At 34.2% G+C, this 70,731-nt stretch overlaps 7 protein-coding genes across 34 annotated transcripts; 5 read left to right on the forward strand and 2 right to left on the reverse strand.

The window, feature by feature from the left end:
* The first annotated feature begins 17,401 nt into the window (after positions 1-17,401).
* Positions 17,402-20,591, forward strand: LOC112277287 (putative cullin-like protein 2). Of its 14 annotated transcripts, none has more exons than XM_073531263.2 (5): positions 17,402-18,499; positions 18,715-18,757; positions 19,009-19,551; positions 19,724-20,041; positions 20,357-20,591. In XM_073531263.2, exons 1-3 carry the CDS (start codon positions 18,305-18,307, stop codon positions 19,131-19,133), a joined length of 363 nt encoding a protein of 120 aa, XP_073387364.1. In that variant the 5' UTR covers positions 17,402-18,304; the 3' UTR covers positions 19,134-19,551; positions 19,724-20,041; positions 20,357-20,591. The 14 variants fall into 14 exon arrangements, 12 of the variants coding, with proteins under 12 accessions (XP_073387364.1, XP_073387365.1, XP_073387366.1 ...); XM_073531264.2 differs by having other exon boundaries at positions 19,724-19,992; XR_002968350.3 differs by adding an exon at positions 18,543-18,615 and having other exon boundaries at positions 17,406-18,025; positions 19,724-20,591.
* Positions 20,592-23,813: 3,222 nt separating this feature from the next.
* On the forward strand, positions 23,814-29,301 carry LOC112277411 (uncharacterized). 2 transcript variants are annotated; one of them, XM_024509647.3, is made up of 6 exons: positions 23,814-24,034; positions 24,854-25,068; positions 25,337-25,878; positions 26,044-26,956; positions 27,093-27,981; positions 28,127-29,301. In XM_024509647.3, exons 4-6 carry the CDS (start codon positions 26,072-26,074, stop codon positions 29,068-29,070), a joined length of 2,718 nt encoding a protein of 905 aa, XP_024365415.1. In that variant the 5' UTR covers positions 23,814-24,034; positions 24,854-25,068; positions 25,337-25,878; positions 26,044-26,071; the 3' UTR covers positions 29,071-29,301. The 2 variants fall into 2 exon arrangements, with proteins under 2 accessions (XP_024365415.1, XP_024365416.1); XM_024509648.3 differs by having other exon boundaries at positions 28,154-29,301.
* Positions 29,302-33,874: 4,573 nt separating this feature from the next.
* LOC112277264 (pathogenesis-related protein PRB1-2) lies at positions 33,875-34,889 on the forward strand. The gene has a single exon (XM_024509398.3). It carries the CDS (start codon positions 34,096-34,098, stop codon positions 34,618-34,620), a length of 525 nt encoding a protein of 174 aa, XP_024365166.1. The 5' UTR covers positions 33,875-34,095; the 3' UTR covers positions 34,621-34,889.
* A 2,181-nt stretch (positions 34,890-37,070) lies between these two features.
* On the reverse strand, positions 37,071-42,469 carry LOC112277487 (magnesium transporter MRS2-11, chloroplastic). Of its 10 annotated transcripts, none has more exons than XM_024509886.3 (14): positions 42,370-42,469; positions 40,365-41,300; positions 40,183-40,255; positions 39,979-40,052; positions 39,681-39,766; positions 39,450-39,537; positions 39,132-39,200; positions 38,749-38,829; positions 38,447-38,612; positions 38,261-38,306; positions 38,006-38,086; positions 37,756-37,838; positions 37,552-37,595; positions 37,071-37,410 (listed from the first exon to the last, which is right to left on the reverse strand). In XM_024509886.3, exons 2-14 carry the CDS (start codon positions 41,178-41,180, stop codon positions 37,315-37,317), a joined length of 1,803 nt encoding a protein of 600 aa, XP_024365654.1. In that variant the 5' UTR covers positions 41,181-41,300; positions 42,370-42,469; the 3' UTR covers positions 37,071-37,314. The 10 variants fall into 10 exon arrangements, with proteins under 10 accessions (XP_024365654.1, XP_024365652.1, XP_024365655.1 ...); XM_024509884.3 differs by having other exon boundaries at positions 40,365-41,310; XM_024509887.3 differs by having other exon boundaries at positions 42,346-42,469.
* A 14,151-nt stretch (positions 42,470-56,620) lies between these two features.
* LOC112277233 (oxysterol-binding protein-related protein 4C) lies at positions 56,621-57,628 on the reverse strand. Of its 2 annotated transcripts, none has more exons than XM_024509334.3 (2): positions 57,476-57,628; positions 56,621-57,158 (listed from the first exon to the last, which is right to left on the reverse strand). In XM_024509334.3, the coding sequence occupies exons 1-2, from the start codon at positions 57,626-57,628 to the stop codon at positions 56,853-56,855; spliced, it is 459 nt and encodes a 152-aa protein (XP_024365102.1). In that variant the 3' UTR covers positions 56,621-56,852. The 2 variants fall into 2 exon arrangements, with proteins under 2 accessions (XP_024365102.1, XP_024365100.1); XM_024509332.3 differs by having other exon boundaries at positions 57,473-57,628.
* A 1,360-nt stretch (positions 57,629-58,988) lies between these two features.
* LOC112277232 (transmembrane and coiled-coil domain-containing protein STS1) lies at positions 58,989-64,056 on the forward strand. The gene is made up of 16 exons (XM_024509330.3): positions 58,989-59,340; positions 59,498-59,579; positions 59,705-59,816; positions 59,919-60,214; positions 60,466-60,634; positions 60,912-61,052; positions 61,204-61,301; positions 61,483-61,574; positions 61,748-61,818; positions 62,042-62,177; positions 62,321-62,380; positions 62,607-62,689; positions 62,806-62,885; positions 63,098-63,168; positions 63,324-63,381; positions 63,491-64,056. The coding sequence occupies exons 1-16, from the start codon at positions 59,123-59,125 to the stop codon at positions 63,665-63,667; spliced, it is 1,944 nt and encodes a 647-aa protein (XP_024365098.1). The 5' UTR covers positions 58,989-59,122; the 3' UTR covers positions 63,668-64,056.
* A 1,544-nt stretch (positions 64,057-65,600) lies between these two features.
* Positions 65,601-69,197, forward strand: LOC112277619 (uncharacterized). Of its 4 annotated transcripts, none has more exons than XM_024510169.3 (6): positions 65,601-65,784; positions 66,836-67,015; positions 67,301-67,559; positions 67,758-67,937; positions 68,127-68,516; positions 68,716-69,197. In XM_024510169.3, the coding sequence occupies exons 3-6, from the start codon at positions 67,377-67,379 to the stop codon at positions 68,989-68,991; spliced, it is 1,029 nt and encodes a 342-aa protein (XP_024365937.1). In that variant the 5' UTR covers positions 65,601-65,784; positions 66,836-67,015; positions 67,301-67,376; the 3' UTR covers positions 68,992-69,197. The 4 variants fall into 4 exon arrangements, with proteins under 4 accessions (XP_024365937.1, XP_024365938.1, XP_024365940.1 ...); XM_024510170.3 differs by having other exon boundaries at positions 65,604-65,784; positions 66,839-67,015; XM_024510172.3 differs by having other exon boundaries at positions 65,763-65,865.
* The last annotated feature ends 1,534 nt before the right edge of the window (positions 69,198-70,731 follow it).

Raw genomic sequence — 70,731 nt, forward strand, 5'->3', positions numbered from 1 at the left:
ATGGCAATTTTGCAAATGTGCACATAATAATGTGCTAGTTGATGGATCTACAATATGAATAATGCTTGATGAATCAAAAGCAATATATATGCCTTCTTGTCAATGAGTTCTAATGATACGTCGTTGAAGTTTTGGTATTGGAATCCAAGCACAGCAACCAAATACTTGTAAGTGAGATACATTTGGAACACGACTCAAAATGAGCTCATGTGGTAAAATAATTTCAAAAGAAGAAGGGCGGAGGCATATTAATGTTGTAGTATGTAAAACTGCATGATCTCTCATAGATGTAGATAAATTGACATGAGGGAGGAGTGGCCGGGTAATGAGTTGTATACGCTTTATAAATGACTTTATTAGTCTATTTTGAGCATGTTCATATGGAACATAATATATCAACTCAATTCATATTGCAATATAATAGTCTTCAAAAGACTTTGATGCAAATTCTTTTACATTATCCATATGCAATGTTTTTATAGAATAATCAAGAAAATGTGCCCAATAACGAATAAGCATAGATATAAGATTGGCAAACACCATGTTTCAAGTTGATAATAATGAAACATGTGATTGTTTACCTAATGCATCAACAAGAACCAAAAAATAATGAAATGTTCTGATATTGGATTAATAGGACCACAAATATTACCATGCAATCTTTCAAGCATTGGTGGTAATTCTTGTAGGAGTTTTCAAATTCAAGGCCGAGTAATCATCTTACCTTACATGCATGCACGACATAATTCCATAGAATCTACATCCACAGGCTTTAAATTGTGTTTAGTTATACATTGAATGATCTTTCTAAATAATTTAGATCCTAGATATCCCAAACGTCTATGCCAGAGAGAAACATGACTCTCTATGATATATGATGTAAAATTAATTATAATGGGAAGCCAAATCAAAATTCTGTATAAATCATTTTCTGTAGCAAAAGCTTTTTCAACAACTTTATGGTTCTTCAGAAGAATCAAAATCTCTTTTGTATTAAAAATGGCGGTCAAGAGGTGATAACCATTGATATGCTCATCTTCGTAGCTAATTAGACTCCAAGGTACTAAAGGTGCAAACATCGCATGTTTATATTTTATGATGGAATCCGTAGGTAATTTTACCATTGCTGTGCCCTCTTGGAAATAAAATACATTTGCACTAGCCATGGTCATCATATTTTTAGTTTGCTAAGTTGAAGATTTTTCAATAAAAAGTTGTCTATCTCACACGATAGTATGTATTGTTGCAGAATCAATGAGCACATCATTCAATTCATTATTAGAGGTTTTGTTATTTACATAAGCCTCTAAGTCATCAACACTAATTGAATCCATCAACGCATCCATGGTATGAACTTCACAAACCTTAACTCGTAGTTTTTTATTTTTTTAAAATATTTTAATATAATATTTTGAAGTATGGCACGCATGTGCTAAATGTCCAATTATTTGACATTTATGGCAAGAATACATCTCTGATTTTTATTTCTTACTATAATTAATAGTAGAACATTAATTCTTTCTATATGGATAGAAATGGTCTTGACTTTGACTACCCTGATACTTATGAGCAAGTTTCTCATGTTTATATAATTTTTTTTTTGACCTTGAAATATTAAGTACATGAGATTCTGGAACTATGGTTCTAATAGTACGAGCTTCCACATTGCACAAGAGTAGCTCATTTTGCTTCTCCACAAGAAGTAGATAGGACATGAGATTGGAATGACTGTGAAATTTTATGTTCTTGTATTGTTGTACAAACACAACAGCTACAAGAGAAAATGTAGAGAGTATTTTTTCAATCATTTCTTCTTCAGAGATGCTTTTTCCATATAATTTTAATTGTGAGACAATACTATACATTTCACTATTGAAAGCATTTAAATTTAAAAAATCTAAGACACGTAAATGTATCCAATTATGATGTGCACGTGGAAGGAAAATGGTCTTTTGATGAACAAACGTGGATTTTAGATTCTTCCAAAGTTCTGTAGGATCTTCCATTTTCAAATATTGATGTTGTAATGCAAGTACAAGATGACAATGAAGGAGAAGAAGTGCTTTCCACCAAATAGCAAGAGAAATAGAAATACTTCTTGTAGGAGATTCTTCAAAAATAATGGCATCAGAGAGTTATTCTATAAATAAATTTACTTTTGCCATTTTTGCCTATAATAGATAATTGTTTCTTTCTACAGTCAATGGTGGAAATAAAAGAGTTTGAAAATGTTGGGATGCACTCATAATATTTGAAACCATAGTAGAAGTAGTTGAAGAGGTTGAAGTACTCATTATAAAAAAATATGTAAAGAAAATACAAGATCAAGTAGAAAAGTTAAGTAAAATGTACATGTCAAGGACAAAAATATAATAAAGACAAATAAATAAGTTAGACTTCTCTCATAAAAAGATGAAAATATAAAAATAATTTAATATATATAAAGAAAGAAACTGGATTGGCTATTGCCAAAAGCCAAGAAAATTAGAGACCCTTGAAACTACACTGGAAGCAAGAAAGGAGTTGACAAGAGTGAAGAAGGCTTCACTCTTGTCTCTATATATACTATCTAACTAGGGACTACATGGCGACGTTCTATAGGACCTCCAATATGTGTTGACTTTATAGGACACATGCCTTGACTTACAAGGCAAGTTTTTCTCGGTGTGGGCCACATAGTTAGCTTAGTCTTCAAGCTAACAACATATGTGGCACATGGCCAACTTGTTGATGACGTTTTTAATATCAAAAAGTCAATTAAAGACACCTATAAAGTCAAAGCAGTGTCTATAGAATTAACTTACTTTTACCTATTTTTACTTACTTCTACATATTTATACATGTTATTATTGGCTTATATGCAAATGTCCATGATATTATCCTCCCTTCTAGAGATGAGTTCCTCGAGGAGCGATAATCATATGTTGAAAAAATCTGTGATGCGACAAATTATATTTGCCACATACTCTGATCTTTGTTCTCTTTGAAGATGATTGATAGGGCCTCTCAACCATCAGTAGTGTCCTATATCAAGGCGGAAAGACCACCCATTTATTTGATCATTGTTGAGGCCTTCATAACTTCCTTCGAATAAAATATTTGGAACACAATCAGGAGTTGTTTCTACCTCTAGTAAAATCACCAAACATTGGAAGTTCCTTCCAAGGTCGTGATACCAAACGCATTGTATCTCCCCATCTATTCGAGGAAGAATATGTCATTCTTAAAGATCTTCATCTCTATTGTGTTGTCTTGAAGGTTGTGACAATCGTGATGTCTCGTCCGGTAGATCAACAAACAAAGGCTCTTAAGTCAAATCCGCTGGTTGTTGGTTCTCCATTTCCTGAGCATAATAACTATAAAGAAGTTACAAACAAGGATTGAAAGTAGAATGTTATCTTGCCTAGATGTTGTTTCTTTTATAAATAAGGTTTTCATTTTAATTTTGATGGATGTCGTCGATGAAAAGCCTCCATCGCCTTTGCTGTATTTATAAAATTCTTTACTAGCTTCCATGTGTGTTTTCTAATATCATATCTGTGCCAATAGACAAGATATTTCAATTTATTTCGCTGCCGCCTTGAATCTAAAACTTATTCCACTTCAAACTCTTCATTATTATCTACTTCTATAGGATGAGGTCGAACTTGTCTTCTTTTTGGTATGTCCACTATCTTGTATGGTTCAAGAAGAAACACGTGGAATACTGGATGGATTTTCATTGACTATAGTAGATGTGAACAATATGCAAATGAATTGATTTGTGCAAAAATAGAAAATGGTCCAAGCCTTCGATAGTCCAACTTGTCACAAGGACAAGTGGTCTTGATATTGCGACAAAGTAACCATACCTTATCACCTATGTGGAATGGTGGTTATTCCTTTCGATAGACATCCGTATTGACCTTTTGTTGTTCTTCAGCTTCTTTTAACTATGCCTTCATCATTGCATGTATCTCTGACAAATGAATTGCCAATTCTTTTGCAGCAAGATCATCAACTTTTGAAAAGTCAAGAGTATCAAGTTATGGATGATAACCATAATTAGCAAAGAAAGGTATTTATTTTGTAGAAGAATGTACCATGCTATTCTAAGCTAACTCTCCCAATGGAAAAAGAGTTGTCCAATCATCTTGTTGGTAGTTAATGATACATCTAAAATAATGCTCCAAAACTTAATTAACATGCTCCATTTGTCCATCAGTTTGAGGATGGAATACCGAAGATAGTTTTATATCTACTTTTAGAATCTTGAAAAGAGTTCGCCAAAATCTTGATACAAATTGAGTTCTCCTATCTAATATAATATCCTTGGGTAATCCATGATAGCGATAGATATTGTCAAGAAAGAGCTTAGCTGTTTCTTCACCTGTGATAGATTTTGTACATGGTACAAAATATGCCATCTTGGTAAAACGATCTACTATCACGAATATAGAGTCATAAGAACCTGAGATTAGAAGATCCGTGATGAAATCCATAGAAATAGAAGACCATGGTTGTTCTAGAATGGGTAATGGCTGAAGAAGTCTATAAGGTCGATGACGAGGAGTTTGATTTTGAGCAAACATTACAAGATTGTACAAAATCTTTGACTGCTTTCCATATTTGTGGCCACCAAAAGTCCCTGGATATTAGTTCCAAAGTTTTATTGTACCCAAAATGTTCTACTGCTAGAAAGTCATGACGAGCTTGAAGAACACGAAATCGAGCTTCACCTTTTGGAATACATAGGCATCCCTCAAAATATAGTAGATTCTTATTGAATTCAAACTTAAAAGTATCATGAGACTTTGAAGGATTTCTCTTCATATCACGAATAAAAGGATCAGAAGATATACTTGACTGACTTTGCTTAATGAAAGTTGAATCAATAATTAGTGTTGATTTCATTGCTCAAAGATGAAGATGCTTTGGCTTCAAGAGAATTATTCATTGTTGATCAAAAGCAGCATCTCCTTCCTTTGGTACAAGATAAGATCATCTAGAGAGTGCATTTGATAAATCTTGTTGTTTTCCTGGTCGATAAGTGATCTTGAATTCGAATCTTGATAAAGACATACTCTAACGAGCTTGGCGATAATTCAAAACACGTGTTGATATAAAATATTCAAAGTTCTTGTGATCCATATATATTGTGATTGGGTTAGAAGCACCTTCTACATAATGGCACCATTCTTGAAATGAATCTATGATTGCAAGAAGTTCTTTGTCGTGGATCTCGTAGTTGATCTCAGCTGCTGAAAATTTTCTGGAATAAAAAGCTATTGGGTGAAGTTTATCATTTATTCCCATTTGTGACAATACGACACCCAAAGCAAAGTCTGATGCATCTGTTTCTATAAAAAATGGCTTAGAAAAATTGACGTGATACAAGATTGGTGCATGAACAAAGGTTGTCTTCAAAGCTTCAAATGCTACTTCTACTTCTTGATTCCATTGAAGTTTGTCTTTACAAGTCAAACGTATAAGTGGAGCTACAACTTGAGAGAAGTCTTTGATGAAGATCCGATAGTAGTTGGCAAATTTCAAAAAGTATTGGACATCTCTTACAGTTTTTGGAATCTTCTAATCCATAATAGTTTGAACTTTCTTAAAATCCATTATAAGTCCATCATTTGAAATGATGTATCCTAAGAAGTTGACTTGAGTAGTGTGAAATATACACTTTTCTATCTTGGCATAGAGTCCTGCATCTCTTAATTTTTGTAATACTTGGCGAACATGAAGTTCATGTTCTTCAGGGTTCTTAGAATAGATAAAGATGTCGTCTATGTAACAAACAATAAAATCATCTAAAAACTCTCGAAAGACATCATTCATTAGATGTTGGAATGCTGTTGGTGCATTTGTAAATCCAAAAGGCATGACGTTGTATTCGAAATGTCTATACCTTGTTCAAAACGCAGGCTTCCATTCATCTCTTTTTTTAATGCATATGAGATTGTATGCTCCTCATAGATCTATTTTTGTATAGATCTTAGCTTGATTCAACTGATCAAGGAGTCTAGATATTAAAGGTAGTGGATACCTATTTTTGATGGTGATTTTGTTGAGTCTTTGATAATCGACACACATCCACAATGATCCATCTTTTTTCTTCACAAATAAAATTGAAGCTCCAGCTGGAGATTTGAACTGGCGTATGAAGTTATTGGCTAAATTCTCTTCAATATACTCCTTGAGTTCAGCTAAGTCATTTTGAGATAAATTATAGATTGGTCCAAATGGTGGTTGTGCTCCTTCTTGAAGGTCAATTGAGCAATCATAGGAATGATGTTCTGGAAGAGTATCCACATTCTTTTTCTCAAATATATCTTGAATATCTTGATATTGGCTTGGAATGCTACTTGAAGTCTTTCCACCAATAGAAATAGGTGTGGCATAAATGACACAAGGTGATCCTTCTTTTACAGCATGCAAGAAAGCACTTGCATCTACAAGTATAGGTTTAATTATAGTAGACTTATGACTTTCTACTTAATTAATTACACTCTTAGTTATACTTTCAGAAAAGTCAAGACTATAAGAAATCAAATCTATTTTAGGATTATACTTTTCTAGCCATGATAAACCTAAAATGGCTGGATTAAAAGGAGATCTAATGATATTAAATATTATAAAGCTACTATGACCATTAGTTGTTATTTCTATAGGAAAGATTTCATGAGTAACATCTCTTGAAGACAACGGACGACCATCTATGACTTCTACATGAACATATTTAATTTTCTTTACTAAAATTATGCTATATCTTTTAGTAAATTTTTTATTTAAAAAACATGCTGAGGTTCATGAATCTAGTAAGGCACAGGCTTTGAGATGTTTAGGTCCTAGAATAACATTTATTGTAAAATATAGAGAGGATTTTGAAGAGAGGATAGGACCTTCACTAGGCGTTATACAAGGTTCTAGCCGCACGGTCCCTATTATAGATAGACAAATTTGTTTTCCGACATGCTATCTTCTTTGATCGCCATACTCCTCATTTTATGGTTGCGTAGCTTCTTTCAACCATATTGAGTATTGTGCTAAGGTTCTCCACAATATAAGCACAATCCTTCTTGACGACGACAAGTCTTTTTTTGCTCAATAAGAGGTTTGAAACATACTGCATCAATTTGCATATCTTCTACTTCCAAATGTATGTATTGAAAAGATGTTGGTATTGCCATTGAATTATAGTAACATTGAGGTCCTTTTACATGGTTCTTAGATCAGAATTCAAAAAGGTAATTATCGTACTTCACAACAAAGTCAATTGCTTGACTCAATGTTTGAAGATCAGGTAAGTTGAGCATTAATTTTTTTACCTCATATTGTAATCCATAGAGAAATTGGCTAATAAGTGCAGCATCATCCCATTTGATATCAGTTGCAAGTTGTCAAAATTGTGTAGCATACAACGTTATTGATGAATTTTTTTGTCGTAAAATATGGATCTTATTGGTTGCAATACGAATTGCATCATGTTCTCCATACATAGATCGAAATTCCACTAGAAAAGCCTCTAGATTATCCAATATTAGATCTCGTCGTTCAAGAAAAGATAAAAACCATAATAGTGCTAAACCTAAAAGAAGTGTATCAATGAATCTAACTTGCGATCCTGGAGTTGGATAGCTTTGGCATTGAGGTTCAATCACAAGTTGTACTTGATTGATAAATCCACGAAACTTGGATCTGGTGCCATCAAATTTCTCAAGCAGAGTAATTCTTGGTTCTCTAATACTAAAAGGAAATTCCACCATAGAAAAAAGGACATGATTTGGTGCAAATGATGAAGCAGCTCCAATCATTTCTATATCTTTACTTCTTGCCAATCTTGTTGCTCTTTGTGGTGGTAGATTGAGTTGATGCATCGCATGCATTAATTCCATCAATTGCTCTTGCATTTGTGCCATTGCACTCTTCATTTTAGTAAGTTCTGCCATGATAACACTTAGAAAAGAGAAGATGTCTAGTATCGCTCAAGATAAATAGAAGAGAGGACTTGAGAACAAAGAAAATACTAAGGACAATATCAGTTTAGAAGAAGGTAATCCGCAACTTCTAATATGCTTGTGTCTTATCAACAAAAAGGGATAACCCACTCTTAATCAAGATTAGACAAAGCTCTCATATTATAAGTGTACTCTTGTCAATCTATCAAGGACAAGAACATGATAAAGATAAATAAAAAAGTGAGACTTCTCTCATAGAAAGATGAAAAAATAAAAATAACTTGATATATATATATATATATATATATATATATATATATATATATATATATATAGTAAGAAAGAAACTAGAATGGCTATTGCCAAAAGCCAAGAAAATTAGAGACCCTTGAAACTACACTGGAAGCAAGAAAAGAGTTGACAAGAATGAAGAAGGCTTCACTCTTGTCTTTATATATACTATCTAACTAGGGGCTACGTGGTGACATTTTTTAGGACCTCTAATATGTGTTGACTTTATATGACACATGCCTTGACTTACAAGGCAAGTTTTTCTACGTGTGGGCCACATAGTTAGCTTGGTCTTCAAGCTAACAACATGTGTGGTACATGGTCAACTTGTTAACTACATTTCTAATTCCAAAATGTCAATTAAAGATACCTATAAAGTCAAATCAGCGTCTATAAAGCTTCTAGAAAGCTTCCTTATCAAATACTATAGAATTAACTTACTTTTATCTATTTTTACTTACTTCTACCTATTTATACATGTAATTATTGGCTTACCTGCATATGTCTGTGATAATACCTTAAAATATAAAGTCAAATAAAATGATAAACTTGAACTTGAAAAATCAAAAATATTAATATTTTTTATTATTATTTTTTTTAAACAAGGTTGTGGATTGTAGCAGTAGAGTTGCAGTAGGATGTCGGGTGCAGGCAGCGGCGGTGATAGTAGTATCAGTGGTAGGGTGGGAGTGGTAGGCACCAACGATAACGGCAACAGGGTAGCAGTGATGGGCAGGTAGCAGCGGCAGTACTAGTAGGGGAATCGATGGCATTTTGATGACAATTTTGGAGCAGTTTGGTGGCTATTTGGTAGTTGTTTGTCGGCAAGCGTGGAGTCGAACAGGGAGCAAGCTAGGCTGTAGTTGAGTTGGATCAAGTATTCTAAGCAAGTATTCTAAGCAAGCAGCTAATGTATGAAGGGCCAACAAGAAGAGCAGCTAGATCATGAGGCAAACATTGAGTAAGAGTAGCAGCAGGTTTGAAGAGTCAAGACTAGAGCAAAAAAAATTGTAATAGTGTGTAGAAGAGAATCATATTGATAACGTGTTGAGAATGTTTAAAAAGCCACAAGAATAGTAGTAAGTAATATACACATACACAAGAGTAATAGTAAGTAGTACACACAAGAGGATTTTTAAGGAGAAAGAGCTTCACACATGAAAAAATCTATTGATTTGGTTGTATCTCATATACAAGAAGAGAAAGAAGAGAGGATAAATAATTCTTCTCGATTAGACTCTAATTACTATAGCTACAGTATTTACTGTAGTCTATAATATATGTTATGGAGAGTACCAGCTACATTTAATGCTTTCAATAGCTTCCACATTGTTGAAGCTTTCGACCATGCAAGCTCACAACGTGTCGCTAGTTATAGGGATTTATCGTTGGCTTACATCCTCTGCCGCAAGCCAACATCAGTGCTTGGCTCATAAACCTTGTCAAACATGATGATTAGCAATCGGAAGATTATATTGTGAAATATTATTAGAGCATGTGTACATGCATGTTTTTATTCTTATAGCAATTTTTTGAGGATGTATGGAAAGGATCCTACGAAGCTTAAAGAATACTTTTGAATTAAAGTTTCATTGGAAAATAGTATCACTAGTTGAAGTCTACAAAAGGAAAAGATTATTCATACTTTTGTGTAACAATGTATACTAAGTTTATTGTATTGTGACGAGTTATGGATTATATTTCATTCAGTGGAAATAATTGAAATACATGTCAAAATAAAAACTAAAATGTATGAACAAAACAAGTTTTACTTTTAAAATTTTAAACTTAAACAAAATAAATAGATAAATAAATAAAAAAATAACTGAGTTTTATTCATTATTTCAGTATAAAATGACTTCTGATTTAAATATGTAAGTTTTGATTTGATTTGATTTTTTTTTTCACATTTAAATATGAATGTGTCAAAATTCATGTACAATTATGTATATATGTATGTATGTATGTACACATATATGCACAGTTGATTTTGAGATAAGCAATTTTGAGCGTTGAATTGATTTCTTAATTCTTATTGATTTTTAATTTTGATAGTTAAAACACGATATCTTATTATGATATGTGCAATTAAAAATCTAAAAACCAAATAATAGAAGTTTATTGATGTTATTTACTTACCAATAAAGGTATGTATGTATAAATATACTTATGTATGCATGTGTGTGTAAAAGCATTTAGAATTATTATTGACAAGTACAATCATGTTTATTTAAAAAATATATTTTTTAATTATTTTAAGTTGCAAAGTTTGTAAAGTTTTATATTATAAAACTAATGCACTATTATACTATAGAAAAAATTAACAAATTTCATCAACATGTCTTACAAGAATTATTTGATTTTTTCAGAATAAAAAATACAGATCAAAAAACTTATTGTAAGAAATTGAATGATATAAATAATACATACAATGTAATTACTAAAAAAATCATGATTTAGTAAATTGATTTCTATATACTTAGTTAAATCTAAATCACTCTTTGATTACAAATGAATTATGCACTCAAAATTTACCACATGTATGGTTATATTTTTTTTGGTTTTTATTTGTAATCAAGTAGTTTTAATAAGGTATGTAATAAATCTATAATAATAATTCAAAAATTTAAACATGTTACAAGAAATTTTTAGACATATGATTAATATTACAAAATACATGCAAGAATAATACTAATTAAGCAAAATTTTGAAGTTTTAGTTCCACAAATGAATTATAGCTTTAGTTTTAAAACTCTAGGTTCATGATGTAAAAGAACAAACTTTTTTTTGACACAAACATACAAACGAGTAGTTGATTTAATTATTACAACTTAACTTGTGAAAGCATCTTATAGCTTTGCATGTTTTTTTTGCTTCATGTTAATGTTGGAAAATGTTGTAACTTTGTTCTTGTATGATAATGGAATGTAACTAATTTTATAATTTTTAATGAAAATATAAAATGCATTGACGGCCAAAATTTATTTAGAATATATTTAAGATTTCTATTTTTAATATTTTGAAAGATTTTTTTTATTTTTTATTTCTAGTATTTTTCTAAGATTATTATTATATCATTAAGATTTTATTTTTTATATTTCTTTAGGATTTTTTTATTATTTTTCTTTGAAATTAATTTTTTTTCTTTTTATATATTTTGTAATTTCTTTTAAATTTCTTTTTGGTTTGATTAAAGTTTGATTATGATTGATAAATTTTATTTAAAGTTTATTTAAGATTCTATTAGATTTGATAGGATTTTATTGTTATATTTCTATTTACCTTTGACAACTAAGTGCTCAATGCATTTTCAAGGAAGAGTACATGTAATACAATACCAAATGTTTCAATAAGCTACTATGATAGTTTTTGCTATCGAATAATGCAATTCTGACCATCACAACTTGAGAGCAAATAATTTGATGACCATACTTAAGATAGTCATTTGATTTGCAACATTTGATTTTTCAAATGTCTCATCAAGCTATTTTCTTAGAAGTAAGACTCAAAAAACCATTGATCTTGGATGAAATAGCTCCAAAAGGAGACACGACCATAAGAAAAGGCAATAAATAAAAACTACCTCTTAATCTTATAGAAACATCAAAAAAATCTTAGAAGAAGAAAAAGAATCTATTAAAGTCATTTTAAAATAAATAAAGTATAAAATTTTAGCCATGAATATCATAAAATGAAGAAATAGACACAAAGATACTTGACCTTGTAATTAGATTACAACTTCAAAGTGTTGTTGTGTTAGGAGAGATATCTAGTGTCATTACATCACAACTCCTGGTACAACTAATCACAATCAAAAAACCATATATAAATGATGGTGTCAATAACACCAACAATCACTACATTAGTTGAAATAGAAATGATATCATTATTTAATAAGTTATAAAGAATAATTTAATGTTATGTTTTTTGTACAAACAATAGCTTGAACCAACACATGTAGCAATTCAAAAATGTTCTCAAAATCAATCAAATTATTAATCCAACAAAACTCAAAATTTCTTTGTTTTGACTATAGAAGGCATAACAATTGATTAGGCATATGTTTTTGAGGCCTATAATCTAATTGCATCTTAGAAAGAGATGAAAAAGAGATTTTTAAAAAAATTCCATACTTTTAAGATCAATAAGGAAGTATTATGAGTCTTAGGTATTATTAGACAAAAATCAAATAAAGCAATGGATATCTTTTATAATCAATTTTAAAAAATATCCAATAAATTAGAAATACCAATCAATGATTTAGTACTTTTTAATTAATTTGAAGATGGATTCCATACTTTTTTTAAAAATAATTGATTTGCATACAAGTTACCATACTATGTAAAATAATGGATGCAACTACAAATATTTTTAGAGAACCAAGCAATGTCATTAATTTTAATATGCCACCACTAAGATCATTACTTTAACTCTCAATGTGTAATATTTATAATTATTTTCATCTCATGCCATATAGATAGAATCTTCAAAATACAAATAATAACTTCTTAGAAATGACACAAAATAAGTGGTGGTGCTTCAATTAGTTGAAATCTATTGTGACACATTTCAAACAAATCAATAGCCATGGACAAATAATAGATATTAAAACTATGGATTTATACAATACTATTGTAAATATTATTCTATATATAAATTACAATAGATATCAACTTTGGCAAGAAATTAAGATTGCCGAGATGGTAATATGATTTTTGAATTAAATTATGTAAGCACAATAATTTTAATAATTTTTTTGGCCATCACTCCTTTAAAAAAAGATTAGGACTTAGAAAATACAATAGACTATCTTGTAGAACTACAAAAATCATTTTTTTTGCAACATTGAAAGTACCTTTATAACCTTAGAATAATGTTATATAAATAATTAGAAACAATAGAAGTAGACACTACATAAATGAAACAAAATCTTAGAGACAATAAAAGTCTCCATCACATTTGACAAACAATTAAAACTCAATGTAGAATTCCAAATATATCCACAATACTTATGCAAACCAATTACTACAACTCTAAAAATTATTGATATGAATGTTACTACAATTCATATTTAGTTAGATCATCATGAATTAATTAATATCTTAGTCAATGGAGGTTTTGAAGTCAATATTATGACTAATAATATTTGCCAATATCTCTAACTTCTAAATCCAAAAACAACATCTTTCGTATTACGTATGGCTAATGACTCACTAATAACTTCCTTAGGTATTCTTAATAATGTACCAATTTTTATACATAATGTATTAACTCTAATTACCTTGATAATCATTAAAATATTAATCAATAGTTGTTTTTTTTATCATTTTAGAGAGACCTTAGTTGTGTGATATGAGTGCCAATTATGATTGGAATAAAAATGATTTAATATTAAATAAAAAAATAAGTGCATAATAATTTTTATAGATAATTATATTATCGAAGTTAAAATAGAGAATATTAGACGCCTAACTAGAATGGATTGGATACAAGGTCTTATTCTATATTGAAAAAAATCTAGTTTTTCTAAATAAAATCTATTTAGCCACTTTAATCGCCAAAAACAAAGAACATCTTCATATTCAATCACATGTTTTGAAGAAAATATTAGGCACAATAGTATTGAATGAAATATTGGCTTATATCATTCTACAAGATATATCAATTAAAAAATGGTCATATGGAGTTATTTTACTAATAAAAAAATATTTTTTATATTTAAAATAAAAAATATAGAAGATATTTGTTCTTTTTTTTATTTGGAAGAAATTAGAAATGAAGTAGGAGGACATGAAATATATTCTTTTTTAGATTGATTCTTAAGATACTATCAAGTTTTGATGGTTGAAGTTTATAAGAATAAGATAATATTTTTAGTAAAATGGGGACCTTTTCAATTTGAAAGAATGTAGTTTGGAGCCAAAAACACTACAATGATCTTCCAACAAGTTTTGGGATTAATGTTTTGATCATTTTTTGAAGAAGTTTTTTTTCATCTTTCTTAATGATAATACTATATATAGTAATGAAATTAATTAATATAAGAAAATTTTATCTTATATGATTTTTCTCTCTTGTGCTAGTTTTACAAACATTAAATACATGAATTTTTTGACAATGAGAAGAGTAATGGTATTTATAAAGAATTTGGATTTTATTGGATGTTACATATGTTTTTGAAAGTTTTATAGAAAAGTAGAGCAATTAATAGCAGCCAAAAATCATGTGCTTTTTTAAAGCAAATTCTCTCTCCACAATAGTGCTAGATTGCCAAATATTTACCATTTTAATGAATTATATGATATAATAAAATAAAATATTATAAAAAGCCAAAAAAATAAAAATAAGTATTATCAATCCATCAAATTAGGATGCATCTTGATTCAAGGCGATTTAGTTTTATGGTATCTAAGGAACCTCAAAATTTGTACATACAAATTTAATTCGATCTTGCATAGTTTTTATTACATCTAATTAGTGTTATATGATAAATATAATTCTCATTATTAATGAAAAGTACTATGATCAATATGCCACCAATTTTAATGCAACAAAATTAAAGTACTATTATATAGATGAATCAAGTACTTCCTCCATGTTGATGCAATTACAATAAATCTTTGAAGCCATAGATAACTCATAAGACTTAAATGTTAAAGAATCTTATTTCCAAATTAAAACATCAATTAATTCTTGTCCAATTTAAAAAAGATAGATACTACATAACATTTAGACCATCTTCTATTCAATTCACATTGATATGATTGTGTACAAATATCAATAGATTATATTTATACAGTTAATAAGTCTAAATTCACTTATTCTTATCCCCATCAATGTCAATACTATATCCTTGCTTCTTTTTCCTACACTTTTTCTTCTCAATGCTATTATTTTTCTTTTGACTTTAGATTCTTTTACTTTATTTTTTTCATAATATGTGATTTTAGAATAAGAGAAACAATGGCACCACTTAGTTCAAAGTTACATCTTTGTTTTTACATCTATAAGGTGCTATTACTATAGAGATCTAGAAGTAATAACATTTGGACCAATAGTACTAACTAGATATGTTATTATAATCATCTCAAGAATCACATATACATTGATTTATATAATGAATTCATCAACATAATAGTATAGAGAAATAACAATGGTAAATATCTTATTAATATTATCAAAAGAATCAAAGTGAAGTATATTCTTTATTACTTATATAATTTCTTTGGATAGAATTTTGATGGCATAGTTATACAAGACATAACAATCTATAAGCATTTAAAACTACGTAGGTCTTCAAATTACAAGAATCTCTCAATGGCATTCAAATTGTATTAGAAACTATCCAAACAATAATTACAACTTGTCATGTTGCTATTTATATTGTCTACTAATAGATTGCAATATTAAAAACTACCAAGAAGATAATCATGGAATGCAATGATACATTCATCACTTCAAATGCCAATTTAGATTGTGAATTCCGTTACCTTAAAGAAAAGAAAGAAATGACTACCAAAGCATTACAATAAGATACTAGATGGTTGGAATAAAAATTCTGCACTACAAAAGGAGTTCAATAAAATTTTAAAGCAAATAGTACTAGTTGGATTTACAAGGCAATACACATCATTCTCCTCAATACAATCTGTCTCATAGAATAAATTCTTGATATTCAATAGGAAGAATAAGAGTCATTTATATCATAGTATATTACAAAGGTTGTAAATATCTTAGGATTGCCAAAAAAAGATAATGGCTTAGAATTAGAAGATACGGCAATAATATAATATAAGCATGAGAGTACCATAGTATTAGCTGAGTTATTTGAGAAATCCACAAAAAAAACCATTGGTCTACAAAGACTTAACTTAGAACTTATTGACCTAGCAGAGTATTTTCAAATCTCATTTACTTTGATAGACTTAGACAAAGATGATACAAAAGTGTAGTTTGAGTCTACAATATTGCTTCTTGGTTGTAAGATATATTTTTTTTTATTATCACAAAAAATAATTATTGAAATTGGAAGAGGATTTAAGAGGAGAATTTCTTGATAAATAGAGTATGGCTGATGATTAAGAAAAAGCTAATAAAGTAATATTAGTATATTTTTAAATAATATAGATTGTGCCTACTTATATAAGAATTCAAAAAAAGATACCAATTACTTGATATGCAACAAGCTATTAAAAAAAAAAAAAAAAAAAAAAAAAAAACTTTGATGCATGCAAATGTGCATTAAAAACCATAGACAAAGGCAAAAATAACACTTTGTATAGTGTCATTGCTATAGTCATAGCCAAATTGAATAGAGGCCAATTGCTCTTTGATGCACATTCAATCACCTTCATGAAATCCAAAGACCTTGTTACTTGGCTATTAGATGCCTCTGCAAATTGATGAAAGAAGTAATGCATCTAAAAATGGAATACAAGCTTGCAAGAAGGATTAGATGTTAGTACCATTGGTGTAATCAATAAGTTTTTTAAGCAAAGTTAGACCATCAGGAATTATTGTGTATTAGCATAGTTATAAAACAATAGAAAATTTTACAAAGTTGCGTTAGTAAAAGCTACTATGGTAACTAGCTGTGGTACTACAACAATAGTAGAATATTAAGCAGTACTTAAGAAAGTTTTAGGTACTTAAAAAACCATTGGAGAAACTTCAAGACTCTTTCTTTATTCTAGTGATTGATAGTATGTGCAATTGGGCCTTAAGAGCAATTAGTTTTACCAACCCCTGCAGGCACTCAAATGGTATAGATGATTGTAGATTATTTTGCTTAAGTAATAAAGGAGTCATTGATTACATTGAGATTGGTATAAACTTGGTGCCATTGTGTGTTTGCAAAGTGTCTTGCATTGGTTCAAGGGCCGCATATAGCTCTTTGGACGTGTCAATAAGCTACTATGATAGTTCCTATCATCCAATGACGCAGTTCTAACCAACACAACCAGAAGACAAACAATGCATTTGGACAGTGGAAACACAGCCCGGAACAGGGTAGGGCTGCCACAAAACAACCTCGGTTGCCTACGTGGCCCAAAGTCCGCCAGGTGGAAGGTTCCAGCTGGAAATCCTACTTGGACTCCAGCACACCATCTCCACCCCTCCACGTCACACCCTTCTCACTGAGCCGCATCTCGCTCACAGACGAGGAGGCGATGGAGCGCATCGAGACCTGCTGACGATCTGCACCACCAGCAGCAATAGAGCCCCGAGGCAATATTGTATCCAGGAAAGGAAGGGGAGCTCTTCGATTGATTTTGTAGTTTTGGAATCTCGTGAAAGAGCTAGACAAACGAGCTTGACAAAGTGAGAGAGAGAGAGAGAGAGAGAGAGAGAGAGAAAGAAAAGAGTGCTTGTACAGCTCATGGAGGTGCTGCTGCGGGTTTGGGTTGTTTGATTGGAGTTTCACATGTGAGGGTAGCGCACTAAAGAGGTTCCAGCGTCGAGGATCCAAGGTTGAGAGAGCAATTTGATGTCAGTAGTGAAGGCAACTCATATCAACCTGCTCAAGAAATGAATGCATGAGGAGGATACACGGAATAGTTGAAACATAACTGATGGCCAACCTGGAGGCCTGGGGCTGGGCTGGGGTATACCACTTATGGAAATCATAGCTGTGGTGTCTTTATATAAAATGCTTCAGCGTGTGCGTGTTTCCCTAATACTACTTGCACATGACAATTTACTGCGTGTGCATCTAGAAACCTCTCCAAGATTGCTTTCTGCAACTTTTTGACAGATATGGGGAGTTCATTGATGGGTACATAGACTCTGAGGTGCTCATGCTAAATTTTTGGTTTTCTTTCTGATCGCGTTTATTTGAATTTAGAGAAATGTGGAACAGCAACAATTTCGATTTTTTAAAAAGCTTACGATCGATTCAAGGCCCTCTCATTTTTAACCGTTGTCTGTATTTGCACTTAGAATTTATTTGCTGTTGGTGGTTGTTGGATGCGCGGGTCTTGCTAGGGGTTTCTGCTGAACTCTTTCCATAGCGAGGGTCTGTTTTACAAGACCTGGATCTGATCTTAGCATCTTTTTTTGTGTTGATCCGAATGATTTTGGTGCTGTCTCCTCTTAGAGAGGAGAATGAGGAGTCCATATTGAAAGAGCTTGTGAACCGATGGGTCAATCATAAGATTATGATTCGATGGTTATCTCGGATTTTTAATTACCTAGATCGTCACCCCCTTGCAAGGGGGTCACTTCTATCCTTGACTAAAGTAGATCTCATGTGTAACCGCTACTCGGTATGATACTCCTAACCATGGTAATATGTTTTTTTCTTGCAAGATGTTCAACTTGTAACATTATTCCCACTCCACTGCGAATTTGGTACTGGGCATCGATATTACTCGTTGAGAAGGTTAGAGGCCGTTAATGCAGGACGGTTTGGAGGTATTTTGCTTGAAATGCAAGTAGCAATATTCGACAGTGTTTTACGGATGCATTGGCTATTTTGCAGAGTTCTAAATGGTTTGCAAGCTGTGGCAGCTACTTTTCAACAGGTATGTAACCTTCAGCCTTGTATTTGATGATCTCTGTCTGAATGGAATAATAATCGTTCAACCTAAACCTTACGATTGAATTGGAAATTGTGGGCATCGAAATTCACCTTGGAATTCCAAAAACGTAAGGAATACGTTCGATGTATTGTTAAGTGACTTTTAGGACCATGTGGCATCTAAATGCTCAACATGCTTGTGTTTGTTTTCAAAACTGGGTTGTCAGACATTTGTTGTTTAACTACATGTTACAGACGATGGAACTGCTCTTGTGAAGAAGGCTGCAGATGCAGCCATTAACAAAAAGGTCGAACTCGCAATATCTTTCCTGCTTATATTTTATCTAGTGTATTGTAATTGTTGTGCAGCATGCAATTGATTATGCAGTCCTCTGGTTTTCCCTGTATTTTTTGTTGTCTGTTGGACTTCGTGCAGGCTGACAAGAAAGATTCTATTGAAGTACAAGACCAAAGAAAAATCGAAGGATAGGTCTAGTTTTGTGTGGTTCCTTCATTCGACGACTCGGTGGTATATAACAAGTAGTAAATTTTGTGGTTGTATATCGTATCTCGAAGTTCTTAGGGATGGCATTGTGAAACCCACCACTTTGAAAGGTGCTGCCGCAGTTGGAAAGAGGTTTCAATGCATTTCATTGGTGGTGGAGTTTGATGAATTGGAGATTCTCATGCATCTCTAGTTTTTCATCACGGGCCTTTGAACGAAAGTTGATCCAGTTTCATGAGAAGTATCAACATTATGTCAACGAGTGTTTTGTCAATCATTCCCTTTCTCTCAAGGTGAATAATACTTTTTTAAATTGACCTTGGCTTCAGGCTCAGATCTCAATTTCTCAAAACCCCTCCGTTTTTTGCTTCAATGATGTTCTATAGAATCATTGGAGCTTCCTTTGGAAACATACCCAAATTTCTGAATCATGTTGTTTGGTGTTGCATTCGATTATGAATGCAGACCTTGAAAGTGGCTTTTGAAGTCTGCTGCAACAAGAAAGTTGCAGGATGCAAAAGTGGAACAATTTACTGAACAAAGGTGGAAGTAAAAAAGATGGGTGACTAAACAACTGAAGAAACACATGAACAGGAATTGGTTTGTAAGATACAGACAGACGGACATACAACTCATGTTTAATCTTCGGAACTCATCTCTACGCTAATCAACAAGGGTTTGATCCTCCAGGAGCCCAACGACCTCCTGCATTGTTACTCTTGGTTCGAGTTGGGGTGATCCTTCTCTCTCTCTTCATTGGATCACCCCAACTTCATTGTAGAAGTATGTTTTCTCTTGCACTCATGTAATCAGCTTTAAATGGAAGAGTGCAAGTGGTCAAGCTTCTTGCTCACATCAATGATAAGGATTTGTTGGCAGAGCTTTACAGGAAATCTTTACTTGGCACCCTTCTGACGCCCTTTTGTTAATTACGGACTATCTTATCCACTCTGTATTGCTTTGACGAGCTTAATTTTCATCTGTAATACATTTTCATTTCCAACATCTGTTTGTCATACATTTTCTTTTTCAACTCATTTCATCAACTCATTTCTATTTACTGCAAGGTCTGACGATGTCTTCCTTTAACTGCTGCAGGGAAAAAGGCTGCCTAGAAGGTGCTTTTTGATAATAGAGCCAAGTTTTCCAATCTGGCGTTACAAGCAAAGACGATCAGTGTCGAGTTCAACTCCACTTTTCATCTCTTCATACAAATCTATATTCAATTTGGCTATATTTATTCATAGTGTATTGTTTCTTAGTGTTTGTTTTGGGGCAATTTGCTGCACATGCGTAAAGTTGATGTCAATAAAAGACAACCACGTTCCCTCTCTTTAAAGCGTCCTACAGTTTTTTAGATTAAAATTAAAATCATCGTTTGAGCAATTAAAAATTTCGAAGATCATTTTTTATGTGTTGAAAAAATTAAAATTCAAGTATTTTCTTTTCAATAAAATGATTATTTTCTTTTATATCCCTTGTGTGTGTGTTTTAATATATGTACAAATAAATAGTATGCAACATTCATTTTACACTTGTAAATAAAATAGACTAATTTTATGCTACTTATAACAGAATCATTGGGCATGTGTCAATTTTAACTATGAATAAGGTATTATACCATGATTTATTATTAAAAAAATATGTTTCCTAACATATATATATATATATATATATATATACATAAATGTGTGTGTGTTTGTGTGGTGTTAATTTATTTCTAAGAACTTGTGTAAATAAACATGATCTAAATTTTGATTTTATGAATTTTCAAGTACTAGAAAATGAGTATGTTTAAAAATAGCAATATGATAATAAAAGTTTTAGAATTGGACCTTTATTTTTTAAAATTTGAATATTATATATTGATTTTGTTCTTTGATTATATGAAACAGAAATCTACATTTCTTGCATATATTTTAAATGATATTTTCAACAGAAACTTTTTTAGAATAAATTATATCATTTCAAATATAGTTTTAATTCTCTCTTTCTCTAAACTTTATAATTGCAAGTGTACTTACAAAGCCACTTCAAATCAATCAACGTCAAGAATTAGTTTTTTAAGATGTAATAAGAGAATTGTTTTTTTTGTAATTATATGTATATATATATATATATATATATATATATATAATATGTTTTTATTTTAATTAGTATATTACATCAATTATAATAAGCATAATAATATATTTATCATATATGATATAATTTTTTATATTTAATATATATATATATATATATATATATATAGTCCTAAGATTATAGCATATTTAGTTTGTATAAATATGTTTTATTAAATATTTACAGTTAGTTCTATTCCAAGCTGAAAAACTCATCTTTCTACAACATTGAATGTAGGATTGTGGTTTTAATGTAAGCCTTGATTTTTACTATTATATACATTCAAAACATTGTTTTTTTTCAACCTTTATATTAATAATAATGTTCTTATAAGTACATTTTTGGTAGCACTTTATATGTATATATAATTTTAATTCTAATAAGTAATTCTTGTGTTGAAAAATATTTTAAAATCTTAGTTTGATTTTTTTAAAATTTGGTTTCAAAATAATAATTGATCAATTAATATATATATATATATAATAAAAGATAAATAATTTTGCACTATATTTTATGGTATATGTATAATGCTAGTTATACTCTTTAATTTATAAAGAAATAAATCATGTAAATTTCCACCATTTTAATAAAAGAATATTGATATAATTATTCTTACAGATGATATACTTACATATATAAATTTCTTCCATCAAAAAGAGTTTTAATTTATAGTTTAGAATTTTTTTCACAAATTAAATAGAATCAATATTGATTTAAGATATTTTGAACCTTATAAATATGACTGAAGTCGTACCAATCAGGGGGAATAAGGAGTCATTTACTGCATGTTCAATCAATCTCTAAAATAGAAATGAGTTGATGACCGAACAAGAAAGCATGGATAACGATCACCTAATTCTACACAGTGATCTCTTCCGCAGAACAGACACACCGTCCCTGTTCTCAAGGGATTTCATGGACTGAGATACTCAAACTTCAGGTTAGGAAATTTCCCAACGGAATGTTTAATCATTGTGTGTTTGCATGGATTTAACGTTGATATGAGTAGAGTAAATCTACTGCATGTTTGTTTTCAGTGCAAAACCTAATATTGCACTTCGTTGAAAGGATTCGTCAGTGGCACTCGAGTCTCTTTTGAATTAAAGTATATGTCATTTTTTATTGTTCTATTTTAATGACTCTCTGTCTCGATTTTATTTTTAGCGTGTATGTTTAGTTTTTTTATTTTTTTATTTTATTATTTTTATCTTTGTACTTCATTCTCATTTTGGCTTACATGTATCGGATGTACTGTAGTGCTAGGTTGGATGATAAGTGACACTGTGACGTGTAGGGACTTTTTTATTTACATTCTTACTATAGCTATTAATAATTTTAATCTATTAATTCTTCCAAGATTTTTTAGAAATCGATGATTCTGAATATGATAATGGGGTTACTCACGAGCATCGTACGAATGACGCAATTGACCCACAGCGATTCAAGACGCTTAGATTCTTCTTACATTCCCTTTCGTCACATCGTAAAGCACTTAGTCGACTACGATGTCTTTCTGCTTAAGCTTGTGGAAATCTGACGAGGCTGACAAGTCAAATCTCAACTTCACGACAATCAATATACGTACGTGCAGATTCAGCAAACATAGGTTCTCTCACTTCTGACCGGGAGCCAATCGAATTTTACTTACACGCGATTGCCCGAAATAGAAGCGACTAGGTTGAAAGAGAAAAAGAAGCTGGATCGTGCTGCAAAAAGTTAATTCCTCAACATGATACTACATCTCAAACCGCAATGACAATCCTATGAGAACTTCGGTGCACCATAAATAGAATGAGAGCTGTGATGTGAGGTTCTGTAGGTAACTACTCCTGCGAAATCTCCCGCAGCCACCACCACTCCCCTGTCTTTGCGGCGTTTTCATCCTTGATCAATTTTACAACGCAAACGCCATCGCTGGCAAGAAAAGCTCCCAAAATTAGAGCGAAAGAATGAAAAAGCGCTTTCTCTCACCTTCATCGTGGAGAACCCGATGACGTCGCTCAATCAAGAATCAAGTCACTAAGTCACTTCGTCTTCATGTCTTCCGCCGAATCAATCCCAACATTCACCAGCAAGACAAGTCAAATCCACAGAAGACCAAAATATCTCATTGACACTTGCTTCCAGAAAACATGAAGCCAGAATCACTACTACCCGCTCATACCCTCCAATACCCTCCAATACCCTCTCATACCCGTCTTACCGAAAAGAGGGACGGGTATAGGCCGGAGAGGCAGAGGTGTACAGGGACTATGCGAAGTTCTCATTCAGTTGGGGATCCTCATCCGTTTCCCCACCTTTTTGGATTTCGTTATCATATTCATATAAAAGTCGACGAAAAAGTGTGCGCTTGTCGCTCTTCGAAGGCGCGGGAGGACGAGCGTCGCGCCTTTCGCAAGGAATCTAGGCTTTTGCTTCGACGGATGTTGGCGGGTTTCGTTGTGTTTCCGCCTGAAGAGCTTCGGCCCTGAAGAGAGGTAGAGAGCGAGATTGAGAGGCTAGAACAGGCCCCCCCTTGAGTGAGGCCATTGCTTGAGCAGGCGATGGCGGAGGAGCACACCCCAGATGATGGTTGCTTTGCGGGATTGCCCGTCGCATGAGGAATGCGTTGTTGTTGCAGCTCTGCAGCCAGTCGCAACGTTTCAGCTCAAGGTGATAATGCCCCCTCCCTTGCCTCTTTGGTGCCATTCTCGAATTAGGTTTGCTGGAAATGCCAGGTTTGGGTTGGATTGGCTTGGCTTTCGAGCGGAATGGAACTGGAGGATGGCGGTGAGTGAGTGTGAGCTTGCTCCGTGACGCGAGAGTTGGACGAGATTGTGTTCTGTGCCGGATAATGAGGTCGACGGATAGTTATCTCTCCAGCGGAGTTTCTTCACTTCGGCGTTGATTGTTTGTGTTTGATGTTGGTTTTCAGGGACATTGCCAGAGTTCTTTTGTCGCTTGTTTTAGAGCTTTCTTGCGAAATTTTTTCTTTGTGTTCTCAACGCAGTCCAGATGCTTGGTTAGTTGGATGTCTCCTCCTATTGCCTGCGGAAATATTAAGCTTACATTGAGCGTGGCCAATTAAGGGTTATGAAGGCCAGGTCGCACCATGTTCGAGTGTCTGCCTTATAGAATTTTTTGGGATTTAATGCGATGGTTCAGTAATTATGTTCTAGAAAAATCATTACCTGCCTCGTTCCGTTGGCTAGAATTCTTTTTTCACAATCACCTAGAGTCAGGGAAGGGAAGGGAAGGGAAAGGGTTTTGCTATTGTTGCTGCTGTTCCAAGAATCTTTCACATTTTGTAGGTTTTAAAATGGAACGCACTTCTTTAAGATTCAGTCAGGAAGGATTTTTTTAATTCAAAGACTATAATTATGACGTAGCTTTTGTTGTCTGTCATTCGTTATGATCTTAATACTATCTAACGAATAGCTCTTCTATCCTCTTTAACGTGGCATTCTTGTGACTGCCGAATGATTTTGTCAGGTTTTCCAGCATGTAGGCGGCCCTGGAATCTGGAGCTGCTGTGATGTGTAAAAAGCTATGGTGAGCTCATGTGATGCATGTTCGAAGCTTGTAACGGAGTGCAAGAAGCAGGGTTCGAAAACGATTCAATGGAAAGCGAGAGATTATATTTCTTGGGAGAGCCGGACGAGGCAAAGTTCAACAGAATGAGTTCAAGGATGGATACCTCTGTACAGGTTTGCCTTAAACTCTTGAAAAGGGATGAAAATGCATTGGCTTATGGTCATTCTGAATGGTTTGTTCGGTAGCGACAGAGTTCGTAATAGGTTGGAGCCTCGATCACCACCGTGAAAGACTACAAGGAAGGGGATGCGTAATTCCTTCACTCGCAGTACACATATAATTTTCACACATGTAGTTGCATCATCGCTACCTTGCGAAATATCATCCGCAAGTCGAAGAAGCTCCAAGCAACTATTTCATGGTGCATTGGTGTTTGCGCAGGCACTGGAAGGAGTGGAGAGCGCAACATAATCGAGCTTAGTTGTGTTGTGCTTTCCCTTTAATAGGGCACTAGTTAAAAGGACACGTATGTTTGTATGCCTAAATATGGCGTAGACTATATATTTCAAGTAGCTTGGATTTGGGGTTCCCAATTTATCAAATTCAGAGTCTTAGGTTTTGGGCTTCTCCAGGATGTGCCTGGAAGCTTTTGGTCGTTGAGATGTTGTGTGTGCGTCTCTCCCAGTTTGTACCCTTTTGTTATCAGGGGCTAAACTTCAGTAGGGCTGTGCAGTGCCCTCCCTCTTCCATTGTCCGTAAGGAGGTTAGGTGGTGGAGGGAAGCTCAACAAACTCAAACGCAACAACCTTTGAAAGAGCATTTTCCTCCGCCCTGTCTTTCTGATTGTTCAGAAAATATCGCTTGGCATGGTTACAAGGAGTGTGATTACTGTTGTGAGAACAGGGCTGTGCGCAAAATTTGGAGGTTTAAAGAGCAGTTGATGTTAGCTTATTTTCAACACCTTTGTGAAGTTGGGCAGCCAGGTGAGGAAGGAGAAGTTGATCAATTTTTAAATTTGTTAGGCTTACGAATGTTGTTAGATCGTTGAGAGGCTTCTGTTATTGAGGCGTTCTAGATTTATGTCACCTTGATGAAGTGAAGACCTGCTTGTGCATTGCAATGATTTTGTTTCGTCTCTATTTGTGCAGCTTCTGTAAGCATAGCGAATGAGTGAAAATGGTGAAGTACACTCGGATGGAGGAGAACAAACGCGTGTATACGGAAGAATATGACACAGACGAGTACGAAAATTTGACTTGTGAATGCCACCACCTCGCAAGGGCTAAAGAACTCAATGGTTCCAGACGGAAGCCCTTCTTCTGCATATACTGCAAAACTGTGTTCAAGGACAAAAATAAGTTGAACCTTCACAGGCTTGAAGGTTGTTTTGCTGTAACTGGCGATGGCAAGAAGACAGCCCTCAAGATTTACCCTGTTTTTGGAAAAGGACAACGGGGTGAAATTGAGGACATCCTCATCAAACATGGTCTCATGAACCCACGAAAGAAACCCTCTAGGGCCAAGAGGAAGAAATCAGCCGCAGCTCTGAAGGAGTCGGTGACAAGTATGGAAGTAGAAACTACAGGTCAGGTAGCAGAGGGAGAGCATGCACCCCTTCGGCCTCAGAAACTGAAAGTGCGGGGTATGCTTTCTTCCTCTTCTTCTCATGAGGCCAACAAGAAACATATGAGTTCGAAAGATAGTGAAATGCAGATTTCATATGGACACCACGAGCAAGTGGTGGACAACCCCAACAGCGGTGACACCCTAACTGTGGGGCAAGGAGAGATGCAGGTGCAGATGCAGTTGACCAGGGAACAGGTCGAAGCCCAGGCGTGGGAAGTTGCTATTAATATGCTTCGAGATGCCTACGTGGTTTCACGCCCCGAAGCGGTGGCATGTCCCGGTCTTTGGCACTTGATGCAATTCCAGTTGCTACCAAGTGACTTCCCTGATGTGACGGATGATTCCTTCCTTCAGGCCTTTTTTGACTTCGTGGATAAAGGGCTAATCGACCCCGCCTTGCCAAGGTCGTACGGTACATGGTATATGGAGAGAGAGGTATGTGCAGGGATCCATCAGTCACTATATTTGAATTCCTTCAACTGACGAGTGTACGTTTAACAACGCAGCACAACCTGAGTTTGTTGTGCTGCCCTTTTCTTTTAGACTGGCTAATTACATTAGTATTTCACAGGCTGATGCAGATGAAGAGGAACAAAACGCTGTGAAGCTGACAATGCGCAGATTCAAGTTAGTTATAGGTCGCCCAGATCTAGTTGGGCGACACAATGAGAAACAAGCACTGCAAGCTTTTCTGCAGTATCGGAAAGACTGCGAACAATATGAGGAACAGAAGATTGCAGCCGAGAAGGAGCTTCGCGTACGTAGGGAAAAGTATGTGAAGGACAGGCTTGATGACTTTGATGCTAGGGAACATGCTCACAAGGAACTGGCTGTTTGGCATTGGTCTCCACTGCTGCACACATTGAAGCTGGATTCCATCGTAGACATCCCACCCAGACCTTGGTCACACTCGGATGCAGAGCAGAAGAGAATTTCACGCGCAGTGTTGTTGCATCGGAGCCTGCGCGTCAGCGACCCTCCATCTTGTCCCTTGATAGTACGGATGTTCAAGCTTGTTTACCTCTATTACTTGGATAACAGCAGTATTTTATCTGACCCCATCTCAGGTCTTCTACGGAAGACAATTCTCGACTATTCGACCAGTGAAAACGCAGCTCCTGTAATGAGGATTTCAGCTCAATCTGTTCTTAACGAAGGATCCTTTCTTTTTGCAAATTTACCTCATCATTCCGAGGCCCATGACGAAGTTTACCAGGATATAAATTTTCTGATTCATGGAACGACGGCTGAGCGTGAAATGATAGTGCACAAGGTGCAAGGCTTCTTGAGAATCGTGCGTCAACGTGCTGCCGGAGATATGGCTCAATTATATCCCAAGGAGTTTCGTGTGCTGTGGTGTGGCGGTGATGACAGCGCCGTTGCTGATGCCTTGAAGAAGTTTATGCTCTGCCTTAAATGCCGAGAAGACTTAGATATGGGATGGGTGCCGTTCACATCAGGTGCATCTACCCTCTCTCTCTCGTTTGTCCTTGAATCTCATTCACGCTCGCCTTTCGGTGTTTATTATCTTCATGAACAAACCGGAGCGCGTTTCAGAAGCGAAAGTAAATCTCATATTCCAACCCCTACTTAAAACTGATGCAGGGCACCCTGACTGCGATTCTGTTGCAGTTATGCAAGCAAGAGAGGCCGTCTTGAAAGCAATCCATAAATTACATGACCAGCGTGTCATTTCTGACCAAAACCGCTTGCTAGCTGCCTCATCTCACTTGCAGGCAATCGATGTCAACGCTTCTGACGACAAGTTTCGAGCCCTACTCGAGACTTGCTCCCAGAGGAAGATCTCTGATAGCAGTGCAAGCGGTTCCCCAGAAAAAGGTTTGGAAGATGTAAGCAAGTTAGAGCGACATTCAAGCTACTCGACTAGTGGCTCCGCCGAGACGCTGCAGGATTCACGGTCATCTCAGGAAGGGAGGGATACAGACATCGACGTTGAGAGGCCACACAACACTCATAAGCTGGTCGATAAGCCACCTCGTAAGCCTTTCAATAGTTCTCCCGACCTCAACCTCACTCTTGATTCCAATGATTCCTACAACCTTGTCTCTCTCGGTATGAAATCTGACTCCTCACTTACTGCGCATATGTCTGGATTGCATGTTGTACCCCCCAAGACGGTCTCCGTTCTTGGTGTTGAGGTTCAAACCTCGGATCCTTCCAGTCGCCCTCCTTTCCCTCTCCACTTTTATGGTCCTAGTAATGACGCCCAAAATCCTAGCAGTCTTGAGCATCTGCGTTCTCCTTCTCTCCACCCTAATGTCCATGCCGACAGCGCTCGTGTTTCCCCTCATAGTCAAACTCGTCTCTCTGCAAGCTCATATGGTGCAGAAACTTCCTCTGCCTCAGCTAATCAACCCCTCGAGAATTTCTCCCGTCGCGTGTCTCTCTTGTTCACCACTCAGTCATCTTTCTCTACGTCTACCGCTGACGCCGCTCGCCATGATTCTCCCAAAGAGTCTTCAGCCACTCCGGTTATGAAAGACTCCTCGGACGGATCCAGATCGGGAGCTGTTAATCTTCACCAGTAGATTTGTAAGGGTGCAGTCAAGACATTTGTACCGTTTCAGCTGTTATCCGATTTTGTTGATTGAGTAATAATATTGGTATCCTTTAAGCTAGTAAAGGCCTCCCACCTGAGCATCTAGATAACCTCAATGGGATAGTTTTGGCTTGTGAGATATTAGCATATCATGCTTTGAACTTGTGTGTAATTCCAATTATTAATCTACATGTGCGCTACCATATCGTGATTTTCGTGATGTCTCGCAATTGGATCAGTGACGATGTGCTGACACTTATGTTCTCTGAATATGAACTATAGAAAGTGATTGTTGATGTGGGTTGTAGGCAAGTAGCTAGTCTCAGAGTTCGTCAATTGTATCAACTTCGGAATCTGTCCGTGAAGATTTGCCACGAATCTTCAGATTTTTTGTGTATATGCTAATTTTTATAACGAAAATGTAGGTAAGACTCCCCAGCGACACTCACTGTCTTCGAGGTGGAAGAAATCAGAGGTCATTATAAATCAAAAGGTTTTAATAACCTATTTTTGAATATTCAAAACCAAGTTTGAACGAATTTTTCTTATTAAATTGTTTGGTTTCTCTCTTATTTAGTCATGTCAAACCATATCAACATTTATCGTGACTTCGATGTAAGTGGGAAATCAACTTCACTGTAATTAGTACTTCCAATAGCATGAATTAGGTTCTTTCATTTGAATAATTTTACAAATATGATGCAGATTATATCCTATAAAAGGTATTGAAACGTGTTTGTTTAGTTCTGCTCTAATGTGAAACTCATGTACATCACATCATCCATCTCTTATAAACTCGCATGTGTTTATATGTGTGCCACCAGTTTTACTGATGTATGTCCACTATCAATTTTAATGTATTTAAATTTTTTTTCTTCAGATGTTTTTGCATAACCTTCATCTTTCATGGTCTTTATTTTAAAATATGGGTTTTAAATTAATTAAGACATTTAAAAAAATACTCTCTGTTACTATTTTTAAGTTCAATTTTCTTTTTGTCTAGTATCCATAATTATCATCAGCTCAATTTTATTAAATTAAATATTACATATGTGTTTATAGTGTAGGTAATGAATCATAGTTTATGCTACTGCTATCAAAACTTATTTTTATTAATTAAAATTAATGCAAGTTTTTTACATGATTTGAAAAAAAAAATGTGAACATAATAGAAACATTAAGTAATGATTGGAAAAAGAAGAAAAAAGAAGAATAAAAAAAAATATGTAAAGTGGGTGGTAGTTTGAGGTGGTATTAGCAAAAATTGTGGCAGCATTAGCAACATCCTATATTTACATATATATATATATATATATATATATATTTGTTTCAATTGATTTTTCTTTGTTAAAAACTATATTGAAACTAATGTTCAATTATAATTTTAATAAAATTTGAAAATCTTTGGTAGTGAAAAATTATTTTATCACTTATATCTTTCAAATTTTTAATAAACACCTTATGCAAATCTTCTTTTAACCATTCTTTTCTATGTTTCAAATTCATAATACCAAAATTTTATCCCGAATTAAATCATATTTTAAAAGAATTTATTTTATATGGCACAATTACATATGTAATCTAATTATTTTCTTCTCCAAATTAATATTTAGTTGTATATATATAAATATTTTTTTTATTTTGAAACAAAAATGATCAACCAATCATTTTAATTTATTCATAAAAGATTATTATATATATGCATGTTCAACAAGCATCCATATACACACATATACACACACATATATAAATGTGGTAAAAGAAGAAAATAGGTTCTTGTTTAGGATTTAAGATTTAGATTTTGAATTTTAGAAGATAAACTTGGTTTAAGTTTTAGATTTTGGTGTGTACAAATACTTATGTAGAATATATATATAAGTATTCTTATATATATTCTTATATATATACATATATTTTTGTAACTTTTAATTTTTTTAGAAGTATATTATATAAAAAGTACACATTCAAAGTAAAGAATTCTCAATCATACTAAAAGATTTATTTTAAATAAAAAGATAATTAAATAAATAATAAAATAATATAAAAATCTATAATGTGCATGAACTTTGTTCAAAGAATTGCATCTTGTGAAGGTAATAATCGAATAACCATTTTCTACCATCTTATAATAACAAAAATTAGTTGTAAGCTAATCAATTTCATGTTTAGAGTGCTTTGTTTTAAAAAATATAATAAATCTATTAAAATTTTAAAAAAGTTCTAAAAATATCATGATATTTTCAAAAGATATTTGCAACCAAAATGCAATATATAATTGCATATGCTAAAAAAATAAAAAAAATTAATACTAAGTTAACATTTTTTAATATTTATCATTATGCTTTATTAATCTCATTATATTCACAATATGCAACAAAAAGTGTTCATGTGTCAATGCATAAGATATATCCAAATTCTCTAAATTAGGATAATTTTTGGTATAAAAGATAGATAACTAGATTTCTTTCTAATCAATTTTCTATTCTAATAATATATGTAATAAAAATTTTAAAATTCATCTTAGAGTTTGCAAATAATATTTGCAAAATCAAGATCATAAATGAGCATTATAATCATACTATTTTTAGTATAAGTTCATAAAAATGGCAGCTTATTTTTTTCAAGAATATTCAATTATGTTGTTACAATGATACATGTTTCTATTTGATATATTAATGAATCCACATTTTAATAATGGTGTGATTTTCTTGGCATTGAACCCAAAAATATTCTACTAATTTGTACAACTTGATCATTATGATCATGCTTGCTAAAAATGTTTCTAAAGATATGATTCTCTTTTTAACAATAATATTATGTATGATATAGGTTGCTTGTAGGACCCATACCTTTAGCTGAAAGAAAAGTCTAAGTGAATTTGAATAAATATATTAAAATTTGATATATTTATGATTTTTTTTCTTTGTTTGAATTCAAATTAGTCCTTAGATCTTAGTAATCAAAGTGCAACATATTGTTTTGTTTGTTTCCAAACAACTTGGTTCTTGTCAACTTGTGCTAAAGTCTTGTGCTTTAAAAACAATAGCTTTGTACAAATTAATAGTGCAATTTTAAAATGAAATATCATTTGTTAAGTTATGAAATTTGTTAAGCCATAATTTTTGTTACAACTTTCAATAACTAATGTTTTTATTTGTCAATATTTAAAAATTGAATTATTTATCACTTCATTTACATTTAAAGAGAGAATAAAGAAACTATAAGCCATGACTTTTTTATTTCTTAAAAACTCAACTGCAAAAAATACATATACATACATACACACATACATGTCTACTTAATTTTTAAAAAAATTATTATATATATATATATATATATATATATAGTTTGGTAACTTAATGACCTAGTTTAAAGAAAATAAATTCAACACAATAGTGTAAAATGATTAAAGGTCAATGTTCGATTGAGGCACAAGAAGTGAAATCCAAGATAGTTGCAGAGAACGTGGGTACATGGAGAAGCAAACGAAAATCTCTCTAGTCTAATATTGTGAGAATCCACACTGAGGCGACCGCATCGCACCCAGCGTCCAGCGGTCGCCACGGCGATAGGCGCGATGGAAGTGCCGCGAGAGGACGCCTCGGCGCGGCGCGGCGACGTGGCCCCCACCGCGTCGCCCGGCGTCACGCGCACCGCCAAGCGGGCGCGGTGAGTGTCCCTGCACCAGTGCGCCGGAGGAATGATCCTTGGCTGATACGGAGCAACTCTCACCTACTCCCAGTTCCTCACCCCGTCTCTTCATGGAGGAGGAGGAGGATTCCAGTCGTGCTTTGAAACTGGACTCGCTGTAGAGAGGTCGAGAGAAAGAGATCGGGGCGCTCCGAGCGCGTTAAGTTGGTGCTGCGACATTCTGTGCGATAAAAAAAAAAAGTTCACTGAATCTCTCGCTGGGGGTTGATTGATCTCGACGGAGATGGGTTTCTGGTTGTGATGGATGGGGCCGATTGCATCTCATGCGACCTTTGACAACGACCGATCAACCAGTGTAGTGTATGGACTGCTGCTGCAGCTTTTTGACAAAGTTTTGCCCAGTAATCCGAATGGGGGTGTAATTGCCTTTAGTTAGGTCAAGTACGATTAAGCATGTTAAGAGTGGATCCAATAGATTAGAGTGATTCCTCGCATTTTCTCTCTTGCGTTGTGGAAGTGTAGTGTGGATATCGACCATAGTTGATTGAAGCATTTGTCCACTGGTGACGTATGTGCTGTGCGGACGTGCACCCTTTTTCTCTTGTGGATTGCAGCGTCAGTAGTTCCTTCTTTTGGTAATGTAGTCCCCTTCTCAACAGCAGAATCTCTATTTCATGGAAAATCGTCCAAAAGCTTGTTGGCAGCTGTTGACTGAATCCAACCTAGAAGAATGAGGTATAAGTCACGTAAACGCGTGCTACATGGAGCTCTGTCAAAAAGAAACTAGCGATTAAATCCTTCGTGTACATGCAACAAAGTCTGAACCGCCCCTAGCGGAGTAAGTACTTTTCGCCGTGTATGCGTCCGAAAAGGTCCAGAATTTTTTCGACGTTATCTCACCCCTGAACATGGCAACTTCTCATCTTCATGTCACCATCGGCCTCCGCAACATTAATGAGACGCCTACTGCCGTGAGATCATTCTCCAACCCACCCCTGTTGATAGCTGACGTCGACATCTGGTATTGAACCAGTTGAAGTTAAAAAATTCTGGACATGGAGTGGACCTCCGCCGTTTGGTGCTTGATTTCAGGATTCTTAACCTTCCCTCACCAAACTAAACTTCGAAGGAGCTCTGCCGATGACGAATAACCAAGTATACGTGCCTAAGGCTCGTCCAAACTTGCGAATGCGGAGGGTGGGGAGGGATGTTCATGGCCTACTACAGTGTACAGTCGCTCAATCTTGTCTCATCTCACTCCTCGCAAGTTATAAAAAACCATGCGGACAAGGTTTCAGATTCACAATCTCAGCAATCCGAGTCTTCGTTCAGTGGGATTCGTTTTTAGCAGGTTGTGGTCGGAATGGGTGCTTTTGAAGGACTGAAGCCTTGGGGCCGCAAGATTGTAGTGATCATTGCTCTTACAGTGTTTGCGGATATGATTTTCTTCGCCGCCGCCCAAAGTAGTGTTGCGGTCCAACAAGAGTTCTTGACTCCGCACAACAATGCGCGGAAGGATGTGGGTGTCGATGCGTTGGTTTGGAGCAAAGAGCTTGAAGATTATGCACGCAGCTACGCGCAGAGTCAGCGTGACAGTTGCCTCCCTTTGACGCACTCGAATGGGAATTACGGGGAGAATCTGTTCTGGGGGTCGGGGCAGAATTGGACACCATTCGAAGCGGTCACTGCGTGGAATGATGAGAAGGTGGATTATAACTACAATACTAATACTTGCGCACCGAACAAAGTATGCGGGCACTATACGCAAGTGGTGTGGAATACGACCACACATGTTGGTTGCGCTTCGGAGATGTGTTCGGATGATGGAATTTACATTATCTGTAGCTACGATCCGCCAGGTAATTGGATCGGCGAAAAGCCCCACTGATCATGATTGGGGTGTGTCAGTCTGGTGTCCGATTGCTAGCGGCGATCTAGTCCGGTGTTGTTGAGATTGAACTGAACTTCTGACACGCTTTTGTTTTATGAATTTTAAGAAAACTAGTGCACCTGTATCTGTAGCAGCGCGTTCTGTGGAAAAAAAAAAAAAAAAAAAAAAAACTCAGCTGTAGAATGGATTAGCAAGGGAAGTTCGTGTTAGAGGAACTTCCATGTATTGCTCCTTGTTATAAAGCTCCTTGTGGATTTTGACATTTATCATCATTTCTAACGATCGACAGTGGTCGAATCCAGAGCATGATTGCTATCATGCTCGAAAACTTGCCAATCTTGTCGGTGGAACCACTTTTCTATAATACATTGACAATGCTTTACCAGCATCGATTCTTCGTGTTATGTTCAACTCAGAGAGTCGTTTCGTTCTTATGTATATGTGTCTCGTATAACCCATTCTTCGATTACCCAATGGAATGGCCCCTTCGTGGACCTTTGAGGATTTCCAAAACTTGTTCCTTCATTCAACTTCCTTGTGCCACACATTGTTGAAGATCAAGTTCTCAAAAATTACGCCGACATACTTTCGACGATGTTCAAACATAACTGTGAAAACGTGAGCATGAGCTAGCACTCTGGCATGTGCGCAACGGTTATCTACAATTAGCGACAATAGTTGAGGGGTATAGCATCCTATGCGAGAATTTCCATCCCGCCATCGATCGATCTCGTCGCCACTCATAGAAGAATGTTCCACAACAAGCGCACTACACATTCGCACAATGTAAACGCACAGGAGTTGAAAAGATGACCATTTTCCATTCTCAAACTGAGTAACGCCTCATTTCGAAATCCTAGGAGCTTGCGATACCATTCATGGTCAGAATGCAGTACTCCAACAGCGTGCATGGCATAGTGAGCGGCGCTAGTTCAGAAGCCGCAGATCTTGCCTCAGAATTGCACCGAATGTGTTTTGTCTCCAGGATGACAGAATCCATGACTGAGTGACGATGTCTACGTGATGCGATCGAGATAATGTGGTGCTTCGATCGTCGTTGCCATCGCGCAGAGGCTCGATTGGCCGGGTGAGTCTCGCCTCCTTTGCGGGTTCCCAGCTTCACACTTCCTTCCACGACAATCTCCTTCCGATCGTCCTCTTCGGAACGATCGTTCTCTCATCGTTCGTTCGCTTGTATTGTATACTTGTCCCAGGGAGTCTATTATATTCTTGTAATTTTAAGTATTTTGACGTAACCAATGCATGAACTTTTTTGCATCTCACACTTGTTGAGTGTTTTGATGGGATGAATGTCATTTGTTTAATACATATTCTATATATGAACCACATCAACCACTATTTTTGCCTTGAGATTGAAGTTGCCAGAATTCCCACTTTTTTGCTGTCCCCGCAACGTTGATTTTATTTATTTTATTCCTTTCTTTATTATTTCTACATTGGAATGTTGTAGAATGATTCCGTGATATGTTTTTCTGTGTGTATATATATATATATATAAGTGTTACACGTCTAGTTATCCACTATTTGAACACTTACACACATATGCATTGTCGACTGCATTTATGATTTCTTCAGTCACAATTTGTATTGTTTTTGAACCTTGACATTGATTAACAACATGCCTTGTCAGCTTTAGCAAAAGTTTGACTTATTGAAGTAAGTTTCACAGATGTTTTTTAAAACATGTTTTTATAATCGTGACCAGTGCGTGTAAAGTTATCAAAATTGGAGTCATACATTTAATAAGCTGTCATCATAATCCTGCGCAAGATCATTTTCAATGTTATTAAGTTTTGATATATTTTTTTTATCATCGCTGAAATTCATTCCTTGACTATTTGAATACATCTCAACCTAGTAACTCATACACAAATAACACATCTTTTCATGTCTTTATAACTTCTATGAAAACAACCAGAAAATACTTCTTAAATAGATGCAACTACGTCATCTCATGACATCAAAAGTAAGAAATTGAAAACCCACCATGGGATGTTACGCAGCACATTTTTGCAAAGATGCCCAAGGGAAAAAGAGGAAAGATGCAAAAAGTATTAAGAATTATCCGAAGTTGAATGATGAAGTGTGTAAGCTCAAAATGAAAATCTTCATTGAACCTAAGAATCAAGTTCTTCACTTAAAAACGGTGAAACTTTGTCCTACTCACTACTTAGTCGGAGCGGCATATTCAATTTCTACGACATAGACCCGAAGGCAATTCCAATAAGAATCGAGTCAAGTTCCTCTGAGGGAGGCAGCCACATGATCCTGTGGAGAGGGGCACAAATAGACACAAAAAACAAGGTGAAAAGCAATGGGAGGAAGCACCTTGCTTGGTCTTCAAGGTCATTGAAAGCGCAGAAAGAGCATTTGTGTAGAACATAGCAGCAGAAACATTCACAGTGGCAATTTACAAAAATGACAAGTTAGATGTGAGCCATGGCACTGGCAGTCGGCATTTCATTCCAGGTCCATGGTCTTCGGTGATACTCAGGTCGAGTTCTGATAAAAAAATAACTTTATCATAGCTCCAAAACTATTGCAAATCTCACATTTGAATCTGAACACGCTGTCAAAACTCTAACTATGCATTCAGTGAATAGAATATACAACCGATGTGGATGAAACATAAAGAGATATAAAGAGGCATGGGCTTAACGGTAAGCCTTGTCACAATATCCTTCGAGACTTGAGGTATCTTAACATGATTATGAACAAGACAATGCCTCCGAAAACAATGCCGGCTGTTGTGTAGTAGAATGCCCTCTGCGAATAAACAATTGCTGGGTTGGAAAATTTGATGCTGAAAAATTTGTGGGGGGAACATATTAAACATTAAAAGTATGAAGGAAAAGAAAAGAAAAGAAAACGGGTCTGAAACATTCATCACGTGCAGGGTGAACTTACCACATGCTCTTCCAAGTAGGACTTGAGATTCATACCAAAGATTCCTGTATTTTCCAGAGAAGACTGATCAGCACTGAAAGAAACCATAGACCAGAGAATTAGGTTCCTGGCAACTACAACAATAATCTTCACACAAGGGACCCCTTTAGGAAAAATATTAACTAATTAATTAATTGAGAAGCGAGCGTATAAAGGGATTATTACCTGCAACGAGAGCTCCTAGAGCAGAGCAGAATGTGCCCACTTGGAGCAACAGCTCCAATCGGCTCACCTCAAGACGCCTTGAACTGCAACACCGCCATGTCTCGCCTTAATACATCCGCACTCACAGGTTCCTCTTGCTACTTGAAGGTGAAGTACAGTACTAATTGCTTTGCACATAAAATTGGTGGTACTAATAGTAGGTAAAAAAACACATCAAACTAATCCAATGATTCAACAACTGAAGACAAACCTCAAGTTAACACCAATAGAATCTTCCATCTCTTTGGCAGCATCCAGCAACTTCTCAGCTTGACCGTGACATGAATCGCACCTGTTAGAAGGAAAGGTTTTACGTGGCAGAAGTGAACTAGCGTAGATTACATTGTAATTGCAACTACTCAGCTCTGCGAACAAATTACGTCTTCAAGGTTCTTCATCTTTTACTTACTTCAATCACCTATAACTAAAAGTCAGATTATCACTTGACATTCAGGATAACACTAACCTTTGAAGGTAGTACTCCAGAAGCATTTCAATTTCCTCTTCCTCATCTGCAGACATGAAAACACATGCGAGTCAAGAAACATGGCTTGTTTATGTTATTACGAAACAAAGAAACGTTGTCAGTGTATCCTAACCAATGGATACATGGGAACCATAAAACATATAAAAAACACGGCTAGAATATCACCTTCTGCAATCTTTTTGTCCACATCTACTACGCATTCAATGGAGCCATCTGCCTTCCGAATATTGCATGTCCGTCCCATGATAGTCATTTTCCGGATATCCTCCGGATGCTCGAGCATCTCCAGAAGCATTTGACGCAAAGCACCAGCCTTTGCAGCTAATTCCACCTGAAACCACCTCGCGATAAGCAGGACTAAGCAGATGATTTTGAATAAGTTTTTCCTTCAATTTGAATCGACTCTCATTAGCTCAGCAATATTGACCAAAGATCAAACAGAACATGGAGTCCATCCAGAGGCATACCAGCGCTTGCTTTCCAAGGCGAAGTTCCTCCAGAACATCAGCTGTGTAACGAATTGGAAGCACCTTCAACAAAGCCATCACCTACGAACATGTGTATGCCAAAGTCCATGAAGTATTGTCACGATTAGAGATAAGTACCACACAGACACTTGAGCAGTTTAGAGGCATAAGAAATTGAACAAGAATAAGTGATCCGTAGTAAACTTTATTGTAGCACCACTCTCTATTTAATCCCGATATACGTACTTCTGAGATACAAATCATGTGAAGTTAACTGGATGCATGTCCCTAGAATCTTTCAAATAAATGTTAAGAACATTATCTCTGTAAAACGTAACTATCAGGCATTAGCTTTTCCTCGTTAATCACAAACAAAAATTCACCTTTGGCTCAACATCCATGAGCATTCGTTCTAGCCGCTGAGTTCTTGAAATAAGAGCGGCCTCAACAACCTGGTCTTATCAAGCAGATAACTGTGGAAATCAGGCATCTTAGAACTAATCTCAAAAGTGAAATGTATGACAATGCACTTTAATTATTAACAGGTAAACATTCAACAATTGGATTCTTGAGTGAATGCTGAAACCACAGAAAGGCCAAGATCGAGAGGGAAAAAAAGGGGAGCATATGCACAATGTGAACCATCCACTTACACTCGCAGAAAAACATTTGGGACAGAAAAGGATTTGGCAAAATATTACCTCCAATTCGAAAGGCATAATCGGACCGTGACCGTTGCTATTCCGAAGACGCGGAAGTAGTGCTGCCATAAATGCTTCAGCTCCAATACTATAAATTCACGACGATAAAGCCAGGGCAATGTCATCACCACGAATATACCTAAATAAGAGAATCTTTTTACGTAGGAAAAAAGTACAGCGCCTCAAGTTTACTTTGCAATAGCTTTGCATCAGGAAGAATTTACAACTCACCTTTTGTGCTCAAATATTAGGACATTTTGAGATGTTGCTATTGCCCTCAGCGAACCCAAATTGAGGAGGATAGCCTGGTCCCTTACCTGTCATACATCACAGGCAGATTCAGAGCTCACACGCGCTTCAGAATCAAGTTCATTACGCATGACAATTGGAGCATGTGCAAACCACTTGCGATGCTCCGTTAAAATGTAGACCAACAAATAGACAGTTTAAATTTTTTATGAAAAAACTGAAATTAATCTATCCACATGGAACTTTCAGAAGACCGGGATGCAAGTACACCTCCACTGACCAGAATGGCAGGCGCTGAGTTGGTGACCCACAATGACGGATCAACACTACGAATATCCCGTAGACGTAACCCAGCTGTCACAAGTCAATGTCCAGTACGCATTAACCTTCAGCAAGTATAGCTATGTTACCAGAGTACAAGCAATGCAAGAATAGTAAATTCACAAGGCAAGGATGGCAGAAGGGCATTGTAAAGTCTACTCACCTATACTTCTCAACAATTGCCTTCTACTGACTTCCCGTTGATTAACATTTCCACCAGGGTGAATTTCGAGCACCTACAACACCAATGATTGCCGAAGCGTAAGCTCTGACGAGTTCCAAATATAAAAAAATTAAGAGCACTGGTTAAAACGAACTTCTTTGCATACAGCAACTTGCTCTTACCTGGTAAACAGGCTCCTTTCCTCCAATGGCTAAGGAGTCAGCTGCAGATCCCACACTTCCAGAGCTACCGTTGTCTGAGCTAGGCTCACTTTCCTCGCTCCATGACTCATACCCTGCACCATTTTCATTATCTGCACTGTCCCCAAATGTATCTTCTTCATCATCCGTGTATTTCTCTTCACGGAAAAGGTCGGATGCATTCGAAACGGTACTTGACAATTTCTGGTAGTGTCCATTATTGTCTGTGGCACTGCCGTCGTTAGATCCTCCATTCCACATGTTAGCCTGATATTGATCTCCGGCAAACTGATCCTCTGCGTTGGTTTGCTTGCCAAGGTCTTGGAAGACATGGCTTGAGTCACGGTCTGCATCTTCCTCACGATCAAATCGGGGGCTCTCCGAAGATGTGTTTTTAGAGCTATTATTGTTGTGCGCATGAATCGAGCTAAAAGTGAACCTCTGCGACCATCCAAGGTTCAAGCATCCTAGTTTGCAAATACCATCACGCACAGTGAAAGCTCCCAAGCTGTTTCCATAATCAGATTGAGAGTTGAGCGATCTCTTCCTAATTTTCCTCCTGGATGCCAAAATTCCGCCATTCTGCACAGACGATCTCAACCTGCAGTCTATTGTTGTGGATATCTTTCCGCTGTGAGAGGAGTAGGCAAAAATGTGGCCCTCTCCAAGACCAATAATGGGCTGTCTAACTTCACACTCACCACACTGCCTACTCCCTTGGCAAACAGCTGCATGAATCCCTGCGCTTGGCAAATGCAGCGCTCCTGCACTGCAGTTCCATGTTGAACCCATAAGCATGCCAGCTTCAGCTCAACTGCTCAATGATCGATGAAAGCTAAACAAGCCTCCAGCGTTCAGGTATTGTAATCGCTCCGGCGTGACCATGAAAATCTTACAGCAAAGCTCCAGATTGAAAGTCTGCAAAATACTGCAAAGCGCATCCTTAAGAACGCAACAGCCATGAGTCTATCAAAGAGACGATAAAGATAAGAGATTGCCAGCGGCTACACCTCAGCCCGTCTTCCGAAGTGACAGTACTAGAAATATTTGTTGTAAGGAAAGCGTGTAACACAGGAATAACGGCGCGAATAATTTGAATTCCAAGTCACATAAAGAGACTAAGCAATAGGCAGTGCACTCCTACCTCGGCAATGCCCAACAGACAAGACTTTTACATTCTCATCTCAAAATACTGTAACAAATGGTGGTTGAAGATGGACAACCTCCAGGTATGACTTTGAATCCCAGTAATTCAATCTATTAATCATGTTAGGCAGAAATTGCGAAGTTGTGAAAATTTGCCTCGCACCCATGAGCACAACAAAAATACTTGCACATTAAAATCCTAGAGTAAACAACACCCTTCATAGAAACAGTAAAGATATTGCAAGTTTCATGTGACACGACTCCCGTTGCATGTCAAAATTCGAAACTCTTCGTGAACCCTCGTAGAGTCAAATTCACTTTCCAGAACCTGCAACAGACGTATTTCCTTGTTTCGAGGTTCCAGAGACTGCAGACTGTCGAAACAATGAGGAGATGCTACGCAAGTAGCTTCATCTTGCCCTAAAACCTCGAATCCGACAACAGCCTACAACCAAAATGTTCACGACCACACAACTCCCCGTACAAAACGAAAAATTTGACAAACCAACACACGCCTCACTAACCATGGGAACCACCAACCCAGCAATCCTCACAGCCCACACTCCAGCTGCAACGTCCATACCCGCTACTCCACAGAAACCAACTCCAATCCCTCCTTCGCAACTCAACTCCAGCAACAACAACATCAACAACAGCAAAAACCAACAGCCTTAAAACCGACTCTGATCAGTGTCACAAATCACAACCTCCGAATGTCAGACTCCGAAGCAGAATCCCACCCCAAAATAGACCACCAAATCACAACCGAATGCGGAGCACGGAATTGCTAATGAAGTTGACCCAATCGTCCACACACCTACGCAAGCAAACGCGACGTCACCTGCTGGTAACGAATTCCTGCGAGCGCGCTAGGCAGATTCTGAGAATGCTTAGTGGATAGCTGGAATCCGCGCAGGGAATGCCAGTGCTCTCGATTCTGTTTGGCCCCTTCACTCCATTGTTAGGCCTGCCCTTGTCATAAACTCCGTGGCCAAGTCACAGCAAAGGAGCCTTTTTGGACACACGCAATCGAGAGAGCGAGTGAGCGAGGGGGAGGAGCAAAAGCGAGAGTGGCCACTCATCTTCACACCAATCGACGAGTGACGGACGTCCCGCTCCAAATGCGGGATTCCGTCGGGCTTTTTCTTGCGAATGAAACTGAATCCCTCCACGCCAATCCCACCCCCCCCCTCCTCCTCATGTCCACGTCACCTTTTTCTGTTTGGTGACGTGGGTTTTCTTTAGAGAAGGACCCGACCTTTGAAAATGAGCTCGTTTTCGTTTTTGTAACGGTTGAGTGTTTTTGCGTTTAACTTAAGTGTTTGATGTTGTACATTAATAGGGGAATGTTAAATAAACCTATGTTTTTACTAAATAGATCTATTCTTGATGAAGAATATGATAATCCTCATGAATGTAGTTGGTTTTTATTGATTGCAGACCCAATAGTAGGAAAATAAATCTAAAGGTCATTATTTTTTTTATGATGGTTAGAATGGATAGGTTGATTTAATAAAAACTTGAATCTATTTAACATTCTCGTATATATATATATATATATATATATACATATAAACAAAGGATTCTACTTATGGAAAGATTTTTTAAAATTCTATTTGATTTGTTTGCTACAATGGTTGGTTGTGAAATAATGTATAAGAAAGAAGTTTTTAACTTTGTTCTAGTTGCTTCAATTTTTTTAAGATGGCTGCTCATGATTTTAGAAAAACAATAATAATGATAATTATAAATAATTTTTTTATCAATTTGAATATATATATATATATATTTTATACATTATGATCTTTGGTTTTATTTTAATTTATACACAAAATTCTTGTATATTGATTCAAACAATAATATTCCTATTAATACCATAAAAAGTTTATCAATGAATATTTATTTAATTTTTCTTCTTATTATACCATATATTCTAAATATTGTAACTTATTTAAATAAATATTAAAATTATATTCTTAGTTTGTTTAATCCTTTTGATTCTTAAATATGGAATCTAATCTATTGAAGATTTGTTTTAGTAATTTTGCATGTGATTTTCAATTTAAATTCTTTAAACTAATAGAACCAAAACAAAAATAAAAATAAAAATAAAAAATACTTTACCACAAATATGTTATGTATGTTATTAAAATTTATAAATTATAAATATAAGGTTTTAATTTCCATTATATATAAACTATGTTATTTCTTATATATTATATTTTTAATTTAAAAACATATTAAAAAATAAATTATGAATTAATTGTGATAAAAAGATGAGGCTTCTATTGCTTAAAGATAGAAGTACAACTATGTGAAGAAAAGAGAACTAAAACTACTTAAAATAAACCTCACACCTAAGTTCTTATATAGCATAAGTCCACGATCTAACAACATAGACTTCCTGATACAAATATACTAATAATTAGTCCAACTAATAATATGTAGATATTTGATTTATTAGACCACATAACAACATAGTAGACTACAATGGCTATGACAATTATGATAGCTATTTAACTATGTATTAACTAATGTTCATGATATATGGCTAGTTATCAACCATCTACATAATGTCTAATAAAAATTAACAATGTATATAAATAATCTTTTAACACTCCCACTTAATGACATATTAAACTAACTTAAGTTGATAATTTCCATTATCTCTTTGAATTTTCAATGCTTTTCACAAGTTATACTTTAGGTTAAAACATCTACAACTATATCTTAAGTCTTCCAAAAAACTAACTTGATATTACCATCCTAAAACTTTTACAAATAGAATTATATTGAATTTTAACATGCTTAGTACAAGCCTAGAATGTAGGATTCTTGGAAATAAAAATGCAACTTTGGTTATTATTAAAAAAAATAGTCATAGGATTGTCTAGTGAAATTTCAATGTCTTCAAAGAATTTACAAAGTAAAATTGATTCTTTTGATGCATGAGTAGTTGTCATATACTTTGCTTTAATAGTAGATAATATAATTATTGTTTGCTTCTTGCTATTCTAATTGATTGCATCATCAGTTAACAAAAATATATTGCTAGTAGTAGATTGTCTTGTGTCAATATCTCCAATATAATTTGCATTGCAATATCTAATTACTTGCAAACTCAAAGAATGTACCTTTGAGATATTATAAAACCTACTTAATAGCTATCTAATATTGTAGCCTAGGATTTTTTATATATTAGCTAACAACTCCTATTACATATATAATATCAGCTCAAGTGCCTATCATTGCTTATACTAAATTATCAAGTGCACATTGATATGGAACATCCTTCATTGCTTATACTAAATATCAAGTACACATTGATATAGAACATCCTTCATTGCTTTAATCTCTTTAATAATGTGACAACTCATATCTCTTAAAAATTTGTTATAAGAATCTAAAGGTGTAGCCAAGGATTTGTGGTATTTTATGCTAAGCCTTTTAAATATGTTCTCTAAGTACTTCTATTGACTCACGTTAATCATAAAATTTTTTCAATCTCTTGCAATTTGCATGCCTAAGATATAATGGACTTCTTTCAAATCTTTTATTTGAAATCTTATTGCTAAGTGACTCTTTAACTTTAAAAGAAGGCCTTTGTTGTTGCAAACTAAAATAAAGTCATCTATATTGAACATAATAATAATGATTCCATTATCATTCATTAAAAATTTAAAATTTAAAAATGCATGGCTATTCATTAAACTTTGTAAGGCAAAGTATTCATATGTTTTCTTATAACATATTTTTGGAGATTGTTTGAACCCATAGAGAATTTTAGAGAGCTTAAAAATTATATATTATTATATTATGTGAAAACTAACTTAGAAATGAATTAGGTATTTAATTGTAGAAGTTAAATTACATTTGCAACAAACAAAGAACCTAACAAACTTAGTAAAAAAAATTATAAAAAAAAATAATTTTAAGGTTAAGAATTATAGTTAAATCTTAATTAAATCTTAAAGAATCTTAAAGAAATATTTAAAAAAATCATTAAATAATTCATAAATAGCATCAAAGAGTTCTTAAAGAAATGACAAAGAGTTTATAAAGAAATGACAAAAAAAATCCGATTTTTTTTAAAGAAGTTATAAAGAAATCTTAAAGAGTTTTTACATAAATTCTAAAAAAATATTTTAATAAAATATTAATTAAAACTTATTTAAATCCTAAATAAATCCTAATAAAATAAAATAAATCCTAATTAAATTATAATGAAATCTTAAATAAATTTTAATAAATCCTAATAAAATTCTAAAGATATCTTATAAACCATAATAAAATCTTGATTAACTTTAACTAATCCTTTTGGCAATATTAAAATTTCAATAAATATTAATTGAATCATTGAGGTTACTTATAATATTGTATATATTTTAATCTAATAATTAAAAAGAAACACAATAATTTAAAGGAGAATCTAGCTTATAGATTGAAAGAAAAAACTCCTTAATGGCTTGAATGTTGGTTGCCCTCCTTCTCTAATCTAGATGTTGATATTCTAGTACCAATAAATTCTTATTAAACTATTTGTTATAATTCAAAATTAGTGAAATTCTTAAAATAAAGTTTAAATTTTTTTCACTAAAATTGCTGCAATCCAATTGGCAAATTATCCAAATTCAAAGAAATTCTTATTCGCCCTTAAAATCTAAATTCCAAAACTTTAATTTAGTTGAGTTTAAATAATCTTTAATGTAATTATTAAATTAACTTAAAATTCATAAAACAAATTGATAAAAATAGATGCATAAGTCTAAAAAATTTATCTACCGTTATGCTAAAATGCTCACAAAATCTTAAATATGTAAATTCTATCTTATTTTTTAAAAATCCAAACTACTTAAAATCCCATTTATTTTAAAAAGTTTTAGAAATTTAAAATTTAATCCAAATTACTTAAAATCAATTCTGCACCAAATCCTATCTAAGTCCTAAAAATTTAAATTTATCCCATTTTTTATTTATTTTTTATTTTGATGGTCATAAAAAATAAATAAAAGCTCATTTTGTAAAAATGTAACATTAATAATTTATTAGTTTTATTACTTTCTTAACTATTATCTATATTTTTAAGATAATTTGCTATTATATTTTGAAATAAGATATTTTGAAATAAGATATTTTGAAATAAGATATTTTGTAATATAATGTTTTCTTATTTCTTTTACATGTTAGGTATATTATAATACAACATTGATTTATGTGGTATATCTTAATGCTTTGCTTTTTTTTCATATTTAGATAGAAGAGTAGCATCTTTTTTTACTTATTTTAAAAACCTTATTATCTTGAGAATGTATCTAATTTTTATTTCCTATTGTCTTCTAACTAAGATCTTTCATCTTCTTCTTCCAATAGTATCACATCTTCAAAATATTAAGCCATTTGTTTTTTTTTTTTAATCTACTCTTCTTCTTCTATCTTGATGAAGAGCCATTTAAATTTATAAAAGTAATATAAATAAAAAAAAATAGACAATATCTTCATCTAATATATGTTATTTTTTACCTTCAAAATTAGATTGAACAAGACCTTAGCCCAATTTGGGGTTGTCATGAACATATATATTTACATAGATAAGAAGTATTAGTTAAAAGATAAATACAAGTAGATTTGATATTATCTCATGGCACAACTTCTTAGAAGCTTTATAGATGCATATTTGACTTTATACATTTTTGTAGTTGATTGATAGGTTAGCAACTTGGCTAAAAAAATAGTCAAATGTCACAAGTATTAGTAGCTTGTGAAATAAGCTAATCTTATGGCATACATATAAAAAACTTATCTATACTTTAAAGATAAAAAGTTAAAGATAGTTTTATATCTATCTTTAAAATCTTAAAAAGAATCTTCTAAAACCTTAATACAAATTGAGTCCCTCTATCCAAAGTAATATCTTTAGGTAATCTATGATAGCTATAGATATTATAAAAAAAAACTTAGCTATTTCTTTACTTAAAATAGATTTTTTTATGATACAAAATATACCTTTTTAGTAAAATTATTTGCTATCATGAATATAGTATCATAAGAACCTAAGGTTGAAATATCTATTATAAAATCCATAGAAACAAAAGACCATGATTGTTTTGAAATAGATAATGGCCGAAGAAGCCCATGAAGTTGATAATAAGGAGTTTTTGATCTTGAATAAATGTCACATGATTTTAAAATGTCTTTAACTTCCTTTTATATTGGAAGCCACTAAAAATCTCTAGATATTAGTTTCAAAGTCTTATTATATCCAAAATATCCTACTATTGGGAAGTTGTAATGAATTTAAAAAATACGTAATTATGCTTTGTCTTTTGGAATATATAAGTATTCTATAAAATAGAATAGATTATTTTTGAATTTAAACATAGAAGTATCATAAGACTTAGAAAAATTACTCATAATATTATGAATAAAAAGATCAAAAATCATACTTAATTCAACTTACTTAAGAGAAGTTGAATCTATAATTAGTGTTGATTTAATTGCTTATAGATAAAATTGCTCTAACTTTAAGAAAATGGTCTGTTTTTTTTAATAAAAATCTGCATCTTCTTCTTTTGGTACAAGATAAGAATATCTAAAAAGAACATTTGATAAACTTTATTGTTTTTTGTGATGATAATTGATCTTGATAAAGATATGTTTCAATGAATTTGGCAATAATTTAAAAAATGTGCTACCATGAAATATTCAAGGTTCTTGTAATTTATATATATAATGACTAGATTAAAAGCACCTTTTAAGTAATAATGCCATTCTTAGAACAAATCCACAATTATAAGAAGTTCTTTATTAAAGATCTTGTAGTTGATTTTGGCTGCTAAAACTTTTCTAAAATAAAAAGCTATGGGATGGAGCTTGTTATTTACTTCCATTTGTAACAATATTATGTATATAGCAAAGTCCAATGCATTTTTTTTTATAAAGAATATCTTTGAAAATTCAACACAATTCAAAATTGGTGTAAAAATAAATATTGGCTTTAAAGCTTGAATAAATTCTTCAATATCTTTATTCTACTTAAATTTGTCTTTACATATTAAATGTATAAGAAGAGCCGCAACCTAAAAAAAGTTCTTAATAAATATGCAATAATAATTAGAAAATTTCAAAAAATATTGCATATTTCTTATTATTTTTAGAACCTTTCAATCCATGATAGTTTAGACCTTCTTAGGATCTATCATAAGGTGATCATTTGAAATGATATATCTTAAAAAGTCAACTGAAATAGTATGGAATATATAATTTTTTGTCTTGGCATATAGTCTTGCATCTCTAAGTTCTTATAATATGCAACAAATATGAAATTTATACTCATTTGTGTTCTTAGAGTCCATTAAAATGTCATGTAAATATTAGACAACAAAATCATCTAGAAATTCTTTAAAGACATTATTTATTAGATTTTGAAAAGCTATTGACATATTTATAAGTCCAAAAGATATGACATTGTATTCAAAATATCCATACTTGGTTCTAAACATAGTTATGAATTCATCTCCTTTTTTTAATGCGTATTAAGTTATATACCCTTGATAGATATATTTTTATTTAAATCTTAGCTTAGTTCAATTGATCAAGAAGGCTTAAAGTGAAAGGTAATTGATTACTATTTTTGATGGTGATCTTATTAATCATTCTATAATATACACATATATGCAAAGATTAGGTTTATTTTCTTTACATCTAAAATAGGAGCTTTTTTCTATAGATTTTGAATGGTGTATGAAATTCTTAGCCAAGCCTATTAATATACTTCTTAAGTGCCACTAATTCATTGTTGAATTTTATAATGTTTAATTGAGAAGACCTAAATATTCTTATATAGAAGATAAAATAGAATTTGTAATAAGAAAGTTATAACAATTCTAATAGAATCCTAAATAAATTATAATTAAATCTTAATAATGCTGATTAATCATTTTTTTATAAAAAAAATATTAAAGAAATTATAAAAAAAATTTAAATAAATTACAAATTGATTTTATATTTAATAAATAAATTCTAAAGAAATATTTAAAATAAAAACTTCAAATGAATTCTAACCAAATTTTAGTGTAATCTAAAATAAATTCGAATCAAATCCTAATGAAATCTTAATTCAATCCTAGCCAAAACTTAATATAATCGTAAATCAATCTTAAAAAAAAATTCATAAAATTCTAATGACATTATAATCAAATCCTAATTAAAACTTTTAAAAAATCCTAATTAAAACTTTAAAAAATCCTAATTAAATCATAAAGAGATCTTGGACAAATCCTAAAAAAATCCAAAATAATTCAAGCATATCATAATAATTTATTATGGCTATTCTAAAATCTCAATAAATAATAATTAAATTATTGATTTCAATTCAAATTTCATCCATATTTTAATCTACAAGCAATTAAAAATTATACAAAAATTTTAAAAAATTGAACTAACTAATCAATAGAAAAAGCTCCTAAACCTCTCAGATGTTCATTGTTTTCCTTCTCCAACATAGATGTTGATCTTTTAGCAGCAATTTCTCTTTTCTAAATTATTCAATTGCTTCAAAACTTGGCTAGTATTTAGATTTCTAAGCCCAAATTTCTTTCATAATTATTTTCTTTAATCAAACTAGTAGATTTTTTAGGATTGTAAAAACCTTCATTGATCCTAAATTTCATATACTCAAGACCCTAATCTATTAAAACTCTCATATCATTTAATCTAATTGTTTGATTGAAATCAAATTTCTTATACACATTAAAAATAAGCATATTGACAAACTCATAAAAATTCACTTGTAAATATGCTACAACGCTCATATAATACTTAAAATTATAAATTTATTTTTATTTATTAAAATACAAAACCTTTATATATATTGCTTACTTTGAAAAGTCTTCAAAAACTTAATATGTCTCTAAATCACATGAAATTAACCCTCCAAAAACCTCTCATTAATTTTCTTTCAAAATTTTCTTTCAATCAACCAAAAAACCATGGAATTGCCAAAGGTATGTAGTTTTGTAGTTGGAGTTTTGATTTTGAACCTACTTCATAATCAATCCTTTCCATGTATCAAATTTTGGTATTTTGGAGTAATTTTTCTAAATCTGATTCTTATTTTTTTCCTAAAGATATTAATATGATTTATATCTTTAATCTATTTTATTTTTTCTTATTTATGGTCTTATAAAGTAAGTAGAAGCTTCTTTTTCAAAAAAATAGTATTAACACTTATTAATTTTTACTACCTCCTTCTCTATTATCTATATTTTTAAGATAATTTTTAAAAATATTTTTATTTAAGCTCTTCTATAATATAATCTTTCTTTTTTTCTTTTACTTTATAGCAATGTTATAACAAGACATCGTTCTATGATAAGCTATAGATTGGTCCAAATGGTAGTTAAGCTCTTTCTCGAAGATTAATTGAACAATCATACAAATGATGTTTTGGAGGAATATCTACATTTTTCTTTTCAAAATCATCTTGATAATCTTAGTATTGATTTGGAATGTCACTTGTAGTCTTTTTACTATTAAAAATAGAAATTTTGTATACGACAAAAGATGACTCTTTTTTTGTAACATGCATAAAAGCTCTTACACCTAGTAATAAATGTTTGGCTATATTAAACTTATGGATTCTAATCATGGACATATATATTTACGCCAATACTTATCTATATAATATGAATAGATAGAAGTAGATAAAAATAGAATAATTTAATAAATTCTTCTAAAAATTCTTTTTAAAAGATTCATAGACATGATTTTACTTTTATACGTATCTATTAGTAATTGATAGGTTAGAAACTTAGCCAACAAGTTAGTTACATGTGAGTCATATAATTAACCTACTAGTTATATTAATTCAAAAAAGGCACTTATGTTACTTTAAGTTAGTAGTTTAGTAAGTTAGTAGTTTAGTAAGTTAATATAGTAGTTTGAAGATAAATAGATAATAAAAATACAATAGAATGTTAGTTGCAAGACTCGATCTCTTGTAGAAATGTTCTTGAAAAGAGAGTTTAAATTACATATCTTCTCTTTAATTTAGCTAATAGATATTTATGATATTTTTTATAATATATTTTGTCATTAAAAAGTTAATTGGGCTAGAAAAAAAAATATAAACCTGATCTAATCAATTATAAAAGAAATAAAAAACATAAATAAACTATAAATATAAATAAAAAATATAATTAAAAAAATTGAAGAAGAAAAAAAATTAGAAAAAAATAGAAAGAATGAAGGTAAGCAACTAATAAGAAAGAGTAAGGAGAGAAAAAAAATTAGAAATAAGTGGAGAAAGAAAAAAAATTAAAAATAGAAATGAAAATGATAATATAGAAATATATATATATATATATATATATATAAATGATGAAGAGGACAAGAAGCTGTCTAGGAATGATAGCATCGTCTTTGTTAATAGAAGTATGGCCGCCCAAATCTCTTCTTCATTGTTTGTTTGTTTGTTTTGTTTTGTTTTTTTTTATTTTATTATTATTATTTTTTGGATTTTATGTGATGCATTGTAGAGGTTCCAATCTTCATGATGTGATTTTCTTCAAGGGTGTATATTATTGTAATTGCTCATTTATTCCATCAAAATATTGTAGCTAGTCAAAGGCGATCAATATTATGCTTTCAAGTATATATATTTTCTTCTAAGCAGTGTGTATGATATTGTGAAAAGGTGGATATCAACGCTTCTTGGATATCAATTGGAATTAAAATTTTGCAATTGAAGAGCAAGCTTACAATGCAATATTTATATTTTTTTGTTATGATTAGTAATATTGATTCTTTTATCAGTGATGGTTGACCTCGTGGTGATTGGAGCTACAATAGCATGGTTGTTTGCTTTCTTTTTCTATGGTGCAATAAAAATTATTCTATGGTGACTATGATTGGTGTGACTAAGGGGTGTCTTTATCCCATGAATACAATATTGGAAGGAATTGTGTTACAATTAAAACTTGGAATTACAAGTAATTATCAAGGGCATAAATCTTAAAAAAAGAAATCTTTACTACATTCTTATGTCACTCAAAAGAACTAAAAAGTCACTCAAAGATGATATGGTGTTAAACTAGAATGGCTATTGTTAAAAACAAAAAAACTAGATAATCTTGAAATAAGACTAAAAATTAGAAAGATGTTGACGAGAGTAAAGAAAGCTTCATTTTTGCCTCCATATATATTTTTAATCAAGATCTATTTAGCAATGTCCTATAAGACCTCCAAAACATGTTGATTTTGTAAGACGTATATCTTAATTTACAAGGTAAGTTTTCTATATGTATGCCACATAGTTAATTTATTTTGCAAGCTATCAACACGTGATTAATTTATTGATCAAGTTTCTATCTTATTAATCAACTATAAAAACATGTAAAGCCAAAGTAGCATCTATAAAGCTTTTAAGAAGGTTTTTTAGAAAATATTATATATATATATATATTTTTATAATATCTTTAAGCAATCTATGATAGCAATAAATGTTGTCAAGAGAAATGCTTAGGCATTTCTTTACCTGTAATAGATTTTACACATGATATAAAATATGCCATCTTGATAAATTGATCTACTATCACAAATATAGAAACACATGAACCTGAGATAGAAAGATTCATGATAAAATCCATAGAAACACAAGACTATGATTGTTCTAGAATATGTAATGATTGAAGAAGTCCATAAAGTTGATGGCAAAGAGTTTTAGATCTTGAACAAATATAACATGATTGTATAAAGTCTTTGATTGCCTTCCATATTTGAAGCTACCAAAAATCTCTTGATGTTAGCTCTAAAGTCTTGTTGTATCCAAAATATCTAGCTACTAAAAAGTCATGACGAGCTTGAAGAACACGTAATTGTGCCTCACCTATTCAAATATATAATTGTCCTTTAAATAGAGTAGGTTGTTCATAAAATCAAATCTAGAAGTATCATGAGATTTAGAAGAATTATCCTTAATATCATTCACAAGAAGATAAGAAAATATATTTGATTGAATTTGTTTGACAAAAGTTGAATCAATAGTCAATGTTGATTTTATTGCTTAAAGGTGAAAATTCTCTGATTTCAAGAAAATCATTCTTTGTTGATCAAAAGATGCATCTCATTCTTTTGATGCAAGATAAGAATGTCTAGAAAGAGTATTGTCGAGGTAGAGAGAATTTGCCTTAAGAAAGCACTAGGCTTTTGGTTGTCATGAATTGCTCAATTAAGTCATAAGATAGAAAAGTACCTAGTTTATATATAAAATTGTTCCTATAGGAGTAAATACATTAATACATAAGCCCTAAGTATCAATTATTACCAAAAATGTGATAAAAATATTACAAAATCTTATATATCCTTAAGATGAATTTTTTTTGAACTTCAATAGGTCATATTTTATGATTAGACTATCCAAACAAATCAAAATTTTACATGAATTATTGATGTACTTTCAAAAACTACTACAACAAATTTCAATTATAAATTCATTAGGAAACTTGAAATATCGCAAAAATCCTAACAGTAGCTTCAAACCCTTACTTATATATACATGTGTGCAATTTCTTCATATTTCAAAAAATAAGTATTTAAATACCATAAAATTTTGATATATAAATTTTTAACCTAATAAAATATATTTTAATAAATTTTGAGCTAAAAAATCATCAAAAAACTGAAGATATGGCTCTAATCATTACTTCCAACAAAACGACTCACTTATTGCCTTCAAATTATAAATTTGTCTTTAATACTCTATAATTCCTTTATACAAATTCCAAATACAAAAATATTTTTATAAAAGATATAGGTCTTAAAATTGTACTCATGGTTGCATCTCTTAATCTCCAAAGTTTATCATAAAACTCTTTATATCCTCAAAAGAGCAACAATATGTCTTAAAAAGACACCTTAACTTCAAATGGCTATAATTTCATTACATTAATTCCAAGTCTTCTAAAATTTGCATACAAATTGTAGACTGTAGAATAGATATTAGTTCGTTTTTGTAAGATATTGGTAAAATAGATTAATAGTCTATAGAATAGTCAGTTTAGGAAGACGGATGATTGATTCAGTTATTAAAAGCGGTTATTATAAGATTATAGTTAGAATCTGGAAATCAGTAGGAATTATATAGGAGTTGTAGAAGTTTATTGGAGTGCAAGACTGTGATAGTCATGAGCCGGGTTTAAGCTTGATGCTTCCTCTTTGTTTCTTTTGTTTTCTTTGTTGTTGAAGAATAATGGATAGGATCTAAATACTGAGAAGTGAGTCTGTGGAATAAATCAGAGATTGATTTATGAGTTATTGATTATGTAATTGAATTACTGAGTGATTGAATTATATGAGAAGTTATTGGAAGATTGATTATGGATGGAAGATTATGATTGTTGTTTATTGAGAGTTGTGTGTGTGTGTGTGTTTCGACAGAGAAAGTCTATAATTACAGAAATTTTGTGAATTCAGATTGGTTGGAGTGAAGTCTATTATTCCTGGTGTTGGATGGAATTTATTGAGTTTTGAGCGGTCTTTTGAAAGTGCAAGGTTGCACATTGTGGTTATCAGTTGCTGAAAGAGTATTATTACTAGAAGGAAGCATTGTAGTTTTTCTTAATATTTTAGTGGTTCGGAATACAATTAATTGTATGACCCTAACAAGTGAAACTCATGCGCTTAATCTTTCCCTGTGTTCAAATTCTCCTATACAGGTTTATTCTGGAAGGAATTGTAGAATAAGTAAAACGACAATCATATAGACCAAATCTTAAACTTTATAATTTTTACTTTTGATTCTCAAATGCTTCTTTTCAAGTTGCCAAAATCCTTGTCATGGTTGTAGATAGCCTTCTAAGAGCCTATTGGACATAGCTTTCAACTAATAGAGATGAAGATCTAATAAAATACTTGAAATTTATAAAAGACTTGATTTTTTGCTTAAAAAAAATATATTTATGTCTTTTTTGAAGAATTATCAATAAAAATTAAAATATATATATATATATATATATATATATATATATATATTAAATATTTGAGTTGGAATGGTCTTGCCACATTAGAATAATTTAATTAAAGAATTCACTTGTTTTTGAGGTTCTTACCTAATGTAAGATTTTTCAATTTCATTTTTTTAAGAAGCATGTTGATCAATTAAGATTTCTAACTAAAATATTTGACAATCTTTCTACAACTCCCAAACTTATCATTTTGTGCAATTCTTTAAGATGGAAATACTCAAGGCTTTAGTGCCAAAGAATAGTACTAGAATTCTACTTTGAGTTGCAAGTTGATATATAAATTGTAGGATTAAGCTTGACCTCTAAGCAACCACTTATTGTATTCTCTTCTAATTTATAAAGTTCTATATATATATATATATATATATAGTTTTACTTCTATAAGATATTATCAAATTTACTTACTTGTATTTACTTTAATTTGATTCTTTTAGTCTAGGTTAATATATATGTCTAGGATAATATTTTATAAATTTTTCTTTGTAATTAATCTATTCTTTAAAAATTATACAATAACTTTATTAGTAGGAATAAAAAAGAAAATTAGGCAAACAACTTTATCCACTACATGTTAAAAATCTCCTTTGAAAAGAAATTCATTATCTTAGTCCACTTTGCAAGAAAGTGTGATTTTATTTCTTTTTCTACAAAAAATATAAAATAAAATTATAATCTACATAAAATTATGATTTTTGTGTGTATTTTATAGAATAAAGTTAGAAGAGTATACATGCATTTTATTTATTTATTTATTTATTTATTCAAAAGACCATACATCTATGCATGTCTCTATTTAGCCAGTTATATATTTGTCCATTTTGTAATTGGTTGAGTACAGAAACTATTCAAATCTGCATCACCCAAGTGTGGTATTCATGCAAGTGTGGTATTCATGCAAAGTCAAGTCCTCTCTTTCATACGATAAAATTATTGAAAAACAAAAAAAATATAGCCACATAGAAGAAAAAAAATAAAAATAAAAATAACAGTTAAATTACTACACATGTGGGAAAAAAAATTATATTATAAAAAAAATTAAATATGAACTAACTAGTACAATAGACATGAAAATTCAAAAAAACGATTTTGGATTCATACGAGCTGTGATTACAAAGTGCACTATTATTGAATAAGAAATCTAAAAAATAGCTGTGAAATAAGCAAGAAAGCAAGCCTTGGTGGCAAAGCTTACTACTCCCCAAGTTTCTACTTACCACTTACTACTCACCAAGTTACTACTACAACAGAAAGTAAAGAATTCCCGGAAGACTCTCGCTCCCCGTCCCAGTTTCGGCGTCGAGACTTATGCATCAGGATGACGAGAAGTTTGATGAATGATGTTGAGGCGAGCGGATGGATGATATGTGAGCACAACAAGCGGCGCCGGAGGGACGGGCGCGCCGGCGTGGCGCCACTCCCAGGACCTGGACTGGGTCGCAACAAAGTGCTTGGGGCTCCACAGATCGTCGCCGGAGACCCTGCCATCTCTCTCCACGCGCTGCGCATCCTCTACTCGCCGCTTCGCCTCTCGCGCTTTCTCCATGTTGCCGTTCACCACATGCGCCGTGACTTCTGACCACACGTTTGCGGATTCCAGTGACGACAGTGCCTGTGCTTCATCACACGCAATCTCAACTGTGAGCTCAAAGGGTCTTGTGAAATGAACTCAAATGAGTGAGATGACTAACACAACACACGTTTCGCAGTTTTGGAATTGTATCCACCTCTAGATTTGCTACCGCGGGTGCGTGTATATCGACTATCGCTGATTGCGCGTCATACAGTGTGGATGTGATCCCTGTAGCTTTGTCACTTAAGCTTACTATCCTGAAAAATATACACACGTAGGCACAACATGAAAATCCAGGCGAATGGAACGGGGAAGCTTTGAGAGCTGAGAAGATGATGTCAGCAGATTACAACTACCTCCTCAATTAGCTCATAAATCGACCCTTCTCTGCCCAATTCTTGCAAGCCAAAATGCATCCCCCATGCGTTGACAGTATTGCGCTGTACTAAACGTCCGGTTCTGGTGATCCAGGCACCTTTTACTACGGGTGTGTCCAATAGCGCGAACATTTCAGGAACAACCGATCTCTCCCAACTTCGAAGTAATGGTTCTATGTTGTAAGCCTGGAGCGAGGATAGACTTCTGTAGTAGCGGGGAAACAACCAACCCCTCAAATCTATTCCAGATGCCCACGGAGATTAAGCATTGGCTATCTGGTGCACCTTGCAATTTTGTTTGCCGATCACTGCACATTGACTCTGGCGCTAACAACCCGGCAGATCCATGTAGAAACTGGGTGTCTCCGGTCAGCTGGTGTCGGTGTCCATGACATTGCAGCAACAGCATCACGAAATCAGCGAACAGCCGCTGGATGAAGAGTTTGGCGGTGTACTACGAGGCTCACGGAACTGGGTTCCATTCAGTAATGTTTGTGCAAGCAGGGAGGAAAGATAGAAACGACGGAGAAGCTTTGAGAGCTGAGAGAGAGAGAGAGAGAGAGAGAGAGAGAGAGCTACGCCATTCTTCAGAGCGTGGGGGCGTTGGGGGATCGATGATCAGTAAGGGATCGGAATCTTCTGAGTGCATCCGAATCTGATACAGGAGCAGTTTCACCTACTTCCATGTCCTCGCCGCATCTACCTCGTTGCCATCCCCTTCACCATCACCCCGAGGTTGTTATGGCGTTGTGCATTGTTATGATGGATCTCGACGTCGCCTTGGTGTGAAATCAAAACCAGGCTCCAAAGCAAGCCCTGCGACGACGACGACAACAGGATGCATGAACAGAACGACCGCAGGACGCCGACCGACCAGCATCCCACCAGGCAAACGCTTTAAAGGGTCCTCTTCACACGGGGAGCTGTATTGTTGCAATACACACTTCTCCCCTAAGATGCCACGTATACGCCAGGTCACCATATCCCGAGGTTCCACTTGGCATTTACAACTTCATGCAACAATTGGAGTTGCTGTGTGTGTGCGTGTGTGTGTCTCCATTGCAACGCCCGATTTCCCAGCCTTCAATCTTCTAACCTAAGCAAGCATTGCAGCACGCTTCCAATCCAGTACCTACCGCTTTATAAAACCAAGTGAGATTTCGTAGCATTCGTCCAATTTGAGTTACGACTTTTCCATGCTTTTGTGGAACGCAGGTGGGTCTCCACTTTGTGTTATGGGTTTTCTTTGATTTCTCTCTCTCTCTCGTTCGACTGGGCAGAGTGGGCGGAGTATTGATTCTGGGTCATTGGTGCATGGTTTATTTTCATTGAGGGTTGAATTTTGGTTTCCCAGTAAGGGATCAAAACCCGACTAAAGGTGATTGGAATTTTGCTCATCTGACGCATATGACGCAGAGATTAACAGACTTTGACTGTCCATTGTGCCATTGACAGTTGATTAATCAAGCCAAGTGTTTTCCAAGGAACCAGGCTGAGAAGGAAGAACAGGTAGCGCAGAAGAATTGTGGTGAACCTTGATCTGGGTTATTTTGGCATTTGGAAGTGGGCTAAGGGACGCAGAGGTGCTAAAAAAGATTTGGATTTGAATTGCTGTCGTGATCGGCCATGGCTTCAGAGCAGCTTAGCAGCGCACATAGATATGCAGCTGGGGGGCTATTTGCATTGGCACTCAGGCAAGCGCAGCTGCATCAGCACTCCGAGATGGGGTTCGGTTTCCCCCTGGTCATGGAATCCCCCAACGATGGTGCTTCTTCGGCCTTCGAGAGCAATGGAGAGATCCCATGGAGTCACGAAGAGAGTGGTCTTGTTCGTAACGTATTCAGGTCATTAATTTTGGATAGATTCTAATTTTTTTGGATTATTCTTGGCACCGTTTAGCCTTGTTCTAAATTGTTAGGGTGTTTTCAACTTTGAAAATAAGAGCTTTCTTTTGTAGCACTCGCTCCCAATGGTAATGACGCAGCACTGATAATGATGCAGATGCTTGGGCATTGATCAAAAAGCCTGGGTTGGTCTAGAATCTACAGCCTTGTCCATGGAATCCAAGCATCACATCTCAGCAGTGAGAATCTCACCCTGTACACAGTTGTAACTATCTAGTATTTTTTGAGTTTCTATGGAGTATTTTTGAGGCAAAATGTGACAATGTGACAATATTCAAGGTTGATACCATTGATGCATATGCAGTTTTTAAAGCTCATGGGGGAAGATGACGAAGAGTCACGAAAGTTGACTAAAGATGCGGCCGAGTTGGCCAAAGCTGTGGATATCATGGACGAAAGTACCAAAGAGAAGCAAGGTAGTGGTGTTGCCAGGTTCGAGTTTGTACAGCTCATAATATAAAAACAAATTCTGTGTGGAGCATGAAGAGATGTTGTTTAACAATGTGGAGATTTTGCAGTTTCAACTCCCGACTCCAAGGGCAAGTCTCAGGAACCCAAGATAGAGATGGAGCGATTCGCAAATGGAGAGAACAGCTTGAGCTTGAATGAAGCTAAAGCTATGTCCTATGAACGGAAAGTGGCTGTAATATATACACTGTTGGCAGCTTGTGTCGCTGACACTCATGTGGTCACAGGTTATACCACGGCTGAGGCTTCCACGGAGAACAATGTTGCGAAGTCTGGTTATGATGCTCGACAGCGAGTTGCCCTCCGCTTGCTTGTGCTGTGGCTTGATATTGATTGGGCAAAAGTCGTAAGTTTGATTCCTGCATTTCATGTTTTCGTCTTGTCATAATCTTGTGGGTGCAAGTCTGTTCAGACAAGGATCATTAATGACCATCGACTGCGAAATTCCACTGACTTGGCAATATATAATTGATGGTGCATATGATTCATTAAGCCGTCTTGCATATTAGGCCCAGTCATCAACATCTGGAATGCTTGGAATTACATGTGGACCCTGAGTGGTGTTATCCGGGATGCCTGTGTCTTGTTCTCACTTAGGGAGTTATGGAGCTTATGGTGGCTTACATGGCTATGGCTGCGCAAAGGGAAAGAGACGGAAAGCGTAAAGATGAAGAGGAAGAAGAAAGTCAGTGGGCGCAATGGAAACGTGCAGGGTTTATTGGTGCAGCTGCTGTTACAGGAGGAACACTGCTTGCTATCACTGGAGGTGGCTGTTTTGAGACTCACTTTTGATGCAAAATTGTCCAGCGTTTTAGGCGAAAGTTTCACATTTTATCTCTGAATTTGCAATTCCCAATTTTGTGCACAATGAGGATGTCACTAATGTCACTACAAGGAGCTAAAAAACTTTGAAGATGTGGGGTTTATTTTATTCAAAATGACGTCCACCAGAAGTTTGGCATGATTCATATTCCTTCAAATCTTACATCCCCAATATCATGTCTTCAACCACCTGACACGTATGTTTGGTTGGACTGTGATAGGTCTAGCAGCTCCAGCGATAGCAGCAGGAATGGCTGCCATAGGAAGTGCTGTGCCAATTCTTGGTGCAGGAGGGTTAACAGCAGCCGCCGCAGTGGCTGGTTCAGCGGTTGGCTCGGCTGCAGTGACAGCCTCTTTTGGAGGTGATGGAGAGCACATTTCTCCTTAGCGTGACCCTAGTTCTCTAGTTCTCAATTTGTGGTAAAATGTTCGTTTTTCTTAATATGCACAATGTTGCTTATTTTGTATCACGCCTTTTTGAACACGCCGAACTTTGCTACTGTTGATGAGCAGTGGCAGGAGCCAGATTGACAGGAATGAAGATGGCACGAAGGATGAGGGACATCGACGAGTTTGCATTTGAAACATTAGGCAGCAATCATCAACAAGGGGTATGTGTCATTGTTCTTTCTTGCTCTAAAAACGTTGCAATGCTCTCTTCATTCATTGAATCTATATCGTAATCATGTTAAAAATTCTGAATCCATGAGAAAAAAATTGAAATTATATGAGTGATAGCAAGTTGCTGTTCAATATTGTCCTTATTTTGTCAAACTGGTGCTTCCTTTTCAGCGTTTGGCAGTGGAGATAGTGGTGTCAGGCATTGCTTTTTCTCCAGATGACTTTGTTAAACCGTGGGAAGCCCCGGATGGCGATTCAGAGAGGTACGTCATCTTAGTTGGTGGTTTACAAGAATTGTTCAAATATGTGTAAAACTGGTGGGCACCGAGCGAGTTAATTTCCGTGTGTTTCTCCCAAATTTCATTCAATTGTGCAAAGGTTTTAATTTTTCGGCACAGATTTTGAAGATTTGCGTAAGAGAAAGCGATTTGTGCAGATATGCGTTGCTTTGGGAGACGGAGCATGTCATCGCAGTTAGCTCCGCAATTCAAGATTGGCTTACTTCAAGTGTGCCACGCTTTCCCTTGTTGATATGATGTTAAGGCAACAATCTTTGTTTTGATTTGAATTAGCCTGCAGATGATCACGCACCTGCTCAAGTTATTTCAATGTAAAAATGAATGTCATTGATACCCTCAACACAGTTTCAATGCTCCGAGCCGCCTGTTGGACTGAATACTTTGTCCCCCTTGAACTAATGTTAGATCATATAATTAATTTACTGCCACAGCCGCCATGAAGGAGGTCATCAAACGAGGCGCTATGCGCACAATTCTCGGCGGTCTTCTAAGCGCTTTGTCAACCCCTCTTGCCTTTCTTGGCGCAACTGACCTGATTGACAGCAAATGGCAACTTGCCATTGACAGGTGTTGCTTGCATCTTCTCTTTCTCTTCTCAATTCAAGTATTATTTTGACTTTATCTTGTATTGCATCACTGTTTAGTGAAAATGGACTTATTTTGCTGAGTAAGAACGGGGCTGTTGGATTTATTTCTTTGCAAATGAACAGGTCAGGGAAAGCTGGCAAACTTCTTGCCACAGTCTTACTTCAAGGTGGTCAAGGCAGCCGGTAATTACTTTTACGCTGAACCTGTATTCCCAAGTAGTTCCAAAACTATTTTTCGGCTACTCTAACAAGAATGATCTTTTTTCAAATTTATGTTAATGACAAAAACCCAGACCGGTTGTATTGGTGATGTGAATGGTACAATTTTTTAAATATCCACCAGCAAGCGAATCAGTAAACTGTGCTACCTATTGTTCCTGAAGTCACTGGCTTTCTGCTATTTGTACAGGCCAGTAACGCTGATAGGATATGCTCTGGGTGCCCGAGTAATATTCACATGCTTGGAAGAATTGGCAAAACATGGGAATGAAGGTAAGCCTCTGTAGAATTGTATTCATTCTCGGTGAAGAGACCTACAAGAACCATTTCATTCAGATGTGATATTACTCAGTGTGCGCCAGCTACAAAGATTACCTTGCAACTTGCAGGAATTGGTATTGTTGAAAGGGTGGTCCTTCTGGGGACTCCAGAAACAGTGGAGAAATCAAGATGGGAGTCCGCTCGCAAGGTACACACCATTTCTCTCTTACGTGAATTTGTTTGTCCCAATTAGGCATTGAGCAGAACAGGAACATTTGATGTGCCCTTGAAATAAATATAGCAAAAACATTGTCCTCAACATCTCCATATTCTGTATAGAATCCTGTCGGTGTTCTTGTCTAATGCCTGTCTGAATGGCTGAAACTTAAAAACCTGCTAAATTATGCATCATGCTTTCAGGTGGTGGCAGGAAGGTTTGTTAATGGTTTCTCCACGAATGATTGGGTCCTTGGGGTTTGTTATCGAGCTAAGTACGTATCCATCCCTTGTCCATGGTTTCAGGGAGATATTACTCCGCCTGTACTTCCTGATTTCGATTGCTGACAGTCTTGGTAGAATTTCATGAGGCTTCAGTTGTACTCACTTTCTTTTGAGTCTTTTGCTGACATGGGTTCTTGATGTGCAGCTTGATGTCGCAAGGGCTGGCAGGACTTCAAGCAGTGAAAGTCCCTGGAATAGAGAATGTAAGTGGCTTCGTATGCAAACTGTAAGAAATCTCAAATAACTATGTTTGTAGAATTTGGTTAACATCTTAGATTGAAGCTTTTAACGATTGACTCTTACCCATTGCAGGTAGACTTGTCTGATATGATTGATGGCCATGCATCCTACTTGACAAGCTTGAAGCACATATTGAATGGGATTAACCTGGATAACTTCTACTCCACCCAGCCTTATAAGCTTCACATGTCTACCAAAGACAAAGAGGAAGCAAGATCAACTACGGCTGGTCCAGCACCAGATCTGTAGCACAACTGCAGGTGTCTTCTAGCTCAAACATTATTTTCTGGCAACGCATATTCGCATTTCTCTTTTTATTCTTACATTTCAGGTAAATGTGTTAGTCGGGTCATCAAAGCAGATGTGATATATGAGAATGTTTTTCAAGTCATTGAATAAGGTACACCAAACAATTGATCTACGTAACAAAGTTGATAGACTCTGTTACTCATTGAAACCATGTCGCCCAAAATAGCTGAACCCAATTTTTTGCATTACAGTGTTGAAAGTACTTGTTAGTTTTTCTCTGATTGAATCAGATTAGTCTGGAAAAAATGAAATATTTGTATTTTTAGATAACAACAGTGAAATTTGAACTATTTGGAAGTAATTGTGCTTTTCCACCTCTTGCTCACAAATCTTACTACTTTTTTTCAACTACATAATTTTGTGATGTGTATTATAAAACTCGAAATCAATACGGCAGATTATTTCTTTGATACATAATGAAATGTATTAATTTTTGCAACATTTGACAATTTAGTCAAGAAATAATCGTTTATATTACTTTTTGTTCAAATGATATTGAGTAAACAGAAGGTGTACATTGATTTCTACTTGCTTGAAGTTCTGTAATTCTGGTTTTTTAATATTTCTTTTTATTTTAAATGAACGTTGGAAGAATGAAAATACTGAAACTTGAAATACTACCAGATGCCTAACGAATGTGATGTTTAACTAAAATCAAAATCAGAAAACACATAAATTTACAAATTGATTAATAAAAAACTAGTATTAATTTAAACATATTTAATTATTAACATGTTTCTTATTAAAAAAAAATGTTAAGTCTACTATAAATTTATCAATTTATTTACAACATGCAGCTTTTTATGCTTCTGGATGATTTGATAATAAAATATGCAACTATTCTAGAATAATTTGTTGGCATATTTTTTTAAAACTACAAATAATGGTCTTGGATTTAAAATAAATATAAAATTTAACAAATAATGCTTTTTCTCTTTCTGTGTGAAGCTGAAAAAAAAAATGCATCATAACATGTATCACTGATATCTGAATTAAATTAACTATAGATTTACAAAATAATACACAAAATAACAACAATGTACTAAAAAATGAGTGATTTTTTTTATGTCATTAAACAAACTTTAGTTTCATGTGTTCAAATATCATTTTTTTTACATATTTAATTAAATTTCTACTAGTAAAAATTTTAGCCAATCTTATTATATTTTTTAAAACTTTAATTTTTTCCTGTGATTTTCTAATTTAATTTTCTAAATTTTTAGAATCCTATACTTTCACAACCATTTTAGGTATCTTGAAATTAAAGTTTTTGGTATAATTCATTTCAAGATCTGAGACCCAAAATACCAATATCTGATGTTTAATTTGATTGGTTTTTTATTACTATTTGAAGTGCATTTATTATACTATGATACAATATTAGATTTGTTATCATATCAAAATTTAATATTTAATTTCAACATTTCTCCTAACATAATCACTATCCATAAAAAGAAATTTATAATCAAGTTTTTCTTTAATTCCTTATTTTCAAAATGTAAAAGCTGAATGTAAAGAATATTTATCAATGTATTTGAAGAAAAATGAGCATATGCCATTGTAAAAAGCTATGGTTTAAGTACATCCATATTTTTTATAATAATATTTGTAAAATAACGTGTCTTAAAACATCCAATGAAATGTGAGTATGTCAATGATCACTTTATGGAGTATATTTTCAAAATCCATAATTTCTTAAACCATATATTTTAAATTAAAGAACAACTTTGTAATACTTTATAATGACACAAACTTTGAATCATTTAATATAATTTTCTAACGAAAACCATCCAGCTAAAATACATCCAACAAAAAGCATCCAAACAGAGGATGAAAGCGGAGGGTCGAGAAAGGGCTAAGGGCAAGGAGGGCAAGGGACGCGTTGCGGCGAGCGAGGGACCACGGCACCATCGCCATCTCGCCATCTTGCCATCGCTACAGCCAAAACCCTCGAGCTCCGCAAAGCAAAACCCTTACCGAAGAAGAAAGGAAGGAAGCCGCAGCCATGGCCACCACCGCCTCGTAGTCAAGACCGCCTTTTACTCGTCCTGCTTTAGGTACTTGCGTCTCAACCTCTGCTGCGGCTGCTGAGTTGAACCACTTTTCTGCCATTCTCGCTTCGTTTGGATCGTTGCATGGTGCGTTGCTGTTGTTGCGATGTGTCTGTTGTTGTTAGTGACGCCGTGTGAAGTCGTATCTTGGCTGCTGATTGTTCCTTGCCTCCTTGATCGCTTGTAGTAGTGAGGTGCCTGTCTTGAAGTTTTTTTTTTTTTTTTTTTTTTTTTTTCTTTCTGTAGCTCGTGCCTTCAGGAATCGCTGCTGGCGTTGTGTCGTCGGTAGGCGGTGCCTACGCGCTAGCGCATCCTGTGCGGGTCGTTTGCTGGCATGTTTTAGTTTCCTTTATTATTGGTTCGAGTCTTTCTTTTTCTGGCATTTGGTTCCGCTCTGGTTTCCTTGCGGCTTCTGTGCGTTGTTTGTCCCTGTAGATTACTTGCTATTCTGTTCTTCAGCCTTGTGCATGACTACCCGGCATTTTAGATGCTAATATTTGTAGATCAATTAGAATTGGTTGTTTGTGGTTTCATTCGTTGCGTTGCGATTCTAAAGCCTGTGTGCGAGAACCAAGTGATTGTGATCTGCGCATTTTAGTGTTGAGTGAGGGGTAGTCGTGGGAGTCTCACAGCAGCTAAATTGGGAAAGAGAAAGACTCTGGGAGTTTTCAAGTTGGGTCGTGCATGAGCAGAGGATAAAAAGATGTATATATATATATATATATATATATAGATATATGTATACATGAGCCGAGGCTTTGTGGATTGATGCATTTGATGCATTTGGATTATGTTGGTTCGAAGGCACTCTGGCTTTTTGGTGTTGCTTGACGAAATGTTGGGCCGCTCAGTGTAAGTGGTGCGCGAGTAGCAGGTTGGCTTCCTTATGGTACGGTAATTAGGTTGTGGATATTAGTTGGAAGTGAAGTAGATGGAACTATAGTTTTGATAAATGTAGAGAGAGTGGGTTGGAAGAAGGAAAGAGTGGTTTATACCAGAAGTCTATGTTGAATAGAATTGTGTTCTGACGCGAATCTTCTTTGGACAACCTTCTTAGTAGTTGTGAACAGCAACAAAGCGTGAAAGAGGTCTGTTCTTTCCAAGACGGAGTGCGGATGCGGGGACTATCATTTTGGTGCTCTCTTTGCTGCTTGGGCTTCTGTTTCTTATGTTTCCGGCGGCGCCGTCGCAAACGGATGGTGTGTTCCTCTGGTCTATATTGACTACATTCCTTCAGGTACGCTCACTTTCAACCGTCATTGATATCTATCTTGCACGTTATTAAGCGGAGGGGGGGGGGTCTCTGGTTTCATGGATCTAATTAACTTAGTAACATTGGCCTCAATTCATCCATGCCTTGATGTCTGAAAAGGGACAAATAAAGCTCTTTAGCTCCGCATGTGTTTGGAAAATAGTTAAAAGAATAGTAACGAGGGTTTTTTAGTTATTTTGCGTTGGGCTGTTCTTGATTGTTATTGGGGAAGCTCTGAATTTCAACAATTTGGTTAAATTTCACGTGCAGGGAAAATTTGGAAAGTTCATGAGATGATTGGAGCTTGAGGAGGGCGGTCTTTTTGGGTGAAAAATTTGCAAGAGTGATGATAGTTCTGTTAGCATCTTTTTGTTGTGACCTCCTCTCTTCAGTTACTCGTCCATGGCGCCGACTGTTCTGGCTAGCGCTGCACCTGTACATTTCTGCGTGGAGCGTCGTGCTAAATCGATTGTCCGAAGCTTTCACAAGGTTTATTGGAGTAGTAACAGCATATCGTCGCGAAAAAGAGGTGTGACGTTGATACATCTCAAGTCATTTCCTTTCAGTGTTCTAAGATGTTTTACGTGCATGCTAGTGTAATACAGCATAACTACGGTCAACGTTGACAGTACAAGGTGGTGGTTTGTATTCCCTGTACTGTTAGGTTAGATTTTTTTAAGATCTAGAAGTCATTCTTCATCTGATCCTTTGATCATTTACTCAACAGCTGGAGTTACGACTCTGTTCTTTGAGGCATGATTATGAAGACTTGAAATTGCGGAATGGTGAGCTTCAGAGAAAATTAGATGCCCTCACAAGATATCGCCGGAGGGTTATGGAAACTCTTGACCTTGTGATGGCTGACAAGGAAAAAGCAGTGAACGCTCTGAAGGTCTTGAAAAATAAGGTAGGCACTTGAAATGACTAAGCCACTTAAGGATGTACATAGATTGCATAATTTACCTTCTGTGCCGATTAGTACCAGGTAGTCTCACATTTCTGGCAACCCCGTTTTGTTCTCTCTGGAAATTGTAAGGGTTTTATATGATTTATTATTATGGTTCCTTTATCCACTTCTGGTTTTTGTGGGATTTAGGTTCAGAATTTGGAAACCACAAATCAACAGTTAGCTGATATTGAAGAGGTGCTACGGAGGGCTCTGGAAGAGAATCTGGCAAACTTAAAAGCAGCCAACAAGCCAAGTACAGAAAAGCTTTATAACAGCTTTAGTGCAGATTCTCAATTTGTTCAAGCTAAACGTCTCACCGATAAAACTCTTCTTAACAAAGACACACTCAAAGACAAAGAATCATCTGGTGTCCCACAACCTGTGAGAGCTCAGCCACCTTGCAGGTCGGGACTGATCGTTCGAACAAATGTCGAGACTGTGTTTGTTGTTGAATCTGAGAACGGTGCGGCCTTCGCGTCGACTATGTTTAGTGCATTGCTTTCAACTCTGGTGGCAATAATTGCGTGGGAGTCCAAGGTTGGTACTCTACTGCTTATTATATTGTTCTGATATTGCTCAAGCAAGATTTATTTGAGAGAGCCCTGTTTTTGTTCTGCTCAGTAATGTAGCCTGCTTGACATCTCGATCTTATAGAAACGATGGCGAAGTAGGGAATAAATGCTTGGAACATTATGATCATCTTGCTCTAATATTTGCACCTCAACGCATTGTGCAGAGTCCTTGCAAACCTCTAGTGATTGCCCTGTTCTCTGTGGTGGGCATGTCGCATATCAGCGTAGTTCGCTTTTTCACTAAACTCCAGACGCAACGAGGTTTTTTGGCTGTGGCTCTTCTGAGCCTCAACTGGTTTGTTTTGGGAACCTTGGCTCACCCTGCCTTGCCACACGTTGGTCCGATGGGGTCTGGCGTCTTATTAGCTGTTGGTGGTAGGTTTCTTAAGTTCCTTGGGTTTGAAAACATCATGAGAGTTGTCGAGGTTACCAGCATTTGAGCGGCAATCGATGCGAGAGTAGACATTGCTCAAACTGCGGCCCTGTGTTGCATGTTCGATACTTGTAATTAGATGGTAGGTAGATTTTTCTTTGTACATGAAATTAGTGTACAGGTAAAACATGAAAGTTCTTATTCAGTATATAGTGTACAGGGATTCTCTATAAATTGAACTGATTAAAAAAAAAAAAAAAAAAAAAAAAAAAACAGTTCAGTTAGAATGAGTAGGGACAAGTTCGAGCAGATTTAAACAGAGATGTAACTTGCTACCCTTTCCGTTAAATGAAAGTTAACAGCTCTGGTGCTGGAACAGATGTGATAACATGATTTTGAAACGTTATAAAGTTTCAGTTTCGATCTTTTATTTATTCTAATACATTAATTTAGAAAAATTAATCATTGTCAATTTTTCTTAACTAGAAATTGTCAATTAATTATTTAATTGATTATTTAATTGATTGCAATCAAATGAAAAATAATGCTGCTTCATGTGCACGACAGAATGTTAGAGTCGAACTGAAAAGTTTGAAAATGAATTAAAATAACGGATTTTGTGTAATATTATCACGGTTAGTAAAATTGTTAGATGAAATGTGTTGTGATTTTAAGCATGCATGATATTTCCATGATTAGTAGAATGTAAATTTTTTTAGTATAACTTTCAAAAATATATACAGAAAATGAAAAAAAGTAAGAAATGTTGTATTTAATGGAATTGTAATGTAAAATATTGGAACACATGGAAATTCTATTTTATTTTTTTAACAAAAATCTAAATCAAAAGAAAAAAGTTTAAAAATACTAATTAATAATATCAATTTAAAAACTTATGTATTAAATAATAAATTTTGTAGTAAAATGACCAAATTCACACACTTCGTAATTTTACAACTATGGGATTTTTTTATAGAATCTATCCATTCACAAGTTGTTGATTTTTGTCTACTATGATTATAGTTTTGCAAGGATACCAAAACTTAAAAATAAGATTTTAGATTTGTACTAACTTCATTTTGAAAACATCATTTATATTATTATCATTCATAAATTGTAATAAAAATTTAAACTTTAAAATATTTAATTTTAATAAAAATGTCTAATTTTAATAATGATATATTAATTCTATAATAAAAACCAAAAGAACCATCAAATTCCACACATAAAACTATATGAATCATAATAATTGTTCTACATTTTTAAGAATTCTATGGTGTTTCTTATGAGAAAATATGAATATTGGTGTGCACTAACTTCAACCCTCACTATTCAAAGGTTCTATAGAATTGTGCCCACAATGGTTGGCTATGTTATTGTTGAGAATGTTACAAGAGTAGTAGTAAGTAATACACACACACACACACACAAGTGAGTTTCTAAAGAGAGAGAGAGATCCACACAAAAGTCTATTGATTTGGTTGTGTCTCATATAGAAGAGAAGGGAAGAAGATAAACAGTTCTTCTCCACTACATTCCAAATACTGCAGCTATAGTATTTATTGTAGACTACAATAAATATTATGGAGAGTGCCGGCTATATTTAATGCTTTCAACACTCTCCCTTGCTCATCATAATATTTACATAATATAAAATTTGTATAGAATTATGATCTATACTTTTTTATAAACTTGCAAGACCAACAATTATTACCTCATTAAAACCTTATCTAAGAAAACCTTATTATATTTAAGTGCAAAATCATAGATGAAGGAAAAAGAGTACAACATGATTTTTCTTAATTAT

Source organism: Physcomitrium patens, chromosome 25, assembly GCF_059467195.1.
Source record: "Physcomitrium patens ecotype Gransden chromosome 25, ASM5946719v1, whole genome shotgun sequence".
NCBI classification, from domain to species: Eukaryota; Viridiplantae; Streptophyta; class Bryopsida; order Funariales; family Funariaceae; genus Physcomitrium; species Physcomitrium patens.

Bases quoted from the DNA above. Each gene is read 5' to 3' on its own strand.
- LOC112277287 (XM_073531262.2), top strand. From the start codon at position 18,305: ATGATTTTGGTGCTGTCTCCTCTTAGAGAGGAGAATGAGGAGTCCATA. The intron at 18,500-18,714 runs GTATGATACTCC...GCTATTTTGCAG, and splicing joins TCATGTGTAACCGCTACTCG to AGTTCTAAATGGTTTGCAAG. The intron at 18,758-19,008 runs GTATGTAACCTT...TACATGTTACAG, and splicing joins TGGCAGCTACTTTTCAACAG to ACGATGGAACTGCTCTTGTG.
- LOC112277411 (XM_024509647.3), top strand. From the start codon at position 26,072: ATGGTGAAGTACACTCGGATGGAGGAGAACAAACGCGTGTATACGGAA. The intron at 26,957-27,092 runs GTATGTGCAGGG...AGTATTTCACAG, and splicing joins CATGGTATATGGAGAGAGAG to GCTGATGCAGATGAAGAGGA. The intron at 27,982-28,126 runs GTGCATCTACCC...AAACTGATGCAG, and splicing joins ATGGGTGCCGTTCACATCAG to GGCACCCTGACTGCGATTCT.
- LOC112277264 (XM_024509398.3), top strand. From the start codon at position 34,096: ATGGGTGCTTTTGAAGGACTGAAGCCTTGGGGCCGCAAGATTGTAGTG.
- LOC112277487 (XM_024509886.3), bottom strand. From the start codon at position 41,180: ATGCTTATGGGTTCAACATGGAACTGCAGTGCAGGAGCGCTGCATTTG. The intron at 40,256-40,364 runs GTAAGAGCAAGT...TTGGTGTTGTAG, and splicing joins GAAAGGAGCCTGTTTACCAG to GTGCTCGAAATTCACCCTGG. The intron at 37,411-37,551 runs GTAAGTTCACCC...GTTTATTCGCAG, and splicing joins CCTACTTGGAAGAGCATGTG to AGGGCATTCTACTACACAAC.
- LOC112277233 (XM_024509332.3), bottom strand. From the start codon at position 57,628: ATGTTCGCGCTATTGGACACACCCGTAGTAAAAGGTGCCTGGATCACC. The intron at 57,159-57,472 runs GTTGTAATCTGC...GATGAAGCACAG, and splicing joins ATGAGCTAATTGAGGAGGTA to GCACTGTCGTCACTGGAATC.
- LOC112277232 (XM_024509330.3), top strand. From the start codon at position 59,123: ATGGCTTCAGAGCAGCTTAGCAGCGCACATAGATATGCAGCTGGGGGG. The intron at 62,178-62,320 runs GTGTTGCTTGCA...GCAAATGAACAG, and splicing joins TGGCAACTTGCCATTGACAG to GTCAGGGAAAGCTGGCAAAC. The intron at 62,690-62,805 runs GTAAGCCTCTGT...TGCAACTTGCAG, and splicing joins GGCAAAACATGGGAATGAAG to GAATTGGTATTGTTGAAAGG.
- LOC112277619 (XM_024510169.3), top strand. From the start codon at position 67,377: ATGATAGTTCTGTTAGCATCTTTTTGTTGTGACCTCCTCTCTTCAGTT. The intron at 67,938-68,126 runs GTAGGCACTTGA...TGTGGGATTTAG, and splicing joins TGAAGGTCTTGAAAAATAAG to GTTCAGAATTTGGAAACCAC. The intron at 68,517-68,715 runs GTTGGTACTCTA...CGCATTGTGCAG, and splicing joins TAATTGCGTGGGAGTCCAAG to AGTCCTTGCAAACCTCTAGT.